Here is a 72,089-nt window from a genome sequence, read left to right as displayed (position 1 = left end):
CCTGCCTCACTCTTGTAGTTCCTCTACCAGGGCTACCTGCTTCACTCTTGTAGTTCCCCTTCCCGGGTCACCTGCCTCACTCTTGTAGTTCCTTACCAGGGTCACCTGTCTCACTCTTGTAGTTCCTCTACCAGGGTCATCTGCCTTACTCTTGTAGTTCCTCTACGAGAGTCATCTGCCTCACTCTTCTAGTTCCTCTACAAGGGTTACCTGCCTCACTCTTGTAGTTCCTCTATCTGGAGAGATAGCTGCTTCACTCTTGTAGTTCCCCTACCCGGGTCACCTGCCTCACTCTTGTAGTTCCTTACCAGGGTCACCTGTCTCACTCTTGTAGTTCCTCTACCAGGGTCATCTGCCTTACTCTTGTAGTTCCTCTACGAGAGTCATCTGCCTCACTCTTGTAGTTCCTCTACAAGGGTTACCTGTCTCACTCCTGTAGTTCCTCTACCCAGCTCACCCGCCTCACTCTTGTAGTTCCTCTACCAGGGTCACCTGCCTCACTCTTGTAGTTCCTCTACCAGGGTCATCTGCCTCACTCTTGTAGTTCCTCTACCAGGGTCATCTGCCTCACTCTTGTAGTTCCTCAACCACGGTCATCTGCCTCACTCTTGTAGTTCCTCTACCAGGGACACCTGCCTCACTCTTGCAGTTCATGTACCAGGGTCACCTGCCTCACTCTTGTAGTTCCTCTACCAGGCTTACCTTCCTCACTGTTGCAGTTTCTCTACCAGGGACACCTGCCTCACTCTTGTAGTTCCTCTACCCGGGTTACCTTCCTCACTCTTGCAGTTCCTCTACCTGGGACACCTGCCTCACTCTTGTAGTTCCTCTACCCGGGTTACCTGCCTCACTCTTTTAGTTCCTCTACCAGGGTTACCTGCCTCACTCTTGTAGTTCCTCTACCAGGGTTACCTGCCTCACTCTTGTAGTTCCTCTACCAGGGACACCTGCCTCACTCTTGTAGTTCCTCTACCAGGGTTACCAGCCTCACTCTTGTAGTTCCTCTTCCAGGGTCATCTGCCTAACTCTTGTAGTTCCTCTACCAGGGTCATCTGCCTAACTCTTGTAGTTCCTCTACCAGGGTCATCTGCCTCACTCTTGTAGTTCATCTACAAGGGTTACCTACCTCACTCTTGTAGTTCCTCTACCAGGGTTACCTGTCTCACTCTTGTAGGTCCTCTACCCAGGTCACCTGCCTCACTCTTGTAGTTCCTCTACCAGGGTCACCTGCCTCACTCTTGTAGTTCTTCTACCAGGGTCATCTGCCTCACTCTTGTAGTTCCTCTACCAGGGTCATCTGCCTCACTCTTGTAGTTCCTCTTCCAGGGCCACCTGCCACTCTCTTGTAGTTCCTCTACCAGGGTTACCTGCCTCACTCTTGTAGTTCCTCTACCAGGGTTACCTGCCTCACTCTTGTAGTTCCTCTACCATTGCAAGGTTACCTGCCTCACTCTTGTAGTTTCTCTACCAGGTTTACCTGCCTCACTCTTGTAGTTCCCCTACCATTGCAGGGTTACCTGCCTCACTCTTGTAGTTCCTCTACCAGGGTAACCTGCCTCACTCTTGTAGTTCCTCTATCAGGGACACCTGCCTCCCTCTTGTAGTTCCTCTACCAGGGTCACCTGCCTGACTCTTGTAGTTCCTCTACCAGGGTTACCTGTCTCACTCTTGTAGTTCCTCTTCCAGGGCCACCTGCCTCACTCTTGTAGTTCCTCTACCAGGGTTACCTGCCTCACTCTTGTAGTTCCTCTACCCAGGTTAATTGCCTCACTCTTGAAGTTCCTCTACCAGGGTCACCTGCCTCACTCTTGTAGTTCCTCTACCAGGGTCACCTGCCTCACTCTTGTAGTTCCTCTACCAGGGACACCTGCCTCACTCTTGTAGTTCCTCTACCAGGGTTACCTGCCTCACTCTTGTAGTTCCTCTACCAGGGTCACCTGCCTCACTCTTGTAGTTCCTCTACCAGGGTTACCTGCCTCACTCTTGTAGTTCCTCTACCATGGTCACCTGCCTCACTCTTGTAGTTCCTCTACCAGGGTTACCTGCGTCACTCTTGTAGTTCCTCTACCAGGGTTACCTGCCTCACTCTTGTAGTTCCTCTACCAGGGTTACCTGCCTCACTCTTGTAGTTCCTCTATCAGGTTCACCTGCCACACTGTTGTAGTTCCTCTACCAGGATTACCTGCCTCACTCTTGTAGTTCCTCTACCAGGGTCACCTGCCTCACTCTTGTAGTTCCTCTACCAGGATTACCTGCCTCACTCTTGTAGTTCCTCTACCAGGGTCATCTGCCTCACTCTTGTAGTTCCTCCACCAGGGACACCTGCCTCACTCTTGTAGTTCCTCTACTAGGGTCATCTGCCTCACTCTTGTAGTTCCTCTACCAGGGACACCTGCCTCACTCTTGTAGTTCCTCCGCCAGGGTTACCTGCCTCATTCTTGTAGTTCCTCTACCAGGGTCACCTGCCTCACTCTTGTAGTTCCTCTACCAGGGTCATCTGCCTCACTCTTGTAGTTCCTCCACCAGGGACACCTGCCTCACTCTTGTAGTTCCTCTACTAGGGTCATCTGCCTCACTCTTGTAGTTCCTCTACCAGGGACACCTGCCTCACTCTTGTAGTTCCTCTACCAGGGACACCTGCCTCACTCTTGTAGTTCCTCTACCAGGGTCACCTGCCTCACTCTTGTAGTTCCTTACCAGGGTCACCTGCCTCACTCTTGTAGTTCCTCTACCACGGTCATCTGCCTTACTCTTGTAGTTCCTCTACCAGGGTCATCTGCCTCACTCTTGTAGTTCCTCTACCAGGGACACCTGCCTCACTCTTGTAGTTCCTCTACCAGGGTCACCTGCCTCACTCTTGTAGTTCCTCTACCAGGGTTACCTGCTTCACTCCTGTAGTTCCCCTACCCGGGTCACCTGCCTCACTTTTGTAGTTCCTTACCAGGGTCACCTGCTTCACTCTTGTAGTTCCTCTACCACGGTCATCTGCCTTACTCTTGTAGTTCCTCTACCAGGGTCATCTGCCTCACTCTTGTAGTTCCTCTACCAGGGACACCTGCCTCACTCTTGTAGTTCCTCCACCAGGGTTACCTGCCTCACTCTTGTAGTTCCTCTACTAGGGTTCCCTGCCTCACTCTTGTAGTTCCTCTTCCAGGGTTACCTGTCTCACTCTTGTAGTTCCTCTACCCGGGTCACCTGCCTCACTCTTGTAGTTCCTCTTCCAGGGTCACCTGCCTCACTCTTGTGGTTCTTCTACCAGGGTCATCTGCCTCACTCTTGTAGTTCCTCTACCAGGGTCATCTGCCGTACTCTTGTAGTTCCTCTACCAGGGTCATGTGCCTCACTCTTGTAGTTCCTCTACCAGGGACACCTGCCTCACTCTTGTAGTTCCTCTACCAGGGTCACCTGCCTCACTCTTGTAGTTCCTCTACCAGGGTTACCTTCCTAACTCTTGCAGTTCCTATACCAGGGACACCTGCCTCACTCTTGTAGTTCCTCTACCCGGGTTACCTTCCTCACTCTTGCAGTTCCTCTACCTAGGACACCTGCCTCACTCTTGTAGTTCCTCTACCTGGGTTACCTGCCTCACTCTTTTAGTTCCTCTACCAGGGTTACATGCCTCACTCTTGTAGTTCCTCTACCAGGGTTACCTGCCTCACTCTTGTAGTTCCTCTACCAGGGACACCTGCCTCACTCTTGTAGTTCCTCTACCAGGGTTACCTGCCTCACTCTTGTAGTTCCTCTACCAGGGTCACCTGCCTGACTCTTGTAGTTCCTCTACCAGGGTTACCTGCCTCACTCTTGTAGTTCCTCTTCCAGGGCCACCTGCCTCACTCTTGTAGTTCCTCTACCAGGGTTACCTGCCTCACTCTTGTAGTTGATCTACCAGGGTCACCTGCCTCACTCTTGTAGTTCTCTGTTCCTCTTCCAGGGCCACCTGCCTCACTCTTGTAGTTCCTCTACCAGGGTTACCTGCCTCACTCTTGTAGTTGATCTACCAGGGTCACCTCTACCAGGGTTACCTGCCTCACTCTTGTAGTTCCTCTATCAGGGACACCTGCCTCACTCTTGTAGTTCCTCTACCAGGGTCACCTGCCTGACTCTTGTAGTTCCTCTACCAGGGTTACCTGCCTCACTCTTGTAGTTCCTCTTCCAGGGCCACCTGCCTCACTTTTGTAGTTCCTCTACCAGGGTTACCTACCTCACTCTTGTAGTTCCTCTACCCGGGTTACCTGCCTCAATCTTGTAGTTCCTCTACCAGGGTTACCTGCCTCACTCTTGTAGTTCTTCTACCAGGGTCACCTGCCTCACTCTTGTAGTTCCTCTACCAGGGTCACCTGCCTCACTCTTGTAGTTCCTCTACCAGGGTCACCTGCCTCACTCTTGTAGTTCCTCTACCAGGGACACCTGCCTCACTCTTGTAGTTCCTCTACCAGGGTTACCTGCCTCACTCTTGTAGTTCCTCTACCAGGGTCACCTGCCTCACTCTTGTAGTTCCTCTACCAGGGTTACCTGCCTCACTCTTGTAGTTCCTCTACCAGGGTCACCTGCCTCACTCTTGTAGTTCCTCTACCAGGGACACCTGCCTCACTCTTGTAGTTCCTCCACCAGGGTTACCTGCCTCACTCTTGTAGTTCCTCTACCAGTGTCACCTGCCTCACTCTTGTAGTTCCTCCACCAGGGTTACCTGCCTCACTCTTGTAGTTCCTCTACCAGGGTCACCTGCCTCACTCTTGTAGTTCCTCTACCAGGGTTACCTGCCTCACTCTTGTAGTTCCTCTACCAGGGTCACCTGCCTCACTCTTGTAGTTCCTCTACCAGGGACACCTGCCTCACTCTTGTAGTTCCTCCACCAGGGTTACCTGCCTCACTCTTGTAGTTCCTCTACCAGTGTCACCTGCCTCACTCTTGTAGTTCCTCCACCAGGGTTACCTGCCTCACTCTTGTAGTTCCTCTACCAGTGTCACCTGCCTCACTCTTGTAGTTCCCCTTCCCGGGTCACCTGCCTCACTCTTGTAGTTCCTTACCAGGGTCACCTGTCTCACTCTTGTAGTTCCTCTACCAGGGTCATCTGCCTTACTCTTGTAGTTCCTCTACGAGAGTCATCTGCCTCACTCTTCTAGTTCCTCTACAAGGGTTACCTGCCTCACTCTTGTAGTTCCTCTATCTGGAGAGATAGCTGCTTCACTCTTGTAGTTCCCCTACCCGGGTCACCTGCCTCACTCTTGTAGTTCCTTACCAGGGTCACCTGTCTCACTCTTGTAGTTCCTCTACCAGGGTCATCTGCCTTACTCTTGTAGTTCCTCTACGAGAGTCATCTGCCTCACTCTTCTAGTTCCTCTACAAGGGTTACCTGTCTCACTCCTGTAGTTCCTCTACCCAGCTCACCCGCCTCACTCTTGTAGTTCCTCTACCAGGGTCACCTGCCTCACTCTTGTAGTTCCTCTACCAGGGTCATCTGCCTCACTCTTGTAGTTCCTCTACCAGGGTCATCTGCCTCACTCTTGTAGTTCCTCAACCACGGTCATCTGCCTCACTCTTGTAGTTCCTCTACCAGGGACACCTGCCTCACTCTTGCAGTTCATGTACCAGGGTCACCTGCCTCACTCTTGTAGTTCCTCTACCAGGCTTACCTTCCTCACTGTTGCAGTTTCTCTACCAGGGACACCTGCCTCACTCTTGTAGTTCCTCTACCCGGGTTACCTTCCTCACTCTTGCAGTTCCTCTACCTGGGACACCTGCCTCACTCTTGTAGTTCCTCTACCCGGGTTACCTGCCTCACTCTTTTAGTTCCTCTACCAGGGTTACCTGCCTCACTCTTGTAGTTCCTCTACCAGGGTTACCTGCCTCACTCTTGTAGTTCCTCTACCAGGGACACCTGCCTCACTCTTGTAGTTCCTCTACCAGGGTTACCAGCCTCACTCTTGTAGTTCCTCTTCCAGGGTCATCTGCCTAACTCTTGTAGTTCCTCTACCAGGGTCATCTGCCTAACTCTTGTAGTTCCTCTACCAGGGTCATCTGCCTCACTCTTGTAGTTCATCTACAAGGGTTACCTACCTCACTCTTGTAGTTCCTCTACCAGGGTTACCTGTCTCACTCTTGTAGGTCCTCTACCCAGGTCACCTGCCTCACTCTTGTAGTTCCTCTACCAGGGTCACCTGCCTCACTCTTGTAGTTCCTCTACCAGGGTCATCTGCCTCACTCTTGTACTTCCTCTTCCAGGGCCACCTGCCACTCTCTTGTAGTTCCTCTACCAGGGTTACCTGCCTCACTCTTGTAGTTCCTCTACCAGGGTTACCTGCCTCACTCTTGTAGTTCCTCTACCATTGCAAGGTTACCTGCCTCACTCTTGTAGTTTCTCTACCAGGGTTACCTGCCTCACTCTTGTAGTTCCCCTACCATTGCAGGGTTACCTGCCTCACTCTTGTAGTTCCTCTACCAGGGTAACCTGCCTCACTCTTGTAGTTCCTCTATCAGGGACACCTGCCTCCCTCTTGTAGTTCCTCTACCAGGGTCACCTGCCTGACTCTTGTAGTTCCTCTACCAGGGTTACCTGTCTCACTCTTGTAGTTCCTCTTCCAGGGCCACCTGCCTCACTCTTGTAGTTCCTCTACCAGGGTTACCTGCCTCACTCTTGTAGTTCCTCTACCCAGGTTACCTGCCTCACTCTTGAAGTTCCTCTACAAGGGTCACCTGCCTCACTCTTGTAGTTCCTCTACCAGGGTCACCTGCCTCACTCTTGTAGTTCCTCTACCAGGGACACCTGCCTCACTCTTGTAGTTCCTCTACCAGGGTTACCTGCCTCACTCTTGTAGTTCCTCTACCAGGGTCACCTGCCTCACTCTTGTAGTTCCTCTACCAGGGTTACCTGCCTCACTCTTGTAGTTCCTCTACCATGGTCACCTGCCTCACTCTTGTAGTTCCTCTACCAGGGTTACCTGCGTCACTCTTGTACTTCCTCTACCAGGGTTACCTGCCTCACTCTTGTAGTTCCTCTACCAGGGTTACCTGCCTCACTCTTGTAGTTCCTCTATCAGGTTCACCTGCCACACTGTTGTAGTTCCTCTACCAGGATTACCTGCCTCACTCTTGTAGTTCCTCTACCAGGGTCACCTGCCTCACTCTTGTAGTTCCTCTACCAGGATTACCTGCCTCACTCTTGTAGTTCCTCTACCAGGGTTACCTGCTTCACTCCTGTAGTTCCCCTACCCGGGTCACCTGCCTCACTCTTGTAGTTCCTCCACCAGGGACACCTGCCTCACTCTTGTAGTTCCTCTACTAGGGTCATCTGCCTCACTCTTGTAGTTCCTCTACCAGGGACACCTGCCTCACTCTTGTAGTTCCTCCGCCAGGGTTACCTGCCTCATTCTTGTAGTTCCTCTACCAGGGTCACCTGCCTCACTCTTGTAGTTCCTCTACCAGGGTCATCTGCCTCACTCTTGTAGTTCCTCCACCAGGGACACCTGCCTCACTCTTGTAGTTCCTCTACTAGGGTCATCTGCCTCACTCTTGTAGTTCCTCTACCAGGGACACCTGCCTCACTCTTGTAGTTCCTCTACCAGGGACACCTGCCTCACTCTTGTAGTTCCTCTACCAGGGTCACCTGCCTCACTCTTGTAGTTCCTTACCAGGGTCACCTGCCTCACTCTTGTAGTTCCTCTACCACGGTCATCTGCCTTACTCTTGTAGTTCCTCTACCAGGGTCATCTGCCTCACTCTTGTAGTTCCTCTACCAGGGACACCTGCCTCACTCTTGTAGTTCCTCTACCAGGGTCACCTGCCTCACTCTTGTAGTTCCTCTACCAGGGTTACCTGCTTCACTCCTGTAGTTCCCCTACCCGGGTCACCTGCCTCACTTTTGTAGTTCCTTACCAGGGTCACCTGCTTCACTCTTGTAGTTCCTCTACCACGGTCATCTGCCTTACTCTTGTAGTTCCTCTACCAGGGTCATCTGCCTCACTCTTGTAGTTCCTCTACCAGGGACACCTGCCTCACTCTTGTAGTTCCTCCACCAGGGTTACCTGCCTCACTCTTGTAGTTCCTCTACTAGGGTTCCCTGCCTCACTCTTGTAGTTCCTCTTCCAGGGTTACCTGTCTCACTCTTGTAGTTCCTCTACCCGGGTCACCTGCCTCACTCTTGTAGTTCCTCTTCCAGGGTCACCTGCCTCACTCTTGTGGTTCTTCTACCAGGGTCATCTGCCTCACTCTTGTAGTTCCTCTACCAGGGTCATCTGCCGTACTCTTGTAGTTCCTCTACCAGGGTCATGTGCCTCACTCTTGTAGTTCCTCTACCAGGGACACCTGCCTCACTCTTGTAGTTCCTCTACCAGGGTCACCTGCCTCACTCTTGTAGTTCCTCTACCAGGGTTACCTTCCTAACTCTTGCAGTTCCTATACCAAGGACACCTGCCTCACTCTTGTAGTTCCTCTACCCGGGTTACCTTCCTCACTCTTGCAGTTCCTCTACCTAGGACACCTGCCTCACTCTTGTAGTTCCTCTACCTGGGTTACCTGCCTCACTCTTTTAGTTCCTCTACCAGGGTTACATGCCTCACTCTTGTAGTTCCTCTACCAGGGTTACCTGCCTCACTCTTGTAGTTCCTTTACCAGGGACACCTGCCTCACTCTTGTAGTTCCTCTACCAGGGTTACCTGCCTCACTCTTGTAGTTCCTCTACCAGGGTCACCTGCCTGACTCTTGTAGTTCCTCTACCAGGGTTACCTGCCTCACTCTTGTAGTTCCTCTTCCAGGGCCACCTGCCTCACTCTTGTAGTTCCTCTACCAGGGTTACCTGCCTCACTCTTGTAGTTGATCTACCAGGGTCACCTGCCTCACTCTTGTAGTTCCTCTACCAGGGTTACCTGCCTCACTCTTGTAGTTCCTCTATCAGGGACACCTGCCTCACTCTTGTAGTTCCTCTACCAGGGTTACCTGCCTGACTCTTGTAGTTCCTCTACCAGGGTTACCTGCCTCACTCTTGTAGTTCCTCTTCCAGGGCCACCTGCCTCACTTTTGTAGTTCCTCTACCAGGGTTACCTACCTCACTCTTGTAGTTCCTCTACCCGGGTTACCTGCCTCAATCTTGTAGTTCCTCTACCAGGGTTACCTGCCTCACTCTTGTAGTTCTTCTACCAGGGTCACCTGCCTCACTCTTGTAGTTCCTCTACCAGGGTCACCTGCCTCACTCTTGTAGTTCCTCTACCAGGGTCACCTGCCTCACTCTTGTAGTTCGTCTACCAGGGACACCTGCCTCACTCTTGTAGTTCCTCTACCAGGGTTACCTGCCTCACTCTTGTAGTTCCTCTACCAGGGTCACCTGCCTCACTCTTGTAGTTCCTCTACCAGGGTTACCTGCCTCACTCTTGTAGTTCCTCTACCAGGGTCACCTGCCTCACTCTTGTAGTTCCTCTACCAGGGTTACCTTCCTAACTCTTGCAGTTCCTATACCAGGGACACCTGCCTCACTCTTGTAGTTCCTCTACCCGGGTTACCTTCCTCACTCTTGCAGTTCCTCTACCTAGGACACCTGCCTCACTCTTGTAGTTCCTCTACCCGGGTTACCTGCCTCAATCTTGTAGTTCCTCTACCAGGGTTACCTGCCTCACTCTTGTAGTTCTTCTACCAGGGTCACCTGCCTCACTCTTGAAGTTCCTCTACCAGGGTCACCTGCCTCACTCTTGTAGTTCCTCTACCAGGGTCACCTGCCTCACTCTTGTAGTTCCTCTACCAGGGACACCTGTCTCACTCTTGTAGTTCCTCTACCAGGGTTACCTGCCTCACTCTTGTAGTTCCTCTACCAGGGTCACCTGCCTCACTCTTGTAGTTCCTCTACCAGGGTTACCTGCCTCACTCTTGTAGTTCCTCTACCATGGTCACCTGCCTCACTCTTGTAGTTCCTCTACCAGGGTTACCTGCGTCACTCTTGTAGTTCCTCTACCAGGGTTACCTGCCTCACTCTTGTAGTTCCTCTACCAGGGTTACCTGCCTCACTCTTGTAGTTCCTCTATCAGGTTCACCTGCCACACTGTTGTAGTTCCTCTACCAGGATTACCTGCCTCACTCTTGTAGTTCCTCTACCAGGGTCACCTGCCTCACTCTTGTAGTTCCTCTACCAGGATTACCTGCCTCACTCTTGTAGTTCCTCTACCAGGGTCATCTGCCTCACTCTTGTAGTTCCTCCACCAGGGACACCTGCCTCACTCTTGTAGTTCCTCTACTAGGGTCATCTGCCTCACTCTTGTAGTTCCTCTACCAGGGACACCTGCCTCACTCTTGTAGTTCCTCCGCCAGGGTTACCTGCCTCATTCTTGTAGTTCCTCTACCAGGGTCACCTGCCTCACTCTTGTAGTTCCTCTACCAGGGTCATCTGCCTCACTCTTGTAGTTCCTCCACCAGGGACACCTGCCTCACTCTTGTAGTTCCTCTACTAGGGTCATCTGCCTCACTCTTGTAGTTCCTCTACCAGGGACACCAGCCTCACTCTTGTAGTTCCTCTACCAGGGACACCTGCCTCACTCTTGTAGTTCCTCTACCAGGGTCACCTGCCTCACTCTTGTAGTTCCTTACCAGGGTCACCTGCCTCACTCTTGTAGTTCCTCTACCACGGTCATCTGCCTTACTCTTGTAGTTCCTCTACCAGGGTCATCTGCCTCACTCTTGTAGTTCCTCTACCAGGGACACCTGCCTCACTCTTGTAGTTCCTCTACCAGGGTCACCTGCCTCACTCTTGTAGTTCCTCTACCAGGGTTACCTGCTTCACTCCTGTAGTTCCCCTACCCGGGTCACCTGCCTCACTTTTGTAGTTCCTTACCAGGGTCACCTGCTTCACTCTTGTAGTTCCTCTACCACGGTCATCTGCCTTACTCTTGTAGTTCCTCTACCAGGGTCATCTGCCTCACTCTTGTAGTTCCTCTACCAGGGACACCTGCCTCACTCTTGTAGTTCCTCCACCAGGGTTACCTGCCTCACTCTTGTAGTTCCTCTACTAGGGTTCCCTGCCTCACTCTTGTAGTTCCTCTTCCAGGGTTACCTGTCTCACTCTTGTAGTTCCTCTACCCGGGTCACCTGCCTCACTCTTTTAGTTCCTCTTCCAGGGTCACCTGCCTCACTCTTGTGGTTCTTCTACCAGGGTCATCTGCCTCACTCTTGTAGTTCCTCTACCAGGGTCATCTGCCGTACTCTTGTAGTTCCTCTACCAGGGTCATGTGCCTCACTCTTGTAGTTCCTCTACCAGGGACACCTGCCTCACTCTTGTAGTTCCTCTACCAGGGTCACCTGCCTCACTCTTGTAGTTCCTCTACCAGGGTTACCTTCCTAACTCTTGCAGTTCCTATACCAGGGACACCTGCCTCACTCTTGTAGTTCCTCTACCCGGGTTACCTTCCTCACTCTTGCAGTTCCTCTACCTAGGACACCTGCCTCACTCTTGTAGTTCCTCTACCTGGGTTACCTGCCTCACTCTTTTAGTTCCTCTACCAGGGTTACCTGCCTCACTCTTGTAGTTCCTCTACCAGGGTTACCTGCCTCACTCTTGTAGTTCCTCTACCAGGGACACCTGCCTCACTCTTGTAGTTCTTCTACCAGGGTTACCTGCCTCACTCTTGTAGTTCCTCTACCAGGGTCACCTGCCTGACTCTTGTAGTTCCTCTACCAGGGTTACCTGCCTCACTCTTGTAGTTCCTCTTCCAGGGCCACCTGCCTCACTCTTGTAGTTCCTCTACCAGGGTTACCTGCCTCACTCTTGTAGTTGATCTACCAGGGTCACCTGCCTCACTCTTGTAGTTCCTCTACCAGGGTTACCTGCCTCACTCTTGTAGTTCCTCTATCAGGGACACCTGCCTCACTCTTGTAGTTCCTCTACCAGGGTCACCTGCCTGACTCTTGTAGTTCCTCTACCAGGGTTACCTGCCTCACTCTTGTAGTTCCTCTTCCAGGGCCACCTGCCTCACTTTTGTAGTTCCTCTACCAGGGTTACCTACCTCACTCTTGTAGTTCCTCTACCCGGGTTACCTGCCTCAATCTTGTAGTTCCTCTACCAGGGTTACCTGCCTCACTCTTGTAGTTCTTCTACCAGGGTCACCTGCCTCACTCTTGTAGTTCCTCTACCAGGGTCACCTGCCTCACTCTTGTAGTTCCTCTACCAGGGACACCTGCCTCACTCTTGTAGTTCCTCTACAAGGGTAACCTGCCTCACTCTTGTAGTTCCTCTACCAGGGCCATCTGCCTCACTCTTGTAGTTCCTCTCCCCGGGTTACCTGCCTCACTTTTGTAGTTCCTCTACCACGGTTACCTGCCTCACTCTTTTAGTTCCTCTTCCAGGGTCACTTGCCTCACTCTTGTTGTTCCTCTACCAGGGACACCTGCCTCACTCTGGTAGTTCCTCTTTCCGGGTTACCTGCCTCACTCTTGTAGTTCCTCTACCAGGGTCACCTGCCTGGCTCTTGTAGTTCCACTACCAGGGTCACCTGCCACACTCTTGTAGTTCCTCTTCCAGGGTTACCTGCCTCACTCTTGTAGTTCCTCTACCAGGGTTACCTGCCTCACTTTTGTAGTTCCTCTACCAGGGTTACCTGCCTCACTTTTGTAGTTAGTCTACCAGGGTCACCTGCCTCACTCTTGTAGTTCCTCTACCAGGGTTAGATGCCTCACTCTTTTAGTTCCTCTACCAGGGTCACCTGCCTCACTCTTTTAGTTCCTCTACCAGGGTCACCTGCCTCACTCTTGTAGTTCCTCTACCAGGGTCACCTGCCTCACTCTTGTAGCTCCTCTACCAGGGTTACCTGCCTCACTCTTGTAGTTCCTCTACCAGGGTCACCTGCCTCACTCTTGTAGTTCCTCTACCAGGGTTATCAGCCTCACTCTTGTAGTTCCTCTACCAGGGTCACCTGCCTTACTCTTGTAGTTCCTCTACCAGGGTTACCTGCCTCACTCTTGTAGTTTCTCTATCCGGGTCACCTGCCTCACTCTTGTAGTCCCTCTACCCGGGTTACCTGCCTCACTCTTGTAGCTCCTCTACCAGGGACACCTGCCTCACTCTTGTAGTTCCTCTACCAGGGTTACCTGCCTCACTCTTGTAGTTCCCCTACCAGGGTTACCTGCCTCTCTCTTGTAGTTCCTCTACCAGGGTTACCTGCCTCACTCTTGTAGTTCCTTTATCAGGGTTACCTGCCTCACTCTTGTAGTTCCTCTACCAGGGTCACCTGCCTCACTTTTGTAGTTCCTCTACCAGGGACACCTGCCTCACTCTTGTAGTTCCTCTACCAGGGTTACCTGCCTCACTTTTGTAGTTCCTCTACCAGGGTTACCTGCCTCTTTTGTAGTTCCTCTACCAGGGTCACCTGCCTCACTCTTGTAGTTCCTCTACCAGGGTTACCTGCCTCACTCTTGTAGTTCCTCTACCAGGGTCACCTGCCGCACTCTTGTAGATCCTCTACCAGGGTTACCTGCCTCACTCTTGTAGTTCCTCTACCCGGGTCACCTGCCTCACTCTTGTAGTTCCTCTACCAGGGTCACCTGCCTCACTCTTGTAGTTCCTCTACCAGGGTCACCTGCCTCACTCTTGTAGTTCCTCCGCCAGGGTTACCTGCCTCACTCTTGTAGTTTCTCTACCCGGGTCACCTGCCTCACTCTTGTAGTTCCTCTACCAGGGTTACCTGCTTCACTCCTGTAGTTCCCCTTCCCGGGTCACCTGCGTCACTCTTGTAGTTCCTTACCAGGGTCACCTGCCTCACTCTTGTAGTTCCTCTACCACGGTCATCTGCCTTACTCTTGTAGTTCCTCTACCAGGGTCATCTGCCTCACTCTTGTAGTTCCTCTACCAGGGTTACCTGCTTCACTCCTGTAGTTCCCCTTCCCGGGTCACCTGCGTCACTCTTGTAGTTCCTCTACCAGGGTTACCTGCCTCACTCTTGTAGTTCCTCTACCAGGGTTACCTGCCTTACTCTTGTAGTTCCTCTACTAGGGTCATCTGCCTCACTCTTGTAGTTCCTCTACCAGGGACACCTGCCTCACTCTTGTAGTTCCTCCGCCAGGGTTACCTGCCTCACTCTTGTAGTTCCTCTACCAGGTTCACCTGCCTCACTCTTGTAGTTCCTCTACCAGGGTTACCTGCTTCACTCCTGTAGTTCCCCTACCCGGGTCACCTGCCTCACTTTTGTAGTTCCTTACCAGGGTCACCTGCCTCACTCTTGTAGTTCCTCTACCACGGTCATCTGCCTTACTCTTGTAGTTCCTCTACCAGGGTCATGTGCCTCACTCTTGTAGTTCCTCTACCAGGGACACCTGCCTCACTCTTGTAGTTCCTCTACCAGGGTTCCCTGCCTCACTCTTATAGTTCCTCTACCAGGGTTACCTGTCTCACTCTTGTAGTTCCTCTACCCGGGTCACCTGCCTCACTCTTGTAGTTCCTCTTCCAGGGTCACCTGCCTCACTCTTGTAGTTCTTCTACCAGGGTCATCTGCCTCACTCTTGTAGTTCCTCTACCAGGGTCATCTGCCCTACTCTTGTAGTTCCTCTACCAGGGTCATGTGCCTCACTCTTGTAGTTCCTCTACCAGGGACACCTGCCTCACTCTTGTAGTTCCTCTACCAGGGTCACCTGCCTCACTCTTGTAGTTCCTCTACCAGGGTTACCTTCCTTACTCTTGCAGTTCCTATACCAGGGACACCTGCCTCACTCTTGTAGTTCCTCTACCCGGGTTACCTTCCTCACTCTTGCAGTTCCTCTACCTAGGACACCTGCCTCACTCTTGTAGTTCCTCTACCTGGGTTACCTGCCTCACTCTTTTAGTTCCTCTACCAGGGTTACCTGCCTCACTCTTGTAGTTCCTCTACCAGGGTTACCTGCCTCACTCTTGTAGTTCCTCTACCAGGGACACCTGCCTCACTCTTGTAGTTCCTCTACCAGGGTTACCTGCCTCACTCTTGTAGTTCCTCTACCAGGGTCACCTGCCTGACTCTTGTAGTTCCTCTACCAGGGTTACCTGCCTCACTCTTGTAGTTCCTCTTCCAGGGCCACCTGCCTCACTCTTGTAGTTCCTCTACCAAGGTTACCTGCCTCACTCTTGTAGTTGATCTACCAGGGTCACCTGCCTCACTCTTGTAGTTCCTCTACCAGGGTTACCTGCCTCACTCTTGTAGTTCCTCTATCAGGGACACCTGCCTCACTCTTGTAGTTAATCTACCAGGGTCACCTGCCTGACTCTTGTAGTTCCTCTACCAGGGTTACCTGCCTCACTCTTGTAGTTCCTCTTCCAGGGCCACCTGCCTCACTTTTGTAGTTCCTCTACCAGGGTTACCTACCTCACTCTTGTAGTTCCTCTACCCGGGTTACCTGCCTCAATCTTGTAGTTCCTCTACCAGGGTTACCTGCCTCACTCTTGTAGTTCTTCTACCAGGGTCACCTGCCTCACTCTTGTATTTCCTCTACCAGGGTCACCTGCCTCACTCTTGTAGTTCCTCTACCAGGGACACCTGCCTCACTCTTGTAGTTCCTCTACCAGGGTTACCTGCCTCTTTTGTAGTTCCTCTACCAGGGTCACCTGCCTCACTCTTGTAGTTCCTCTACCAGGGTTACCTGCCTCACTCTTGTAGTTCCTCTACCAGGGTCACCTGCCGCACTCTTGTAGATCCTCTACCAGGGTTACCTGCCTCACTCTTGTAGTTCCTCTACCCGGGTCACCTGCCTCACTCTTGTAGTTCCTCTACCAGGGTCACCTGCCTCACTCTTGTAGTTCCTCTACCAGGGTCACCTGCCTCACTCTTGTAGTTCCTCCGCCAGGGTTACCTGCCTCACTCTTGTAGTTTCTCTACCCGGGTCACCTGCCTCACTCTTGTAGTTCCTCTACCAGGGTTACCTGCTTCACTCCTGTAGTTCCCCTTCCCGGGTCACCTGCGTCACTCTTGTAGTTCCTTACCAGGGTCACCTGCCTCACTCTTGTAGTTCCTCTACCACGGTCATCTGCCTTACTCTTGTAGTTCCTCTACCAGGGTCATCTGCCTCACTCTTGTAGTTCCTCTACCAGGGTTACCTGCTTCACTCCTGTAGTTCCCCTTCCCGGGTCACCTGCGTCACTCTTGTAGTTCCTCTACCAGGGTTACCTGCCTCACTCTTGTAGTTCCTCTACCAGGGTTACCTGCCTTACTCTTGTAGTTCCTCTACTAGGGTCATCTGCCTCACTCTTGTAGTTCCTCTACCAGGGACACCTGCCTCACTCTTGTAGTTCCTCCGCCAGGGTTACCTGCCTCACTCTTGTAGTTCCTCTACCAGGTTCACCTGCCTCACTCTTGTAGTTCCTCTACCAGGGTTACCTGCTTCACTCCTGTAGTTCCCCTACCCGGGTCACCTGCCTCACTTTTGTAGTTCCTTACCAGGGTCACCTGCCTCACTCTTGTAGTTCCTCTACCACGGTCATCTGCCTTACTCTTGTAGTTCCTCTACCAGGGTCATGTGCCTCACTCTTGTAGTTCCTCTACCAGGGACACCTGCCTCACTCTTGTAGTTCCTCTACCAGGGTTCCCTGCCTCACTCTTATAGTTCCTCTACCAGGGTTACCTGTCTCACTCTTGTAGTTCCTCTACCCGGGTCACCTGCCTCACTCTTGTAGTTCCTCTTCCAGGGTCACCTGCCTCACTCTTGTAGTTCTTCTACCAGGGTCATCTGCCTCACTCTTGTAGTTCCTCTACCAGGGTCATCTGCCCTACTCTTGTAGTTCCTCTACCAGGGTCATGTGCCTCACTCTTGTAGTTCCTCTACCAGGGACACCTGCCTCACTCTTGTAGTTCCTCTACCAGGGTCACCTGCCTCACTCTTGTAGTTCCTCTACCAGGGTTACCTTCCTTACTCTTGCAGTTCCTATACCAGGGACACCTGCCTCACTCTTGTAGTTCCTCTACCCGGGTTACCTTCCTCACTCTTGCAGTTCCTCTACCTAGGACACCTGCCTCACTCTTGTAGTTCCTCTACCTGGGTTACCTGCCTCACTCTTTTAGTTCCTCTACCAGGGTTACCTGCCTCACTCTTGTAGTTCCTCTACCAGGGTTACCTGCCTCACTCTTGTAGTTCCTCTACCAGGGACACCTGCCTCACTCTTGTAGTTCCTCTACCAGGGTTACCTGCCTCACTCTTGTAGTTCCTCTACCAGGGTCACCTGCCTGACTCTTGTAGTTCCTCTACCAGGGTTACCTGCCTCACTCTTGTAGTTCCTCTTCCAGGGCCACCTGCCTCACTCTTGTAGTTCCTCTACCAAGGTTACCTGCCTCACTCTTGTAGTTGATCTACCAGGGTCACCTGCCTCACTCTTGTAGTTCCTCTACCAGGGTTACCTGCCTCACTCTTGTAGTTCCTCTATCAGGGACACCTGCCTCACTCTTGTAGTTAATCTACCAGGGTCACCTGCCTGACTCTTGTAGTTCCTCTACCAGGGTTACCTGCCTCACTCTTGTAGTTCCTCTTCCAGGGCCACCTGCCTCACTTTTGTAGTTCCTCTACCAGGGTTACCTACCTCACTCTTGTAGTTCCTCTACCCGGGTTACCTGCCTCAATCTTGTAGTTCCTCTACCAGGGTTACCTGCCTCACTCTTGTAGTTCTTCTACCAGGGTCACCTGCCTCACTCTTGTATTTCCTCTACCAGGGTCACCTGCCTCACTCTTGTAGTTCCTCTACCAGGGACACCTGCCTCACTCTTGTAGTTCCTCTACCAGGGTAACCTGCCTCACTCTTGTAGTTCCTCTACCAGGTCCATCTGCCTCACTCTTGTAGTTCCTTTCCCCGGGTTACCTGCCTCACTTTTGTAGTTCCTCTACCACGGTTACCTGCCTCACTCTTTTAGTTCCTCTTCCAGGGTCACTTGCCTCACTCTTGTTGTTCCTCTACCAGGGACACCTGCCTCACTCTTGTAGTTCCTCTTTCCGGGTTACCTGCCTCACTCTTGTAGTTCCTCTACCAGGGTCACCTGCCTGATTCTTGTAGTTCCTCTACCAGGGTCACCTGCCACACTCTTGTAGTTCCTCTTCCAGGGTTACCTGCCTCACTTTTGTAGTTCCTCTACCAGGGTTACATGCCTCACTTTTGTAGTTAGTCTACCAGGGTCACCTGCCTCACTCTTGTAGTTCCTCTACCAGGGTTAGATGCCTCACTCTTTTAGTTCCTCTACCAGGGTCACCTGCCTCACTCTTTTAGTTCCTCTACCAGGGTCACCTGCCTCACTCTTGTAGTTCCTCTACCAGGGTCACCTGCCTCACTCTTGTAGCTCCTCTACCAGGGTTACCTGCCTCACTCTTGTAGTTCCTCTACCAGGGTCACCTGCCTCACTCTTGTAGTTCCTCTACCAGGGTTATCAGCCTCACTCTTGTAGTTCCTCTACCAGGGTCACCTGCCTTACTCTTGTAGTTCCTCTACCAGGGTTACCTGCCTCACTCTTGTAGTTTCTCTATCCGGGTCACCTGCCTCACTCTTGTAGTCCCTCTACCCGGGTTACCTGCCTCACTCTTGTAGCTCCTCTACCAGGGACACCTGCCTCACTCTTGTAGTTCCTCTACCAGGGTTTCCTGCCTCACTCTTGTAGTTCCCCTACCAGGGTTACCTGCCTCTCTCTTGTAGTTCCTCTACCAGGGTTACCTGCCTCACTCTTGTAGTTCCTCTATCAGGGTTACCTGCCTCACTCTTGTAGTTCCTCTACCAGGGTCACCTGCCTCACTTTTGTAGTTCCTCTACCAGGGACACCTGCCTCACTCTTGTAGTTCGTCTACCAGGGTTACCTGCCTCACTTTTGTAGTTCCTCTACCAGGGTTACCTGCCTCTTTTGTAGTTCCTCTACAAGGGTCACCTGCCTCACTCTTGTAGTTCCTCTACCAGGGTTACCTGCCTCACTCTTGTAGTTCCTCTACCAGGGTCACCTGCCGCACTCTTGTAGTTCCTCTACCAGGGTTACCTGCCTCACTCTTGTAGTTCCTCTACCCGGGTCACCTGCCTCACTCTTGTAGTTCCCCTACCCGGGTCACCTGCCTCACTCTTGTAGTTCCTTACCAAGGTCACCTGCCTCACTCTTGTAGTTCCTCTACCACGGTCATCTGCCTTACTCTTGTAGTTCCTCTACCAGGGTCATCTGCCTCACTCTTGTAGTTCCTCTACCAGGGACACCTGCCTCACTCTTGTAGTTCCTCTACTAGGGTTGCCTGCCTCACTCTTGTAGTTCCTCTACCAGGGTTACCTGCGTCACTCTTGTAGTTCCTCTACCAGGGTTACCTGCCTTACTCTTGTAGTTCCTCTACTAGGGTCATCTGCCTCACTCTTGTAGTTCCTCTACCAGGGACACCTGCCTCACTCTTGTAGTTCCTCCGCCAGGGTTACCTGCCTCACTCTTGTAGTTCCTCTACCAGGGTCACCTGCCTCACTCTTGTAGTTCCTCTACCAGGGTAACCTGCTTCACTCCTGTAGTTCCCCTACCCGGGTCACCTGCCTCACTTTTGTAGTTCCTTACCAGGGTCACCTGCCTCACTCTTGTAGTTCCTCTACCAGGGTCATGTGCCTCACTCTTGTAGTTCCTCTACCAGGGTCATGTGCCTCACTCTTGTAGTTCCTCTACCAGGGACACCTGCCTCACTCTTGTAGTTCCTCTACCAGGGTTCCCTGCCTCACTCTTGTAGTTCCTCTACCAGGGTTACCTGTCTCACTCTTGTAGTTCCTCTACCCGGGTCACCTGCCTCACTCTAGTAGTTCCTCTTCCAGGGTCACCTGCCTCACTCTTGTAGTTCTTCTACCAGGGTCATCTGCCTCACTCTTGTAGTTCCTCTACCAGGGTCATCTGCCCTACTCTTGTAGTTCCTCTACCAGGGTCATGTGCCTCACTTTTGTAGTTCCTCTACCAGGGACACCTGCCTCACTCTTGTAGTTCCTCTACCAGGGTCACCTGCCTCACTCTTGTAGTTCCTCTACCAGGGTTAACTTCCTTACTCTTGCAGTTCCTATACCAGGGACACCTGCCTCACTCTTGTAGTTCCTCTACCCGGGTTACCTTCCTCACTCTTGCAGTTCCTCTACCTAGGACACCTGCCTCACTCTTGTAGTTCCTGTACCTGGGTTACCTGCCTCACTCTTTTAGTTCCTCTACCAGGGTTACCTGCCTCACTCTTGTAGTTCCTCTACCAGGGTTACCTGCCTCACTCTTGTAGTTCCTCTACCAGGGACACCTGCCTCACTCTTGTAGTTCCTCTACCAGGGTTACCTGCCTCACTCTTGTAGTTCCTCTACCAGGGTCACCTGCCTGACTCTTGTAGTTCCTCTACCAGGGTTACCTGCCTCACTCTTGTAGTTCCTCTTCCAGGGCCACCTGCCTCACTCTTGTAGTTCCTCTACCAGGGTTACCTGCCTCACTCTTGTAGTTCCTCTACCAGGGTCACCTGCCTGACTCTTGTAGTTCCTCTATCAGGGACACCTGCCTCACTCTTGTAGTTCCTCTACCAGGGTCACCTGCCTGACTCTTGTAGTTCCTCTACCAGGGTTACCTGCCTCACTCTTGTAGTTCCTCTTCCAGGGCCACCTGCCTCACTTTTGTAGTTCCTCTACCAGGGTTACATACCTCACTCTTGTAGTTCCTCTACCCGGGTTACCTGCCTCAATCTTGTAGTTCCTCTACCAGGGTTACCTGCCTCACTCTTGTAGTTCTTCTACCAGGGTCACCTGCCTCACTCTTGTAGTTCCTCTACCAGGGTCACCTGCCTCACTCTTGTAGTTCCTCTACCAGGGACACCTGCCTCACTCTTGTAGTTCCTCTACCAGGGTAACCTGCCTCACTCTTGTAGTTCCTCTACCAGGGCCATCTGCCTCACTCTTGTAGTTCCTCTCCCCGGGTTACCTGCCTCACTTTTGTAGTTCCTCTACCACGGTTACCTGCCTCACTCTTTTAGTTCCTCTTCCAGGATCACTTGCCTCACTCTTGTTGTTCCTCTACCAGGGACACCTGCCTCACTCTTGTAGTTCCTCTTTCCGGGTTACCTGCCTCACTCTTGTAGTTCCTCTACCAGGGTCACCTGCCTGACTCTTGTAGTTCCTCTACCAGGGTCACCTGCCACACTCTTGTAGTTCCTCTTCCAGGGTTACCTGCCTCACTCTTGTAGTTCCTCTACCAGGGTTACCTGCCTCACTTTTGTAGTTCCTCTACCAGGGTTACCTGCCTCACTTTTGTAGTTAGTCTTCCAGGGTCACCTGCCTCACTCTTGTAGTTCCTCTACCAGGGTTAGATGCCTCACTCTTTTAGTTCCTCTACCAATGTCACCTGCCTCAATCTTTTAGTTCCTCTACCAGGGTCACCTGCCTCACTCTTGTAGTTCCTCTACCAGGGTCACCTGCCTCACTCTTGTAGCTCCTCTACCAGGGTTACCTGCCTCACTCTTGTAGTTCCTCTACCAGGGTCACCTGCCTCACTCTTGTAGTTCCTCTACCCGGGTTATCAGCCTCACTCTTGTAGTTCCTCTACCAGGGTCACCTGCCTTACTCTTGTCTTTCCTCTACCAGGGTTACCTGCCTCACTCTTGTAGTTTCTCTATCCGGGTCACCTGCCTCACTCTTGTAGTCCCTCTACCCGGGTTACCTGCCTCACTCTTGTAGCTCCTCTACCAGGGACACCTGCCTCACTCTTGTAGTTCCTCTACCAGGGTTACCTGCCTCACTCTTGTAGTTCCCCTACCAGGGTTACCTGCCTCTCTCTTGTAGTTCCTCTACCAGGGTTACCTGCCTCACTCTTGTAGTTCCTCTATCAGGGTTACCTGCCTCACTCTTGTAGTTCCTCTACCAGGGTCACCTGCCTCACTTTTGTAGTTCCTCTACCAGGGACACCTGACTCACTCTTGTAGTTCCTCTACCAGGGTTACCTGCCTCACTTTTGTAGTTCCTCTACCAGGGTTACCTGCCTCTTTTGTAGTTCCTCTATCAGGGTTACCTGCCTCACTCTTGTAGTTCCTCTACCAGGGTTACCTGCCTCACTCTTGTATTTCCTCTACCAGGGTCACCTGCCGCACTCTTGTAGTTCCTCTACCAGGGTTACCTGCCTCACTCTTGTAGTTCCTCTACCCGGCTCACCTGCCTCACTCTTGTAGTTCCTCTACCAGGGTCACCTGCCTCACTCTTGTAGTTCCTCTACCAGGGTCACCTGCCTCACTCTTGTAGTTCCTCCGCCAGGGTTACCTGCCTCACTCTTGTAGTTCCTCTACCCGGGTCACCTGCCTCACTCTTGTAGTTCCTCTACAAGGGTTACATGCTTCACTCCTGTAGTTCCCCTACCCGGGTCACCTGCCTCACTCTTGTAGTTCCTTACCAGGGTCACCTGCCTCACTCTTGTAGTTCCTCTACCACGGTCATCTGCCTTACTCTTGTAGTTCCTCTACCAGGGTCATCTGCCTCACTCTTGTAGTTCCTCTACCAGGGACACCTGCCTCACTCTTGTAGTTCCTCCACCAGGGTTACCTGCCTCACTCTTGTAGTTCCTCTACTAGGGTTGCCTGCCTCACTCTTGTAGTTCCTCTACCAGGGTTACCTGCCTCACTCTTGTAGTTCCTCTACCAGGGTTACCTGCCTTACTCTTGTAGTTCCTCTACTAGGGTCATCTGCCTCACTCTTGTAGTTCCTCTACCAGGGACACCTGCCTCACTCTTGTAGTTCTTCCGCCAGGGTTACCTGCCTCACTCTTGTAGTTCCTCTACCAGGGTCACCTGCCTCACTCTTGTAGTTCCTCTACCAGGGTTACCTGCCTCACTCTTGTAGTTCCTCTACTAATGTTGCCTGCCTCACTCTTGTAGTTCCTCTACCCGGGTCACCTGCCTCACTCTTGTAGTTCCTCTACCAGGGTCACCTGCCTCACTCTTGTAGTTCTTCTACCAGGGTCATCTGCCTCAGTCTTGTAGCTCCTCTACCAGGGTCATTTGCCCTACTCTTGTAGTTCCTCTACCAGGGTCATGTGCCTCACTCTTGTAGTTCCTCTACCAGGGACATCTGCCTCACTCTTGTAGTTCCTCTACCAGGGTCACCTGCCTCACTCTTGTAGTTCCTCTACCAGGGTTACCTTCCTTACTCTTGCAGTTCCTATACCAGGGACACCTGCCTCACTCTTGTAGTTCCTCTACCCGGGTTACCTTCCTCACTCTTGCAGTTCCTGTACCTAGGACACCTGCCTCACTCTTGTAGTTCCTCTACCTGGGTTACCTGCCTCACTCTTTTAGTTCCTCTACCAGGGTTACCTGCCTCACTCTTGTAGTTCCTCTACCAGGGTTACCTGCCTCACTGTTGTAGTTCCTCTACCAGGGACACCTGCCTCACTCTTGTAGTTCCTCTACCAGGGTTACCTGCCTCACTCTTGTAGTTCCTCTACCAGGGTCACCTGCCTGACTCTTGTAGTTCCTCTACCAGGGTTACCTGCCTCACTCTTGTAGTTCCTCTTCCAATGCCACCTGCCTCATTCTTGTAGTTCCTCTACCAGGGTTACCTGCCTCACTCTTGTAGTTCCTCTACCAGGGTCACCTGCCTCACTCTTGTAGTTCCTCTACCAGGGTTACCTGCCTCACTCTTGTAGTTCCTCTATCAGGGACACCTGCCTCACTCTTGTAGTTCCTCTACCAGGGTCACCTGCCTGACTCTTGTAGTTCCTCTACCAGGGTTACCTGCCTCACTCTTGTAGTTCCTCTTCCAGGGCCACCTGCCTCACTCTTGTAGTTCCTCTACCAGGGTTACCTACCTCACTCTTGTAGTTCCTCTACCCGGGTTACCTGCCTCAATCTTGTAGTTCCTCTACAAGGGTTACCTGCCTCACTCTTGTAATTCTTCTACCAGGGTCACCTGCCTCACTCTTGTACTTCCTCTACCAGGGTCACCTGCCTCACTCTTGTAGTTCCTCTACCAGGGACACCTGCCTCACTCTTGTAGTTCCTCTACCAGGGTAACCTGCCTCACTCTTGTAGTTCCTCTACCAGGGCCATCTGCCTCACTCTTGTAGTTCCTCTCCCCGGGTTACCTGCCTCACTCTTGTAGTTCCTCTACCAGGGTTACCTGCCTCACTCTTTTAGTTCCTCTTCCAGGGTCACTTGCCTCACTCTTGTAGTTCCTCTACCAGGGACACCTGCCTCACTCTTGTAGTTCCTCTTTCCGGGTTACCTGCCTCACTCTTGTAGTTCCTCTTTCCGGGTTACCTGCCTCACTCTTGTAGTTCCTCTACCAGGGTCACCTGCCTGACTCTTGTAGTTCCTCTTCCAGGGTTACCTGCCTCACTCTTGTAGTTCCTCTACCAGGGTTACCTGCCTCACTTTTGTAGTTCCTCTACCAGGGTTACCTGCCTCACTTTTGTAGTTAGTCTACCAGGGTCACCTGCCTCACTCTTGTAGTTCCTCTACCAGGGTTAGATGCCTCACTCTTTTAGTTCCTCTACCAGGGTCACCTGCCTCACTCTTTTAGTTCCTCTACCAGGGTCACCTGCCTCACTCTTGTAGTTCCTCTACCAGGGTCACCTGCCTCACTCTTGTAGCTCCTCTACCAGGGTTACCTGCCTCACTCTTGTAGTTCCTCTACCAGGGTCACCTGCCTCACTCTTGTAGTTCCTCTACCAAGGTTATCAGCCTCACTCTTGTAGTTCCTCTACCAGGGTCACCTGCCTTACTCTTGTAGTTCCTCTACCAGGGTTACCTGCCTCACTCTTGTAGTTTCTCCATCCGGGTCACCTGCCTCCCTCTTGTAGTCCCTCTACCCGGGTTACCTGCCTCACTCTTGTAGCTCCTCTACCAGGGACACCTGCCTCACTGTTGTAGTTCCTCTACCAGGGTTACCTGCCTCACTCTTGTAGTTCCCCTACCAGGGTTACCTGCCTCTCTCTTGTAGTTCCTCTACCAGGGTTACCTGCCTCACTCTTGTAGTTCCTCTACCAGGGTTACCTGCCTCACTCTTGTAGTTCCTCTACCAGGGTCACCTGCCTCACTTTTGTAGTTCCTCTACCAGGGACACCTGCCTCACTCTTGTAGTTCCTCTACCAGGGTTACCTGCCTCACTTTTGTAGTTCCTCTACCAGGGTTACCTGCCTCTTTTGTAGTTCCTCTACCAGGGTCACCTGCCTCACTCTTGTAGTTCCTCTACCAGGGTTACCTGCCTCACTCTTGTAGTTCCTCTACCAGGTTCACCTGCCCCACTCTTGTAGTTCCTCTACCAGGGTTACCTGCCTCACTCTTGTAGTTCCTCTACCCGGGTCACCTGCCTCACTCTTGTAGTTCCTCTACCAGGGTCACCTGCCTCACTCTTGTAGTTCCTCTACCAGGGTTACCTGCCTCACTCTTGTAGTTCCTCTATCAGGGACACCTGCCTCACTCTTGTAGTTCCTCTACCAGGGTCACCTGCCTGACTCTTGTAGTTCCTCTACCAGGGTTACCTGCCTCACTCTTGTAGTTCCTCTTCCAGGGCCACCTGCCTCACTCTTGTAGTTCCTCTACCAGGGTTACCTACCTCACTCTTGTAGTTCCTCTACCCGGGTTACCTGCCTCAATCTTGTAGTTCCTCTACAAGGGTTACCTGCCTCACTCTTGTAATTCTTCTACCAGGGTCACCTGCCTCACTCTTGTAGTTCCTCTACCAGGGTCACCTGCCTCACTCTTGTAGTTCCTCTACAAGGGACACCTGCCTCACTCTTGTAGTTCCTCTACCAGGGTAACCTGCCTCACTCTTGTAGTTCCTCTACCAGGGCCATCTGCCTCACTCTTGTAGTTCCTCTCCCCGGGTTACCTGCCTCACTCTTGTAGTTCCTCTACCAGGGTTACCTGCCTCACTCTTTTAGTTCCTCTTCCAGGGTCACTTGCCTCACTCTTGTAGTTCCTCTACCAGGGACACCTGCCTCACTCTTGTAGTTCCTCTTTCCGGGTTACCTGCCTCACTCTTGTAGTTCCTCTTTCCGGGTTACCTGCCTCACTCTTGTAGTTCCTCTACCAGGGTCACCTGCCTGACTCTTGTAGTTCCTCTTCCAGGGTTACCTGCCTCACTCTTGTAGTTCCTCTACCAGGGTTACCTGCCTCACTTTTGTAGTTCCTCTACCAGGGTTACCTGCCTCACTTTTGTAGTTAGTCTACCAGGGTCACCTGCCTCACTCTTGTAGTTCCTCTACCAGGGTTAGATGCCTCACTCTTTTAGTTCCTCTACCAGGGTCACCTGCCTCACTCTTTTAGTTCCTCTACCAGGGTCACCTGCCTCACTCTTGTAGTTCCTCTACCAGGGTCACCTGCCTCACTCTTGTAGCTCCTCTACCAGGGTTACCTGCCTCACTCTTGTAGTTCCTCTACCAGGGTCACCTGCCTCACTCTTGTAGTTCCTCTGCCAGGGTTATCAGCCTCACTCTTGTAGTTCCTCTACCAGGGTCACCTGCCTTACTCTTGTAGTTCCTCTACCAGGGTTACCTGCCTCACTCTTGTAGTTTCTCTATCCGGGTCACCTGCCTCCCTCTTGTAGTCCCTCTACCCGGGTTACCTGCCTCACTCTTGTAGTTCCTCTACCAGGGACACCTGCCTCACTGTTGTAGTTCCTCTACCAGGGTTACCTGCCTCACTCTTGTAGTTCCCCTACCAGGGTTACCTGCCTCTCTCTTGCAGTTCCTCTACCAGGGTTACCTGCCTCACTCTTGTAGTTCCTCTACCAGGGTTACCTGCCTCACTCTTGTAGTTCCTCTACCAGGGTCACATGCCTCACTTTTGTAGTTCCTCTACCAGGGACACCTGCCTCACTCTTGTAGTTCCTCTACCAGGGTTACCTGCCTCACTTTTGTAGTTCCTCTACCAGGGTTACCTGCCTCTTTTGTAGTTCCTCTACCAGGGTCACCTGCCTCACTCTTGTAGTTCCTCTACCAGGGTTACCTGCCTCACTCTTGTAGTTCCTCTACCAGGGTCACCTGCCCCACTCTTGTAGTTCCTCTACCAGGGTTACCTGCCTCACTCTTGTAGTTCCTCTACCCGGGTCACCTGCCTCACTCTTGTAGTTCCTCTACCAGGGTCACCTGCCTCACTCTTGTAGTTCCTCTACCAGGGTCACCTGCCTCACTCTTGTAGTTCCTCTACCCGGGTTACCTGCCTCACTCTTGTAGTTCCTCTATTAGGGTTACCTGCCTCACTCATGTAGTTCCTCTACCAGGGTCACCTCTCTCACTCTTGTAGTTCCTCTACCAGGGTTACCTGCCTCACTCTTGTAGTTCCTCTACCAGGGTTACCTGCATCACTCTTGTAGTTCTTCTACCAGGGTTACCTGCCTCTCTTGTAGTTCCTCTACCAGGGTCACCTGCCTCACTCTTGTAGTTCCTCTACCAGGGTCACCTGCCTCACTCTTGTAGTTCCTCTACCAGGGTCACGTGCCTCAGTCTTGTCGTTCCTCTACATGGGCCATCTGCCTCACTCTTGTAGTTCCTCTACCCGGGTTACCTGCCTCATTCTTGTTCCTCTACCAGGGTTAGCTGCCTCACTCTTGTAGTTCCTCTACCAGGGTCACCTGCCTCACTCTTGTAGTTCCTCTACCATGGTTACCTGCCTCACTCTTGTAGTTCCTCTACCCGGGTCACCTGCCTCACTCTTGTATGTAGCGACAGAAAAGGAGAATGATTTTTTATTTAATTTTTTAGCTAACACACATGTAAATATAAAAAACTCATATTACTAGGAGTTGACCTGGAGAGAGTTCCGGGGCATAACGCCCCCGTGGCCCGGTCTGTTACCAGGTCTCCTGGTGGATCAGAGCCTGATCAACCAGGCTGTTACTGCTGGCTGCACGCAATCCAATGTACGAGCCACAGCCCGGCTGGTCAGGTACCGACTTTAGGTGCCAGCTTGAAGACAGCCAGGGGTCTATTGGTAATCCCCCTTATGTATGCTGGGAGGCAGTTGAACAGTCTTTTGCTTTCGTTGTGAGTGATTTTTGTGTGCAAGTTCAGTACTAGTCCCTCTAGGATTTTCCAGGTGTATATAATCATCTATATCTCCCGCCTGTATTCCAGGGAGTACAGATTCAGGAACTTCAAGTGCTCCCAGTAATTAAGATGTTTTATCTCTGTTATGCGCGCCGTGAATGTTCTCTGTACATTTTCTAGGTCGGCAATTTCACCTGCCTTGAAAGATGCTGTTAGTGTGCAGCAATATTCCAGCCTAGATAGAACAAGCGACCTGAAGAGTGTCAACATGGGCTTGGCATCCCTAGTTTTGAAGGTTCTCATTATCCATCCTGTCATTTTTCTGGCAGATGCAATTGATACAATGTTATGGTCCTTGAAGGTGAGATCCTCTGACATGATCACTCCCAGGTCTTTGACGTAGGTTTTTCGCTCTATTTTGTGGCCGGAATTTGTTTTGTACTCTGATGAAGTTTTAATTTCCTCATGTTTACCATATCGGAGTAATTGAAATTTCTCATCATTGAACTTCATATTGTTTTCTGCAGCCCACTGAAAGATTTGGTTGATGTCCACCTGGAGCCTTGCAGTGTCTGCAATGGAAGACACTGTCATGCAGATTCAGGTGTCATCCGCAAAGGAAGAGACGGTGCTGTTGCTGACATCCTTGTCTATGTCAGATATGAGGATGAGAAACAAGATGGGAGCGAGTACTGTGCCTTGTGGAACAGAGCTTTAAGATAAGATAAGATAAGATTTCGTTCGGATTTTTAACCCCGGAGGGTTAGCCACCCAGGATAACCCAAGAAAGTCAGTGCGTCATCGAGGACTGTCTAACTTATTTCCATTGGGGTCCTTAATCTTGTCCCCCAGGATGCGACCCACACCAGTTCACTAACACCCAGGTACCTATTTGCTGCTAGGTGAACAGGACAACAGGTGTAAGGAAACGTGTCGAATGTTTCCACTCGCCGGGAATCGAACCCGGGCCCTCCGTGTGTGAAGCGGGAGCTTTAGGCACCAGGCCACCGGGCCACACCGTAGCCACCTCAGACTTTACTCTGTTGATTACTACTGTTTGTGTTCTGTTCGTGAGGAAATTATAGATCCATCTACCAACTTTTCCTGTTATTCCTTTTGCACACATTTTGTGTGCTATTACGCCATGGTCACACTTCTCGAAGGTTTTTGCAAAGTCTGTGTATATTACATCTGCATTCTTTTTGTCTTCTAGTGCATCTAGGACCTTGTCGTAGTGATCCAGTAGCTGAGATGGACAGGAGCGACTTGCTCTAAACCCATGTTGCCCTGGGTTGTGCAATTGATGGGTATACAGAAATACAGTTACATAGGTTATCATACATAGCAGTATATGTGTAGAGAACCTAGGATAACCCGAAAAAGTCAGACAAACTGACTTATTATCATTGGGGTCCTTTTAATACATTGTTATGATACTACAAAAGACCCCAATCGAAATAAGTCACTCTGTCTGACTTTTTTGGGTTATTCTATTACAGACCATTCTGGAGAAATACCCTGACTTTGCTAGCTGTAAATAAAGCATTACCACATATGTGCATGTGTGTGTGTGTGTGTGTGTGTGTGTGTGTGTGTGTGTGTTTGTGTGTATGTGTGTGAGTGTGTGAGTGTGTGTGTGTGTACTCACCTATTTGTACTCACCTATTTGTGGTTGCAGGGGTCGAGTCCTAGCTCCTGGCCCCGCCTCTTCACCGGTTGCTACTAGGCCCTCTCTCTCCCCGCTCCATGAGCTTTATCAAACCTCGTCTTAAAACTGTGTATGGTTCCTGCCTCCACTACGTCATTTTCTAGGCTATTCCACTGCCTTACAACTCTATGACTGAAGAAATACTTCCTACTATCTCTCTGACTCATTTGTGTCTTCAACTTCCAATTGTGGCCTCTTGTTTCTGTGTCCCCTCCCTGGAACATCCTGTCCTTGTCCACCTTGTCTATTCCACGCAGTATTTTATATGTCGTTATCATGTCTCCCCTGACCCTCCTGTCCTCCAGTGTCGTCAGGCCGATTTCCCTTAATCTTTCTTCATAGGACATTCCCCTTAGCTCTGGAACTAACCTTGTTGCAAACCTTTGTACTTTCTCTAGTTTCTTGACGTGCTTTATCAAGTGCGGGTTCCAAACAGGTGCTGCATACTCCAGTATGGGCCTAACATACACGGTGTACAGTGTCTTGAATGATTCCTTACTAAGGTGTCGGAATGCTGTTCTCAGGTTTGCCAGTCGCCCATATGCTGCAGCAGTTATCTGATTGATGTGTGCTTCCGGAGACATGCTCGGTGTTATACTCACCCCAAGATCTTTCTCCTTGAATGAGGTTTGCAGTCTTTGGCCACCTAGCCTATACTCTGTCTGTGGTCTGCCCTTCTGTGTGTGTGTGTGTGTGTGTGTGTGTGTGTGTGTGTGTGTGTGTGTGAGTATGAGTGTGTGTGTGTGTATGAGTGTGTGTGTGTGTATGAGTGTGTGTGTGTGTGTGTATGAGTGTGTGTGCGTGTGTGTGTATGAGTTTGTGTGTGTGTGTGTGTGTGTGTGTGTGTGTGTGTGTGTGTGTGTGTGTGTGTGTGTGTTTATGTGTGTGTGTGTATGAATTTGTATGTGTGTGTGTGTGTGTGTGTGTGTGTGTGTGAGAGAGACTCAGCAATCAACATTTGCACCAATAACTCACTACAGTTGTGACCGGGTGTGGAAGTGTGAATTGCTCATTACTCTAAAATTTGTTCATGATTGCAGCCATGTATAAACGTAAGTAACCATTCTTACAGTATTCATTACCTTTGTAACTTGTGAGTTCATTACCTTTGTAACTTGTGAGTTCATTACCTTGTACCTAGTTCAGCCATCAAAACTTTGGAGCCCGGTCCCTGGACCCATTGTGTACCTCTGTAATCTGTAAATACCTTTGTAACTTGTCATGATTGTGACTAGACCTACCTGGAGTTCATTACCTTTGTAAATTGTGAGTTCATTACCTTTGTAAATTGTGAATTCATTACCTCTGTAACTTGCTCAGCTATCAAAACTTTGAGGCCCAGTCCCTGGACCAATTATGTACCTCTGTAATCTTTTGACTACCGCCCACAGGATGGGTATGGGGTGCATAATAAACATATTAAACTAACTAACTTCTAGGTCCTCTACAGATATGCTGCTGTGTATGATAATCTATATAACTGTATTTGTGTATGCCTGATTAAATTTACATACTAACTAACCTTTTCCTTCATGGTCCAGCTTTGGGAAACAAATCTTGCTGGTGCCATCCACAGGTCGGGTTCGATACGGCTTATGCTGTCAGTGACCCTTATAAACACAACACAGAAATAACAGCCCAACCTGTCAGTGGCCCTATAAACCCAAACAACAACAACAAAAAGAACAGCCCAGTACTGGTGTTGTTTCTACTCTTTTACACTAGTGAGTTACAATTACCTTTATTACAATACAACAATCATGTGATACATGATATGTACAGAGAGTTTGAGCCATGAAATATTGTGTATTAATGAAATATAGTATTTCATAACAGTGTAACTTATGACCCTATCAATCTGTTTTTTTAATTACATTACCTAATAGAATAATCCATTCTCTTGAATGTACAGTAACTCATCTAATGACCATATGACCTGTTTCCGCACTACAAATAGTATATTGATATAGTATATTATCATTTTGTTATACATTGTCATGCTACAAATTTGTACAGTTATAATGTCTCGTAATTGAAATGTTCAAATTTCATTGTTTAAAATACTCAGTTGTACTTCATGTTGTATTTTGTTTACTGTAATTTTTACCACTGAATATATCATTGCTTAGTTAATTTTAAGTTAATTTTAAGCTGCCCGTAATGCTCTGCATACAAGGGCTTTTGGCCATGTATTATGTCCAAATAAAGTATTATATTGTATTGTATTGTATTAAGGCAGTGAAGAGCAAAACATGGTCATGCCTCCGTATCTATGTGTCAGGTGTTAGGTACTCAGGTGTTGAGTGTGTGAGATGTTAGGTACTCAGGTGTTGAGTGTGTGAGATGTTAGGTACTCAGGTGTTGAGTGTGTGAGATGTTAGGTACTCAGGTGTTGAGTGTGTGAGATGTTAGGTACTCAGGTGTTGAGTGTGTGAGATGTTAGGTGCTCAGGTATTGAGTGTGTGATGTGCTAGGTGCTCAGGTGTTGAGTGTGTTAGGTGCTCAGGTGTTGAGTGTGTGAGATGTTAGGTGCTCAGGTATTGAGTGTGTGATGTGCTAGGTGCTCAGGTGTTGAGTGTGTTAGGTGCTCAGGTGTTGAGTGTGTGAGATGTTAGGTGCTCAGGTATTGAGTGTGTGAGGTGTTGAGTGTGTGAGGTCTTGAGTGTGTAGGTGTTAGGTGCTCAGTATGCCAGGTGTTAGGTGCTTAGGTGTTGAGTGTGTGAGGTGTTAGGTTCTGAGGCAGCAGCAGTTAGTTTTCATATTCTTGGTACATAATAAACAAGACTGGTGTTGGCAGCACTTTTCTGGTCATATACAAGGTTCATTATATAGACTTAACTAAGGAGAACCCAATAAGTTAGTAAGTTGATTTACCAATAGCTACATATAAATACACTTAAACAAATTATCACATATAGTAACATATGAACATTACTTAGATAACAAAAGAGTCAGTGACTTACAGTGGCCCGTGGCCGAGTGGCTAAAGCCCTCACTTCACACGGTGAGGGTAGAAACATTGGACGTGTTTCCTTACACTAGTTGTCTGTGTTCATCCTTCAGTAAAATGGGTACCTGGGTGTTAGTGGACTGGTGTGGGTCGCATCCTGGGACAAAACTCCCCTTATTTGGCCAAAATGCTCTGCATAACAAACAGCTTTCTGTATAGTAGTATGTCATTGATGTCAGCTAGACCTGTATACCTTGTACATGTACTGTAGAAATAAAAATATTATATTATAATTATTATCATTATTGTTCTTGAGGACCTTGTAAAATCTTATTACAGTGGAACCTCAGCTCACGAGTTTAATCCGTTCTGTGACTAGCTCGTAACTCAATTTGATTGTATTTCAAATCAGTTTTCCTCATTTAAATTAACCCTTTGAGGGACGTTGCCATAGATCTACGGCTTTATGTTGAGGGTCCAAACCGTAGATCTACGTCATGAGCTCAGCTCACTCTGATAAGCTGTGAACGGTAAATTTTGGCCTACATATGAGAGAATACATCTATGTGGTATGTGTGCACCACATAAAACAAATCCTGCAGCACATAGTGCATAATGAGAGAAAAATAACTGAGACTGTAATTTTCGATTAAAACAGCAACTTTGCATTGTTTTTTTATATGTTTTTTATAGTTGTATTTGCAATTTCTTGGTCTCATTTGATAGACTGGAAATGGCTTGAAACTGACCTCAAAGTAGCGGAAATGTTAAATTTTTGCTGATGTTCGAGAGTAAACAAACGACCTCACACGTCTAATACACACCAGCTGGTGGGTCTGATATACGTTCACAAATGTGGTGATATTATATATACAATTATTACAATATTGCATAACAGTAAATCTTCTATTTTTTGGTTTGAATAAAAATTCATTATGTGAATAAAAAATCAAAATGAAATTCATTAGTAAAGCCTGAAAACGTAACTAATGAACAGAGGAAATGTTAGTTTAGTGCCAGGAATGTCTGCATTGTTTATTCTGGACCCTATTTTGAAATTGGAGCATTTTGAACTTTGCATTAAATTGGCCAAATTACCAATTTCCGATCACTTTATTGTGTAGTTGAAATAGTTGACTTGGTGAATTCTTGTGCTCAATCAATAGAATAGAAGTAATACTAGTGAAATAGCTAAGAATTTGGTCGACTGGAATAATGTAATTGGCCTAAAATGGGAGTCAAAGTCAGCGAAATCGCCGATGCGTAAATATCGCTGACACATCAAAATTCGCGAGAACATAATTTCGTCAATTTTCCATCAAATTTCGTACTTTTTGTTTTATTACCTTCAGAAAAAGATTCTCTACCATTTCATAAAAAAAAATAACAAAATTATTTTTTTTAAATTTTTGGACACTGATGCACACTTTGAAATTTGGCCTTGGACCCTGAAAAGGTTAACTGAAATACCATTAATCCGTTCCAATGGAATTCCTGCTCTCAGAAGGCAGGACAAAATACTTCAATATAACAATAATATCAACTCTACAGCTTATTTATCTATCACAATTGATCTTATATGACATAATAAACAATATAAATAATGTAAGAACTTGATATATACTCTAGAATGAATAAAATAGGCCATAATATGGCAAGTGGTGGCAGCCCACCACTCCCGCTCCCGCACTCGCACTGACCATATCTTCCCATTCTTCCCCTTCTGAAAATGGAGTGTTTGTGAGGCTCTCTCCACCACATCACTAGTTTCATAAGGAAAATGCTGAAACAGTGTATTTATAAATAAGAAATATTGTATAAAAACTTAACTGCTACAATTTGTTTTATTTTTTTTTTCACTTCACTCTTCACTGATTTACTTGTTATTCTCTTAAACCCTTCAGGGTCCAAGGCCAAAATCTGAAGTGGTGCTGCAGTGTCCAAGAAATTTTGAAAAAAAAAAAAAAAATTATTTTTTCTTACAAAATTAAAGAGCATATTTTTGTGAAGGTAATAAGACAAAAAAAAAATTATGATCAGTACTTACTGAGATACAGTGACAAGAAGTTTGTCAAAAATGATGTGGTGGCGGCAACATCAACGAATTCCACATACCACATTACATTATTTAGCGGTTTTTAAAGTTTTTTCTTTTCTTTTCAAATTTTTTTCTATTCCTACTAACATTTGGGGCCTGAGAGACCAATACTGTATATAATGTATATATATAAACTCACTCTATTGAACACAATAACCGCACTAAAGTTATCATAATATTATTGTTTACCACTGTTGGTTATTACAATAAACATGCACAAATCTTGTATAATACTAATGTTCTATCATATATTTACATATTTTACAATCACTGGACATGGTTTTAGAACTGCTGGAGCTTGTGGAACTCCTTGAAACAAGGCACCATGCACAGAGGCACCTTACATTCCTCACACATAAACCGAGTGTCTTTGCGTCTTTGTTGCCATCGTTTTGTTTGTGCGCAGACGATGCATCTCTTCTGAGCAAATTTCTTCTGAGTTGAAGGAAGCTGTATTATGAAATAATCACCTTCCCTCCTCAAACGCTTGGGTATATCCTGAGTAATTCGAGGACCTTGTTGTATAGCAGGTGTTCTTACCTGGTACTTTATTATGAGTTGTCTGACAACAGACAAACAAAATTCGCCATACAGTGGTCTGTTGCCAGTCTTTATTTGGTACATATTATATGCATTGAGCATAGAAATGTCCATGAGATGGAAGAAAAGTTTCATGTACCACTTGTAACTCTTACGAACACAGTCAACAAAACCAATCTGCATGTCACATTTGTCAACCAAGTGCATGTTTTGTGTATAATCAATCACTGTCACTGGTTTTCGAATACGTTCATTAGTCACTCGATCAACTTTGCCACTGTCTTGCATTTCATTACGGTGAATGGTTGTCAACAATGTGACATCTCGTTTGTCATGCCACCGTAATGCCATGATGTCATTGGCAGTAAACACCTGCACGTCATCACCACGAGCACCTGCGTTGAGCCTGGGCATATGTTTACGATTAGAACGCACTGTGCCACACACATCTGTCTTGTTCACTCGCATGAAATCACTGAGTAATGGGCTTGTGTACCAGTTATCGGTATATAATGTATGCCCCTTACCAAGATAAGGTGCCATCATGTTTCTCACTACGTCACCTGAGATACCCAATAACATCTTGGTATCTTTCAATGTTTTACTTCCCGTGTATACAACAATATCCAACACCAGGCCACTGTCACAGTCACAGAGTACAAACAGTTTTATACCAAAGCGTTTCCTCTTGCTCGGTATATACTGCTTGAATGACAGTCTACCTTTGAACAAAATCGAAGACTCGTCAATTACAAGATTCTTGAATGGATAAAAGTATATGCTGAACTTTTGTTTGAGATACATGAAAACATTTCTAATCTTGTATAACCTGTCACTTCTGTCAGGCCTGGTTTTGTCAGAGAAGTGCAACATACATAAGAGTAAGATAAACCTGTTCACTGGTATGATTTCACTGAAGACCGGGGTAGAAATTAGCCAATCTGTGGACCAGTATGCTTTTATATTATGCTTATAGACATGAGGCATAAGCATTATTGTTGCAAAAAGCAAATACATTTCTGCAACAGTCGTCTCTTTCCACCTGTGTAGTCTTGACTGTGGTGATATGATCGTATTTGCCATGGTGTACTCAAAATACTTATTACTTTCCCTGACAATAGTTTCCATCAATGGCTGGTCAAAGAATAATTCAAAGAATTCCAGTTCATTGGCCGTGGTTCCAAGGGGACAAGTAGGTAGAATTCCACTTTGAGAGTCATCAAAGTGGTGAGGCTTGGGAACAAAATTGGGATTTTGCTGCCAATCCCACATACAGTTTGCTGGTGGATACTGGACATCATAGGCTGGTTGTGCGGGTGGTTGTGGTTGTGGTGGGCTGGTGGCTGACGCTCCGCTTTGTCCTTGAACTGACGAGTCAGCAGCGTGGGTCCCACCCTGGGCTGGTGAGTCACGCATGGCGGTGCCACTACCATCACCACTAACACCATCCACTGATGCCTGTGGTCTATCCATGCCAAGTGTAGCCACATCATCCTCACTATCACTACCTAAAACTGGTGTAGGGCCACGGGATGTACTCCGGGATGTACGCCGGGATGTACTCCGGGATGTACTCCGTCCCCTGGGCACAGCATAGGGTACACTACCCGAGCGCATGCGGCGGCGAACATACCGACGCTTCACTGGTGAATATGATTCCTCACTATCACTACTCGAATGATCGTCGAGCGCAATAAAATCACAATCCACGTCACTATCATCATCATTACTGAAGTCAGAGGCCTGGCCACGCGAAAATATTAGTTTTCTCTTGCGTTGAGGAACAACCGACCGTGAGTCACGAGTGCCCACACCAGAGGTAGAAGGTTGAGGATCGTCAGGGTTTTCTGCACTATTATCGATATCCTGGTCATTCTTTTCGGTCACTAACTGATCAAAGCCGTAGAATTCGTCTTCATTTCCACTTCCATCAGTGTCAGAACTATCAGATAGGAAGAGGAGAGTCCCAATTTTCCGGGGAGTGAGAGCTGACTTGCGACGAGGCATGGTGAACAAGGGTAACTGAGCCGGCGTTCCCACAATGCTATGCGGGCGCCTAGACTTTTTGTTTATGGCGCACACCCACCACGCAGACCCGTTCTCTCACATGTAGGCCTATGAGCGCTTTCGCGCTAAATTTGATGGTGCTAGAATTTTGGCGTAGATCTACGGTTTGGACACTCAATGTGAAGCCGTAGATCTATGGGACGGACCCTGAAAGGGTTAATATGAGACACACTTAGTGATTTTAATGGGTACCTGCATGCCAGCACAGTGTGTGAGTTTACTTAGGTACAGGTACACAAGTACAGTGGACCCCCGGTTAACGATATTTTTTCACTCCAGAAGTATGTTCAGGTGCCAGTACTGACCGAATTTGTTCCCATAAGGAATATTGTGAAGTAGATTAGTCCATTTCAGACCCCCAAACATACACGTACAAACGCACTTACATAAATACACTTACATAATTGGTCGCATTCGGAGGTGATCGTTATGCGGGGGTCCACTGTATAATTATCAGAGTACGTATAAAATAAGAAATAACCTTAAAAACACTTGATAGTTTGGAAAGTTTAAAAACATGGTGGAGAGATGCAGTGCTCAGGGAGAATGTAAACAAACCGGGTGGCATGCAACATATCTACGAATCTACTCCTACCTAATCTCCCAAAACATACTCAACCCCTGCCAATTTGGATTCAGGCCTAATAAGAATACTAATGATGCTATTATACACATGCTAGAATATATATACACTGCAATAGAGAAAAAAGAAGTCCCACTGGGGATCTTCATTGACTTATGTAAAGCTTTTGATACAGTTGACCATGACTTGCTCCACGTAAAATTGTCACACTATGGTATAAGAGGGCACTCCCTCAACTACCTCAAGTCATACCTCAGCAACAGAAGCCAATATGTGTACGCAAATGGGGCAAACTCTTCTGCGCAACCAATTACAGTTGGTGTCCCACAGGGAAGTGTCCTTGGCCCTCTTCTCTTTCTCCTATACATAAATGACCTTCCAAATGCTTCGCAATTACTCAAACCCACACTATTTGCAGATGACACTACATACGTCTTCTCTCACCCGAGCCCAGTCACGCTAGCCAATACTGTAAATACCGAATTACAGAAAATATCTACCTGGATGAGGACTAACAAACTTACACTAAACATTGACAAAACCTACTTCATTCAGTTTGGTAACAGAGCTACAGATGTCCCTCTTAACATAATGATAAACGGATCACCTATCACAAAACTAACAGAGGGAAAATTCTTAGGAATCCACCTTGATAATAGACTCAAATTTCATACACATATACAACAAATTTCTAAGAAAATTTCCAAGACTGTAGGCATACTATCGAAGATACGGTACTATGTTCCACAGTCAGCCCTCCTGGCCCTATATCACTCTCTTATTTACCCCTATCTCACCTATGGAATTTGTGCATGGGGCTCAACAACAATTAACCATCTCAGACCACTAATTACTCAACAAAAGGCTGCAGTTAGAATGATAACAAATTCTCACTACAGGCAGCACAGTCCACCATTATTCAATACACTAAACCTACTCACCATACAAAACATCCATACTTATTACTGCACCTATTACATACATAGAACACTTAACTCTGATATTAACCCTCCCCTCAAACGTCTCCTTGCCAACCTCAACAGAACACATGACCATAACACAAGGCACAGATCACTCTTTGATGTTCCTCGTGTCCATCTCACACTATGCAAAAACTCAATGCACATAAAAGGCCCTAAAATCTGGAATTCATTACCTGTAAATATAAAAGAAACACAACCTGTTTATAAATTCAAGTCTCTTCTCAAAGATCACTTACTCACCCAAAACCAAATAAATACTGAATAACTGAACCTTATAAATTGTATATCTTAAATGTTTCTCACAATTATATCACATAAATGTTAAACCTAAAACCGAATCTAACTTTATTATTTTTTTAAATACACTACCTAACAGAATCACTACCTAACTGAATGCAACCATATGACCTGTCTTTGTAATACTCACTTGTGCTTTATAGTAATCTGTTTACATTAATGTTTTATCACTGATTTCATCATTGCTTAGTTAATCTTAAGTTAATTTTAAGCCAGCCCGTAATGCTATGCATAGTATAAGTGGCTTTGGCATACTGCTCTTATCTGTATTTTTTTGTACCTCTGTATGTGTGCTCAAATTGGAAATAAATAAATAAATAAATAAATAAATAAATAAATATTAGAAAGACAGGGAGCCATATATAGAGTTTTGGTCATAATTTGAAATGTCTGTATTAGCGAAATGCCATAAGGTGAAATACTGTAAAGCGGGGCCCTACTGTATATAAGTTGTCTTTCATTCACATGTATTGATGTGCTTGTATATACAGGTCCGCCATCACAAATCCGGCATCTTTGGACCTGTAGTGTGTCAGATTACTGAGTTTGCCAGATTACAGAGTGGTTAGGTTAGAATACACTTTATAAAGTTAACCAACTTGACTTACACAAGAAAGTTCATTGAACATCGGCAAAAATTTAATATTTCCGCTACTTTGAGCTCAGTTTCAAGGTACTTTTCATCATGAAACCAATCAAACTCATATCTATTTCTGTAACATAACTTCCATTCTATCAAACGAGACCAAAAAAACGAGAATACAACCATAAAATTCATATGAAAATATACTGCAAAGAGGTGGCTAATGGCTGAAAAGTGAAGTCCCTTATTTATCGTCCGTTTTTTTTTCATTTTTGGTGTATATTAAAAAGTATCTTTCCATCATACATTGCTCAGGTTTCAGTAAGATAGCCCAACAAACAGCTGGGAAAAAAAATATTTACCAAAAATCATAAGTCACTTTGTCTGACTTTTTGGGTTATCTTAGGTTCTCTGTACATACGCTGCTATGTAACTATGTAACTGTATTCTATGTAACTGTATTTGTGTATACCTGAATAAACTTATTTACTTACTTCTATTCTGTCGACTGAGTACAAGAAACCGCCCATTCACCTATTTCATCTACCCAATAAAGTGGTCAGAAATTGGCAATTTGGCCAATTTCACACAAATTTCAACAGATGCCAATTTCAAAATAGGTCCAGAATAAACAATGCAGACATTCCGGGCACTAAAATAGCATTTTTCTCTGTTCATTAGTCATGGCTCCAGGCCCCACTTACATTACCCTTGCTTACCATTTGGAATTTTCATTCACACACAAAAAAATAGAAGATTTACTATTACACAGACTACTGCATTATTGTATAAATAATGCCAATCCATTCATGACTGCTTATTGGAATTTGGACTGGCAGGTGCACACGTATTAGACAGCGACTTCATTTGTTTACTCTTGAACATCGCTAAAGAACCGAACATCTCCACTACTTTGAGCTTAATTTCAAGGTAATTTTCATCATGAAAGCAATCAAAATCATCTATTTCTGTAATATATCTTCCATTCTATCAAATGAGACCAAGAAAACGAGAATACAGCCATAAAAATCATACGAAAATATACCGCTGTGGGGCAACTAATGGCTGAGAAGTGAACTCCATCATTATGGTCTGATTTCATTCTTTTTTGGTGTACATTAAGGAGCATCTTTCCATCATACATTGCCCAAGTTTCAATAAGATAGCCCAACAAACAACTGAGAGAGAAAAATATTATAATAATAATAATAATAATAATAATAATAATAATAATAATATCTTTGTTTACTACAAGTACATGTACATGGTGTACAGGCCTAGCTGAGGTCTGTTACATACTACTATATAGAAAGCACCTTGTTATGTTAAGCATTTCAGGCAAATTAGGTCAGTGTCCCAGGATAAGACCCACACCAGTCCACTAACACCCAGGTACTCATTTACTGATAGGTAAGCATAGACAGTAGGTGTCTATGTTTACCAATATTTCTACCCTGGCTGGGAATTGAATATTTACCAAAAATCATATATAGCTAGCCTAAGCCAGGTACTAGAAATAAGCCACTTTGCTTTTTTGGGTTATCCTAGGTTCTATACACATATGCTGCTATGTTTGATAATCTGTGTAGAGAAAATAGCTTTTTTTTCAGTTTTATGATGCAGAACGAGTGTATATGACAGTTATCCATGTGCTGTACTCTATTTTCTCTAATATTAGCCCCCAAGACAGGGATAGGAGAATGGTACTTGCATCCCATAACCTCTTCATACCTCCGTTGAGCTGCTCGGTATTATGCCAAATATTATTCATTCTGGAGTATTTAAGATGTTTTTATGTTATTTATATTGTTTATTATGTCATATTAGATCAATTGTGATAGGCAAATAAGCCAAAGTGTTGATATTAGCATAATAATAAAGCATATTTCCCTGCATCATGAAACTGAGCCCATGGCAACCGACAGTGGCTTCAAAGCCCATAAATAGTCCAAATATATATATACGTTTTTACCGCTACTGCCCCAAACGTATATTTACGTTTTATTTTTCATTCCTTCAAAATTGGCGCGATAGGCCTGAGTCGCGTAGACATGAGAGAATGGATGTGCACACTCAGTGTGTGCAGTATCAAAAAAAATCTGGGACGCCTGGGTACCGCATGGTAGGACCAGTTACATTCAGCTCCATCTTGGGTCAACATCATGGCACATCCTCGTGATTCACTCACCCCTCATCGTATTAGCACTCTATTATTCGAGGAAAGTGATATGGAAGGTCAGTTTAGTGGATTTGATGCAGATGTGGCTACTAATAATCAAGAAAATAGTGAAAATATAGACGATAACCAAGATGACCCTCAGCCCGTCACCTCTGGGGTGGCCAGTGTGGCCACACCAGACCCTATGCCAAGCACTTCTGGAGTGGCCAGTGTGGCCACACCAGACCCTAGGCCAAGCACTTCTGGGGTGGCCAGTGTGGCCACACCAGACCCTAGGCCAAGCACTTCTGGGGTGGCCAGTGTGGCCACACAAGACCCTGGGCCAAGCACCTCTAGAGTGGCAAGTGTTACACATAGGCAACTACGCAAGAGGAAACTATCATTTTCCCAGTGTTTTAGTGATAGTGAAAGTGATATAAGTGATGATGAGATTGATTTTATGCCATTAGAGGATTCGTCTAGTGACAGTGATCATTATTCACCAGTGAAGCGTACTTTTAGGTTCAGGCAGTGTGCCATTTGCAGTCGGCGGCAAGGGTCGTGGCAGGTCATGATCCAAAACCCCTGCCACTGATAGTGAAAGTGACCATGAAGGTGAATATGTAGGGATGGAGGAAATAGTGGTGGGTGGCACGGTGCCTGGACCACATGATGCAGTGGGTGGACAGACAAAGGACCACCTAGCATCCCCTCAACCATGTGCTGCCTCCACTCCTGTCCCCCCTCCTGCTCCCCCACGCCCCATGCCACAGGTCCACCCTGCACCATGTGACCGAGAGTGGAACTGGACACAAAGTATATTCGTGCCAGAGCCTTTTGATTTTGATGCAAGTGGAAGTGGCATCCTGCCAGAATGTCCATAACAAATGAGTCTACAGAGTTAGATTTTTTCCAGTTATACTTTGACGGGCCTATAATGAACTTGATAGTGACCTAGACGAACAATTATTACTGCTATATCATGGACAATACACCAGAGGTTGGGGAATTGTCACGGCTGCGCAGATGGAAAGATACAATAGCAGATGAAATGTATTTATTCCTTGCCACTGTCATGCTTATGCCACATACCTATAAGAACAATATACGTAACTACTGGGCCACTGACTACTTTATCAGTACTCCTGTCTTCCGTGACCTCCTTCCCTGCAACAGATTTATTCTGTTGCTACAAATGTTGCATTTCTCAGACAGGAATAGGCCCAACAGAAATGACTTTCTATACAAAATTCAGGAAGTGTTTATCTATATGAAGCAGAAATTCAGTGCCTACTTTTATCCCTTCAAGAATATTGTTGTTGACGAGTCCTTGATTCTGTTCAAGGGACGCTTGTCATTCAAACAATGTATACCAAGCAAACGTCATCGCTTTGATATAAAACTTTTTGTTATGTGTGACTGTGAGAGTGGTCTTGTGTTGGATGTGATTGTATATACAGGAAAAACACACTCGACGATACCAGGTGCATGTTGGGCATTTCTGGTGATGTTTGAAAAATGATGGAACCATACCTTGGCAAGGGCCATACATTGTACACAGACAACAGGTATACCAGCCCTATGCTCGCTGATTTCCTATGTGTGAACAATACTGATATATGTGGAACAGTGAGAAGGAATAGAAAACATATGCCAAGGTTCAGTGGAGGCAGTATTGAAGGTGCAGTGCAAGCATTTCATGCCAATGACATCATGGCACTGACGTGGCATGACAAACGGGATGTGACATTGCTGTCAACCATCCACAGAAACAAGATGGTACAAACAGACAAAGTGAACAGGGAGACCAATGAACGTATTGTCAAGCCAGCTGCTGTTGTCGACTATACAAACAACATGCGACTCGTTGACAAGTGTGACATGATGATAGGGTTCGTTGACTGTGTGCGTAGGAGTCGCAAGTGGTATATAGAACTGTCTTTTCACCTTGTAGACATTACAGTGCTCAATGCATTCAATATGTACGAAATAAAGACTGGAAAATGACAATGTTTTGCAGAATTCTCCCTGAATGTCATAAAACAGATAGCAAAAAAAGTATGGTACCACACCTGTACCTGCCCTTCAACAGCAACCTGTCACACCACAACCTGTCCCCTAACCCCAACCACAGCCAGTCGGGGAAGTGCCAGACCGAATCATCCCTAACTGTCACTACTTGGTACCAATACCACCTACCCCAAAGAAGAAGCATTCCCAGAAAAAGTGTGTTGTGTGTGCTACCACCACAAAACGACCCCAACAGCGGAAGGACACACGATACATTTGTAACCAGTGTGGGGTGGCACTCTGTATGAATCCATGCTTCATGGAGTATCATACAATCGTGGAGTTGTAGAAACATAAGTGGGACATGTAAATACTTGTATATAGTTGTAGATGATAATGTATGATTCAGCCAGGTGTGCAAAATCACCTGTCAGTGTGTACATGTGTGTCTGTGACAATATGATAATAATTTTGTATATATTTTTGGTGTATAAGCAACAATTAACATTGAAATCAAAAGAATTACTGTAAAACATAAGAATCTTATCATGAAGACCAAGAAAAGTAAAAAAAAAAAATGGAAAAAACGGTAAATATGCAGAGTTTCTGCAAGCGGCAGCGCTCCATGTTGCCGTCAGGTGATCGCCAAGTGCCAACTTCGCGGCCTCATATCTCGGTAAGTACTGACCCTAAAAATTGTTTTTAACTTATAACACTTACAAAAATGTGCTCTTTTTTTTTCTATAAAAAAACAATTTTTTTATTTTTCAAAATATTCGGGGCACTGGGGTAGTGAACGTATATATACGTTTGGACCGTTCACGGGTTAATGGACAATGTACAGTACTTTGTAGGTGCTTTACACAATGAGAAGCATTTCTTTTATTCATTAGAACTATGACTAGGGCTAAAAGTAAGCAGGTTATAACAATAAATGAAGAAAAAGAAATTGGAATGACTTATGCAGCAAACAGTACCAGCTGGTTGGTGTGGCGACCCTGGAAATTTGAAATTATGCTAGCCGAAATTAGTGTCGAATAACTGATTGAACCGGATGTCTGATTCCGGGATTTGTGTTGGTGGACCTGTATTATAATATTGCCTTGTATATCTCCCTTGATGTACGTACTTAGATTATAATATTGCCTCGTGTATCTGCATTGATATATTTTTTTCTTTTGCAGATCTTTTGTGATGCAAGTTCAGTATCACACACTGCTGACAGTGTTATCAACAGGAAGCTCCAAAAAAGTTCACCACACTGTCAGAAATATTAAACATATGGTATTATAAAGGTCATCCTAAGTTCCTGATTACTCTTAAGTTCAGCCTTGTTCAGTGAGTAAGTTCACTGATCATAATTGTTCACATTCAGCAAAACCACCGTATTGTTCAAGTGTTCTTGTTCACGAGGAACACTGAAAAGGCAGCAACAAAGTTCAAGCTTTACTTATAAATGGAACTTTATATTATTATCTGAACCAGTAATGTATTTAAAACTTGACAGATGGTAGTATTACTCTGTTAAACTTTTCTACTGACTGAAAATGTAATAAAGTTCAGCTATTTTATGGCATTAATATTGAATTTTATTTTGTGTTAGTTGTGCATGTGTAATATAGTTGTCAGTCATGGAAGAATAATATTATTTGTTGTGAGAACATTGTATATCAAGGAATTATTTCCTCGTTCCTTTATTATCCCTGTTTAGTGCATTCATATGTACATCTGAGCTAATATATGTCTGAGCTAATTTATGTCTAAGCTAATATATGTCTAAGCTAATGTCTTTTCCTTGAAGTCTACCTCATGTATGCCATGCATAATCTACCATGCTATATACATAAGTACATAAGAAGTTGTATTTAATGATTGACTTATTTATCATATTCTTTATTATTATTAATAATGATAAGTTGATTTGAACTTAAAGTTTGTCCAGTGTCCAGCAAAGTTGAAAATAATGTTATTGCTAAAATTCATGCAGTGGAAAACATGCTTTTGACAATGGATAAAAAATTATTCCAATTTTGCATATTATGAAGATTTTGATATTGTGAACGTTCGTAAAGAACATTATTACTTAGTAACTAAGTTCTTTTTTTTTTTGGGGGGGGGGGATGCTCTAATATGGAGTTATGTAAGTGATAAACCATACACTGGTTTAGGGTGCTGTGTTTGTGAGCTTACATGCAGGGCCAGGAGCCGTGACTTAACCCCTGCAACCATATATAGGTGAGTACACAACTCATGTATAAAGTTACAGTCATGAACAAAAGTGTACCGTACTAACGTAGATTGTATTTCATGTATGAGGGCTGTACATGGTCTTAGTGTTCACAATTGTTCAATAATGTCTAATGTAGAAGTGAACATGAACAAAGATAAGGAAGAGAAGCCTTTTCCTTGTTCACTATGTTCAAAATCGTTCTCCTCCAACTCTGACCTCCTGAGGCATCAGAGTGTTCATTCAGATGACAAACCATACCAGTGTTCGCTGTGTCCAAAATCTTTTGCGAAAAGCTGCGACTTGGCCAGACATCAGATCATTCACACGGAGGAGAGACCTTACCAGTGTTCTGAGTGTCTGAAGTTCTTTAAAGCAAAGTTTAAACTGAGAGAACATCAAATGTGTCATTTGAAAGTCAAACCTTTTCAGTGTCATGTGTGTCTAAAATTATTTTCACGAAAGATTGGCTTGAAAAGGCACCTCATAGTTCATACAGAAGAGAAGCCATTTGAGTGTTCAGTGTGTCTAAAGAACTTCAGAGATAAAAGATCTCTCAGTCAACATACAATCGTACATACCGGGGAGACCTCATACCGCTGTCACATATGTCTAAAAGGCTTCACACACAGTACTTCTCTAAGCAAGCATATGAGGATTCATACAGGAGAAAAGCCATACCAGTGCTCAATATGTGAAAAAAGCTTCAAACAACAGGGTCAGCTGGCAATACACAGGAAAGTTCACACTGGGGAGAAACCATACCAGTGTTCCCTGTGTTCAAAACAGTTTGCCATAAAATCCAACCTGGTTAGACACGAGAAACTCCACACGGGAATTAAACCATACAGGTGTTCTGAGTGCCTTAAAGACTTTGTTATAAAGTCAAGACTAACAGAACACATGGTATCACACACCCAAGAAAAACACCATACTTGCCCAGTGTGTTCAAAAAGTTTTAAAATAAAAAACTCCTTAAAAACACATATGAAAATTCATAGCAAAAAAGTCCTTAGTAAAAAAAAAGTGACTGAAAAGCCATTTAAATGTTATAAATGTCTTAAAGGCTTTGTGTACAAGACTAATTTACTGAACCACATGAGCATTCACTCACAAGAATCAAAATATAATAATATTCAGAATCTGAAAGATTTTAGGAAAGAATCACTTTGTGAAACTGCTGACAACAACAGTCTGTAAGACCTGACAACAGTAGTGTGTAAGACCTGGCAACAACAGTGTGTAAAACCTGACAACAGCAGTGTGTAAGACCTGACAACAACAGTGTGTAAAACCTGACAAAAGCAGTGTGTAAAGTCTGACAACAACAGTTTGTAAAATCTGACAACAACAACTATGTAAAACCTGGCAACAACAGCTGGGATAAATGAGTTTCCTTGGAGACATATTATATACTTCTTCTTTCTTTCAACACACCGGCCATATCCCACCAAGGCAGGGTGGCCCAAAAGGAAAAACGAAAGCTTCTCCTTTTACATTTAGTAATATATACAGGAGAAGGGGTTACTAGCCCCTTGCTCCCGGCATTTTAGTCGCCTCGTACAACATGCATGGCTTACGGGGGAAGAATTCTGTTCCACTTCCCCATGGAGAGAACAGGAAATAAACAAGAACAAGAACTAGTAAGAAAATAGAAGAAAACGCAGAGGGGTGTGTACATATATATATATGCTTGTACATGTATGTGTAGTGTGACCTAAGTGTAAGAAGATGTAGCAAGACGTACCTCAAATCTTGCATGTTTACGAGACAGAAAAATGGACACCAGCAATCCTACCATCATGTAAAACAATTACAGGCTTTCGTTTTACACTCACTTGGCAGGATGGTAGTACCTCCCTGGGCGGTTGCTGTCTACCAACCTACTACCTATAACATATTATATACATTAACATAAAAAACAGCACAGTAGTAGGGAACAGTCAAGGTTTGAACCCATTGCCATAGGTTCGAGTCCTATCTGTTCCCTGGTTTGTTTGTAATCATCTTATTACTATTTTGTGAGTTGTCAGTTGAAGATTAATGTGTTGTGAACTCATACATAAAATGAATAAAGAGGAAGGTGGATGGAGGCTTAAACTGTGGTCTCCAGATTAACAGTTCCGCTGCTTTCTCTTCATTCATTGACAGTCATTTATTATGACTTAAATTAAATTTATACATAAAATGTTCATGTACAGTGGTACCTCAGGATACGAACTTAATTCGTTCCAGAAGTCTGTTCGAGTGCTAATACTGAATGAATTTGTTCCCATAAGGAATAATGTAAATTAGATTAATCCATTTCAGACCCCCAAAAATACACTTACAAAAGCACTTGCATAAATACACTTAGGTAATTATTCGAGTTTTGAGCTGTTCGTATCCCGAGGTACCACTGTATTATGTTCAGTAAATCACAGTCACAAATAATCAGTTACTTACCTGTATTAAAATATTAGTTAAGTCAAACAATGACAGCAACTGGAATGGGAGTATTATTGTCCTGTGATGATAGGTTAGTAGACAGCAACCACCCAGGGACATGATACCATCCTGTGGTAGTAGGGTGGTAGACAGCAACCACCCAGGGAGATACTACCATCCTGTGGTAGTAGGTTGGTAGACAGCAACCACCCACTGAGGTACACCTACCATCCGACTTACGACCGAGTTCGGTTCCGAGAAACCGGTCGTAAGTCGAAATGGACGTAAGTCGAACTTTACTACTGAATATCAACATCACATTTTTGTAATGACTTTATTTTATTGTTTTATTTTGGTATTTCATGTTTTACTTTACTTTTTATGTTGTTATTACTGTATTTTATACTGTAAGGTTTAGGATAAACACTGTGTACAACACAAATAGTTGTTTATTTCCCAGAAATTTGGCAAAAAAAACACGGTCGTAAGTCGAGTGGTCGTAAGTCGAGCAGGTCGTAAGTCGGATGGTAGGTGTACTACCATTCTTTGATAGTAGGTTGGTCGACAGCAACCGCCCTGAGAGGTACTACCATCCTGCCAAGTGAGTGTAAAATGGAAACCTGTAATTGTTTTACATGATGGTAGGATTGCTGGTGTGTGTTTTTCTGTCTCATAAACATGCAAGGTTTCAGGTACATCTTGCTACTTCTACTTACACTTAGGTCACACTACACATGCATGTATAAATATATATATATATATATATATATATATATATATACACACCCCTCTGGGTTTTCTTCTGTTTTCTTACTAGTTCTTGTTTATTTCCTCTTATCTCCATGGGAAAAATGCCGGGAGCAAGGGGCTAGCAACCCCATCTCCTGTATACATTACTAAAGTTAAAAAGAGAAACTTTCATTTTTCTTTTTGGGCCACCCTGCCTTGGCAGCCACCCTGCCTGGGCGGCCACCCTGCCTGGGCGGCCACCCTGCCTGGGCGGCCACCCTGCCTGGGCGGCCACCCTGCCTCGGCGGCCACCCTGCCTCGGTGGCCACCCTGCCTCCGTAGCAACTCTGCTTCAGTGGGATACGGCTGGTTTGTTGACAAGTTTGAAAAGTTTGTTAATATGCATAACATAAATAAGTTCTTGGATGATTCATAATCTATTTTCTCTTCATAACACTACAACATCAGTACCAAGTGAACTTGATGAGAAGTATTGTATAGGCAAGGATTGTAGCTAGTTTTGTTATTTTGTGAGATACAGGTGCTCCTTGACTTACCATGGTTCCTCTTACCATGGTTCCTCTTACCATGGTTTCTCTTACCATGGTTCCTCTTACCATGGTTCCTCTTACCATGGTTCCTCTTACCATGGTTCCTCTTACCATGGTTCCTCTTACCATGGTTCCTCTTACCATGGTTTCTCTTACCATGGTTCCTCTTACCATGGTTCCTCTTACCATGGTTCCTCTTACCATGGTTCCTCTTACCATGGTTCCTCTTACCATGGTTCCTCTTACCATGGTTCCTCTTACCATGGTTCCTCTTACCATGGTTTCTCTTACCATGGTTCCTCTTACCATGGTTCCACTTACCATGGTTCCTCTTACCATGGTTCCACTTACCATGGTTCCTCTTACCATGGTTTCTCTTACCATGGTTCCTCTTACCATGGTTCCTCTTACCATGGTACCTCTTACCATGGTTCCACTTACCATGGTTCCTCTTACCATGGTTCCTCTTACCATGGTTCCTCTTACCATGGTACCTCTTACCATGGTTCCACTTCCCATTATTCTTACCATGGGTCCTTTTACCATGGTTCCTCTTACCATGGTACCTTTTACCATGGTTCCACTTATTATGGTTCCACTTACCATGGTTCCACTTGCCATAGCTACTCATACCATGGTTTCACTTACCATGGTTCCTCTTACCATGGTTCCACTTACCATGGTTACACTTAATACAGTTCCTCTTATCATGGTTCCTCTTACTGTGGTACCTCTTACCATGGTTCCAGGTTCCACTTACCATGGTTCCTCTTACCATGGTTCTTCTTACCATGGAACCTCTTACCATGGTACCACTTACCATGGTTCCTCTTACTATGGTTCCACTTACCATGGTTCCACATACCATGGTTCCACTTACCATGGTTCTACTTCCCATGGTTCCACTTACTATGATTCCACTTACCATGATTCCACTTACCATGGTTCTACTTGCCATGGTTCCATTTACCATGGTTCCACATAGAATGGTTTCACTTACCATGGTTCCACTTACCATGGTCCCACTTACTATGGTTTCACTTACCATGGTTCCATTTACCATGGTATCACTTACTATGGTTCCACTTACAATGGTTCCAGTTACCATGGTTCCACTTACCATGGTTTCACTTACCATGGCTCCACTTGCCATGGTTCCACTTACCATGGTTCCACTTACCATGGCTCCACTTCTGTGCCAGTGAGCGCCAGTGAGTTGTGCCAGGCTGCTCCCAGCGCCACCTTCACCACCCAATCTACGTTACCGAACCCAATGGGACAAATTGGTGGCATCGTTGTGGGCGTGGATTTATGGGTATTTTCGCAGATATCAGAAGTTTAAGCTGCATGTGAGTGGTGCCGGTGTACCCCAGGATACCTGTCACCTCCAGCTAGCCACTTCTACCCTCACCCACCTCCACCCTGTGTCACTCCAGCCTGCAAGCCAGTTGCAGCCGCCTCTCAAGCTTCCTGGCTTAGTTCGTGTGCTGATTGCTTCAATCTCCGAGGGGTTGACCCGGATTTTGCAATTAAGTCAGCCAGTAAGCCAGTCTGTGGGAAAGAGTGCCAGTCAGCCTGCCTCAGTCTGTCATCCAGCCTTTCTCCTGTCATCCACCTGCTCCTTCATGCTGTGTGCATCGTTACACGTCTTCCAGTCCACCATTCTCGAAGGTTAAGCTAGTAAGCCAACCCAGCTGAGAGAGAGAAGTAAGCCACGCAAATTCCTCTTCAACTATTGTCTCCAATATCGCTTTGTGCTACCAGTTGGATGCTGGTAAGAGTGGTCTTCACCATCCCTGTGGCATATTGTGGCTTAGTTTAAGCCGCCTGGGTTTTCTAGTGAGTGGTGAGTGTGTGTGCCAGTGAGCACCAGCGAGTTGTACCAGGCTGCTCCCACCGCCACCTCCACCACCCGTCACCTTCACCACCCAATCCACATTACTGAACCCAACGGGACACACTATGGTTCCACTTTCCATGGTTCCACTTACCATGGTTCCACTTACCATGGTTCCACTTACCATTCTTAAACTTATGAAGGTTTGACTTAGGATATTTCCACTATGTTGTTGGAAAAGCAGTTACTCTGAAGATAAAACTTAAGATAATTAGCCAGCATTTATTGATGTTTCAATACTGGTGTTTACTTTTTTGGCATTTAGTTAGTTGTTTATTTACTTATACAGTGACAGTAGTTATTTATTTAACATGTCATATTCATATTTGACTTGTGATAGATTTATCAAGATTTTACTCCATGGTAAGGCACGGAGCACCTGTTGTTGTTTTCGGTGTTTTATTGTCATGGGTTATTGGTTAAGAAGTCCATGTATCAAGACATTATGTATACTTCATGTTTTTCAGAGTGTTGTATATATAAACAAACTTTATTTCTATAAAGTGGAGTACATTATATGCAATTAAGGTGATCGGCATATATTATTTCTTTATAGGAAAACCCTTATTATGCAAGGTATATCTGGCAGCCTTAACCATTTCAGGGTCCAGACCCCAATCTGAAACATGTCCACAAGGTCCAAGAATTTAAAAAAAAAATATTGTTATTGTTTCTCATGAAATGGTAGAGAATCTTTTTCTAAAGGTAATAAAACAAAAAATACGAAATTTGATGGAAAATTGACAAAATTACGCGCGCACATTTTGCTGAATCAGCGATATTTAAACATCGGCGATTTTTTCCACTTTGACTCCCATTTTAGGCCAATTATATTATTCCAGTTGACCAAATTCTTAGCTATATCGCCAGTACTACTTCTATTTTATCGATTGAGCACAAGAAATTGCCCAGTCAACTATTTCAATTATCCAATAAAGTGATCGGAAATTGGTAATTTGACCAATTTCACACAAAGTTCAAAATATTTCAATTTCAAAATAGGGTCCAGAATAAACAAAGCAGACATTCCTGGCACTAAAACAACATTACCTCTGTTTATTAGTTACAGTTTTAGGCTTTACACATGAATTCCATTTTGCTTTTTTCACATTATGAATTTTTATTCACTCCAAAAAATACAAGATATACTGTTATGCAGTATTGTAATTATTGTATAAATAATATCAGCACATTCATGAACACACATTAGTGTGTATTGGACGCATGATATCACTTGTTTACTCTTGAATATCGGCAAAAAACAAACATTTCCGCTATTTTGAGCTCAGTTTCAAGCCATTTTCTGTACTAAAACCAATCAAAATCATCTCTATTTTTGTTATATATCTTCCTTTCTATCAAGTGAGACCAAGAAACAGCAAATAAAACTGTAAAAAACATATGATTATACATCGCAAAGTTGCTGTTGTAATTCAGAAACATGGTCGCAGTTTTTTTTCTCATGCACTGTGCTGCACGATTTGCTTTATATGGTGCACATTTACCACATAGATGCATTCTCTCGTATCTTGGCCCAAATTTACCACTCACAGCTTATCTGAGTGAGCTGAGCTCATGATGTTGAACTAAGGCTTGGACCCTGGCTTCATAGCCGTAGAACTACAGGACAGACCCTCAAAGGGTTAACCCTATATTATGATTACTAGTACAGCCTCTCCTCACTTAACGACGGAGTTCTGTTCCTAAGACCATGTCGGTAAATGAAATCGTCGCTAAGTGAGGAGCATGCTATAATGGTAGTCCGTTTGTGTCAGCTATCTTTGATATTGTTTTAATGTTGCATTTGCACCATTTATAACATTTCTGGTATATTTTTAAAGGTTTATACAGTAGTGTAATATATATTGTAATAAACAGAATATAGGAAATCAGTTCTAATATACAGTGGTACCTCGAGTTTCGGCCATAATTCGTTCCAGAAGGCTGTTCGAGTGCCGTTACCGAACAAATTTGTTCCCATAAGGAATAATGTAAATTAGACTAGTCCGTTTCAGACCCCCAAAAATACACTTACAAAAGCACTTACAAAAATACATTTATGAAATTGTTCGAGTTGGGAGCTGTTTGAAACTCGAGGTACCACTGTACATTATTTAAGTATGCATACTGGTCAGAGAGCCCGTCATATGTCCGAGTTGTCGGTAAGCAAGTACGTTGTTAAGTAAGCAGAGGCTGTATATGAGAAGAGGTTACTAGCCCCTTGCTGCCAGCATTTAGTAATTTATTCAGAAGGGGGTTACTATTTCCTTGCTGTCAGCATTTACTAATTTATACAGGAGTTACTAACCCCTTGCTCCTGGTATTTAGTAATTTATACAGAAGGGTTACTAGCTCCTTGCTGCCAGCATTTTAGTTGTATCTTACAACACACATGGCTTATGGAGGAAGGATTCTAACTCACTTCCTCATTGAGAATTATTCATATTCTTACTCTGTCTGTATTGACTTTTTTTAGTGTCTTATTTTTTAAGTTATTTATGTTTTTTCCTCTGTCATTTTCATTCTCTCAATTATATTTACTTGCCTGCTTTTCTGTGTTAATTATGCATTTATATGTCACTTTTATTTCCTTTAGGCTCTCTTCTATTTTTCTGATCTCTTCTTTAGTCAATATTTCTGCTAATTTATTGTTTCTAACACTTCTCTGGTCTGTATTTCCACTAATTTACTTACTTTTGTCCATGGTTGTATGTTGCGTCATGTAGTGTATGACAGGTCAGTCCACTCGTCTCTTAGTCTTCCCTCAACTTGTCAGTTTTCATACTTGTTTTTACATTTTCTTATAATTGTAGTATTTCCCCACTTTCCATACACTTGTGTAGTATTGTATATATCATTAAATTAACTGTGTTCATGTATTTTTTTTTTTTTTGTATTTTTATGTAAACTTTACCAGAGGAGCTGTAGGTGATCTCAGTATCATTATGAAACAAACTATTGTTATGAAGTGTGGAGCAGTTTACTATGCAATTATTATAATTAATATATGTAAACTACTTTATAGAAAGCCCTCCTTTATTATGCAAGGTACTTCTGGCAACCCTGAAACTGTATTATGATTGCTAGTGTAGGTACTTCTTGACTTACCATAGTTCAGCTTAGCATATTTCAACTTTACGATAGTTCAACTTAAAATATTTCATATTTATTCACGAACAACCCGCACATTGGAAAGGGGAGCTTACAACGATGTTTCAGCCTCTCTTGGACCATTTACACTAACAGAAAGGAGTGAAGGAAGCAGTATATATAGGCCAGCAGACAGGGATGGGGCAAGAGGGGTAGTAGGAAAGGATGAGAGAAGTAGTGGTAGTAGTAGTAATAGTGGAGTCAAAGACCAAGAAAGAGGAGCACTGCAGGAGAGCTAGGGGGTCCACTAAGGGTAGGAACAAAAACATGAGGGGTGGGGGGGGGGGAATAACAAACCAGACACCCAAGGCAGAAGAAAGAAAACACAAAGAAGAAAGTGATCCTCAGTTCCTTGAAATTTCCACTCTTGGTAATTCATTTTCTCGTCTTGGCCGCCCTTCCTATCTCATAAACTTTGCCTCCTCACGTGCTAAATGGACTTTCTTCTCTCCCAAATTCTCTACTTCTGCAACCCTCCTGTTCTCTGCCTTCCCTATATTTCAGGTCTTTCTTATCTCAACAACTCTCTCTGTTCCTTAGACATCAAAATTACTTTTCGCCAGACTAACACTCTTCGCACCAATCTAGTTCATACCTCTCCTCCCTCTATAGATTCTCCTGGTGTCTACTTCCTGCTCCTCTTGTCCTCTTCAGTACTTTAGAGAAACTGGCTGTTCTCTTTCTGACAGACTCAGGGAGCACAAAAGTAGTGTTAGACTTTCTGACACCAACAATGCTCTTTTCTGTCATGTGAGAGATCACAGCCATCCTATTGACTGGGCTTCTGCTAAAACTGTCTACTCTACTTCTAACTTTCACAGTTGCTGTCTGGTCAAATCCTCCCGTATACACAACTTTCCTTGTATGAATCTTAGTCCTGGCTTTGTCTCTGTAGATGCCTTCCTTTCCCATTACATTGTAAAATGTTCCAAACTTCAGAACACACATGACTTAACCTAATTCTTTTTTCTCCTTCTCCCTCTTCCCCTTTCCTTTTTTCTCTTTATTCTTTGGGTTTTCTTGCTTCTGCCTTCAGTGTTTTTTTTTTATCCCCCCTCCCACTGTGTTTTTGTTTCCACCTTTAGTGGGCTCCTAGCTCTCCTGCACTGCACCTCTTTCTTGGTCTTTTACTGACTCAATTACCACTACCTCTCTCTCCCTTTCCTACTACCTCTCTTGGCCCATCCCTGTCTGCTGGCCTATGTATACTGCCCTCCTTCTGTTAGTGTGACTATGTAAATGGTTCAAATCAGACTGAAACGTTGTTGTAAGCTCCTCTGTCTTATGTGCAGGTTATTTGTGTATTGTTCCAGTAATAGTATTGTGCCTTTTTGTTATTCAGTTTTATTATGGTGTGGCAGCAATTAGTTTGGAGATAAAACTTAAGATAATTACACAGCATGAAGGCAGCAAGTCCCTAACTTGTATTCATTTATTGACTTTTCAATTCTGGTATTTATGGTAATTATTTGTTTATTTAATTATTCAGTGACAGTAGTTATTTATTAGTTATTTATTTAGCATATCATATTCATATTCGACATGTTATTTTCGATTAAAAATATTTTCGGCTTATGATATTTTCAACTTACGATATTTTTGACTTATGATGAGATTATCGGGACATAACCTCATTGTAAGTCAGGACCTCCTACGTAATAAAATTGGACGACTTAAATTTCTCAGAATTCAATCATACCTTGTCAAATCTTTTGTATTATAAATAATTCAACTTCATATAAGCATGATAAGTAAGATATATTGGCCTAGGTTAGGTATCATTATTATAGGTATAAAGATACATAACTATTGCCCATGTGTCTTATCAACTTACTGGTATAGTATATCTGGAGGGTATACCTGGAGTATATCTAGAGGGTGTTTCAGGACACAAGGCCCCCTCGGTCTGGTCCAGGTATATTACTATATTCATATAACCTTCATTGTAATATTTTTGTAACTGAATTCTTGTTTGTCTCTTAAAACATCTCTTTTCAATTTAACCAGATTATTGTTTTGTAAATAGTTCTTTACAACTGTAACTTGTTGAGGTATAGTCCCTGGACCCATTATGTGGTTCTGTAATGTTGAGGTACAGTCCCTGGACCCATTATGTGGTTCTGTAATGTTAAGGTACAGTCCCTGGACCCATTATGTGGCTCTGTATTCATCTGACTACTGCCCACAGGATGTGTATGGGGTGCATAATAAAGATGTTAACCTTACTTCTCATTATCTGAGTTTACCTGTATGTATGTATTGATGTCTCTTATCTAACCTAAGCTAACCTTACCTAACTTAACCTAACCAAAGCTTACCTAACCTAACCTAACCTAATATTGTTTTCTTTGTCCTGTGCAACTAATGTGATATTTTACTGTAGCAATGTTTCACTCTCCAGGAACTTGACAAAGATCCTGGAGAGTGAAATGTTACCACAATAAAATGTCACATTAATTGCACCTGTATCCTTTTACCTACCATATTGTTGGTAATTCTCCCAATATTATTGCAATTATGAATTGTTGCTTTCTGACCCCCTATATTATTATTTAATATTTTGATGTTTTAGAGTAGCTGGAGGCATTTTCTGACTCTTAAATTTTTAACTAAAATATGTAGATTTTTCTCCATGGTGAAGTGGAACAGAATTCTTCCTCCGTAAGCCATGCGCGTTGTAAGAGGCGACTAAAATGCCGGGAGCAAGGGGCTAGTAACCCCTTCTCCTGTATATATTACTAAAGTTAAAAAGAGAAACTTATGTTTTTGTTTTTGGATCACCCTGCCTCGGTGGGATGCGGCCGGTGCATTGAAAGAGAATGCAGATTTTTACAGTTAAAACAATGAATAATTAAAATTCAACACTCCATAAGCTGTCTAGTTTTAAGTAGTGTGTCAGTATTAGTTGTCGTTTGGCCAAAATGGTCAGGCATGTTAGTGGCTTTCTTTGTTTATACATAACTATATTTTATTACATGTAAATAACACATTGTACACTATGCAGAGAAATAAAAATTTGAATCTGAATCAAAAATGATAATTTATGATCTTTCGTGCTATTTCCTGCCTGCCATTAAAATTAAAATTATGACAATTTTCATTTTTTATGAAAAGTTATTAAATTTTTGTTGAGGTTGACCAGGTCAAGTGTGGACCAGACCAGGATCATCAGATATTTCCAGGTCAAGTGTGGACCAGAGGAGAATCATCAGACATTTCCAGGTCAAGTGTGGGCCAGACCAGGATCATCAGACATTTCCAGGTCAAGTGTGGACCAGACCAGGATCATCAGACTTTTCCAGGTCAAGTGTGGACCAGACCAGAATCATCAGACATTTCCAGGTCAAGTGTGGACCAGACCAGGATCATCAGACATTTCCAGGTCAAGTGTGGACCAGACCAGGATCATCAGACATTTCCAGGTCAAGTGTGGACCAGACCAGGATCATCAGACATTTCCAGGGAAACCGGCAGGCCGGACTTGAGTCCTGGAGATGAGAAGTACAGTGTCTGCACTCTGAAGGAGGGGTGTTAATGTTACAGTTTTATAAACTGTAGTGTAAAGCACCCCTCTGGCAAGACAGTGATGGAGTGAATGATGATGAAAGTTTTTCTTTTTCGGGCCACCCTGCCTTGGTGAGAGACAGCCGATGTGTTAATAAATAAATAATATATATATAGACCACGTGTTTACAGTGAAACATACAGGTGAACAGTATTTAGATATGGCTAAAGAGGTTTTTGTGGCATTTATGGATTTGGAAAAGGCATATGACAGGGTGGATAGGGGGGCAATGTGCCAGATGTTGCAGGTGTATGGTGTAGGAGGTAGGTTACTGAAAGCAATGAAGAGTTTTTACGAGGATAGTGAGGCTCAGGTTAGAGTATGTAGGAGACGGGGAGATTATTTCCCAGTAAAAGTAGGCCTTAGACAAGGATGTGTGATGTCACCGTGGTTGTTCAATATATTTATAGATGGGGTTGTAAGAGAAGTAAATGCCAGGGGCTTGGCAAGAGGTGTGGAGTTAAAAGATAGAGAATCACACATAAAGTGGGAATTGTCACAGTTGCTCTTTGCTAATGACACTGTGGTGTCAGAGAAAGTTCTAGGCTGGTAGTGACCTGGTGTCAGAGAAAGTTGTAGGCAGGTAGTGACCCCCCAAAATGCTGATGGATGTGTCTATAAGATTCCTTGTAAAATTTGTGACTAAGTTTATTACGGTCAAACTGGTAAAAATCTCGAACTAAGATTCAAACAACATAAATATAGCATTAGAACTGGACAAGATTCCAATGCTCTATTTATTCATGTAAGAGATTTTAACCATCCAATTGATTTTCAAAAAGTTGAGAAAGTAGTATCAAGCAAGTCCATGGTCGACAGGAATATAATTGAATCTTGTTTCATAAAAAGCAGTTTTGACAATAATATGAATATTTCCTTTGGTTTATATAAATTAGATCCATTTATAATTAATTTAGAATTTGGGAAGAATTTAATAATACATTGGACAAATGTATATAGGTAGTAGGTTGGTAGACAGCAACCACCCAGGGAAGTACTACCGTCCTGCCAGATGACTGTGAAACAAAAACCTGTAACTGTTTTGCATGATGGTAGGATTGCTGGTTTCTTTTTCTGTCTCATAAACACGCTAGATAACAGGGATATCTTGCTACTCCTACTTACACTTTGGTCACACTTCACAGACACGCACATGCATATATATATATACATACATCTAGGTTTTTCTCCTTTTTCTAAATAGCTCTTGTTCTTTTTTATTTCTTCTATTGTCCATGGGGAAGTGGAAAAGAATCTTTCCTCCGTAAGCCATGCGTGTCGTATGAGGCGACTAAAATGCCGGGAGCAATGGGCTAGTAACCCCTTCTCCTGTATACATTTACTAAAAAAGAGAAGAAGAAAAACTTTATAAAACTGGGATGCTTAAATGTGTGTGGATGTAGTGCGGATGACAAGAAACAGATGATTGCTGATGTTATGAATGGAAAGAAGTTGGATGTCCTGGCTCTAAGCGAAACAAAGCTGAAGGGGGTAGGAGAGTTTCAGTGGGGGGAAATAAATGGGATTAAATCTGGAGTATCTGAGAGAGTTAGAGCAAAGGAAGGGGTAGCAGTAATGTTAAATGATCAGTTATGGAAGGAGAAAAGAGAATATGAATGTGTAAATTCAAGAATTATGTGGATTAAAGTAAAGGTTGGATGCGAGAAGTGGGTCATAATAAGCGTGTATGCACCTGGAGAAGAGAGGAATGCAGAGGAGAGAGAGAGATTTTGGGAGATGTTAAGTGAATGTATAGGAGCCTTTGAACCAAGTGAGAGAGTAATTGTGGTAGGGGACCTGAATGCTAAAGTAGGAGAAACTTTTAGAGAGGGTGTGGTAGGTAAGTTTGGGGTGCCAGGTGTAAATGATAATGGGAGCCCTTTGATTAAACTTTGTATAGAAAGGGGTTTAGTTATAGGTAATACATATTTTAAGAAAAAGAGGATAAATAAGTATACATGATATGATGTAGGGCGAAATGACAGTAGTTTGTTGGATTATGTATTGGTAGATAAAAGACTGTTGAGTAGACTTCAGGATGTACATGTTTATAGAGGGGCCACAGATATATCAGATCACTTTCTAGTTGTAGCTACACTGAGAGTAAAAGGTAGATGGGATACAAGGAGAATAGAAGCATCAGGGAAGAGAGAGGTGAAGGTTTATAAACTAAAAGAGGAGGCAGTTAGGGAAAGATATAAACAGCTATTGGAGGATAGATGGGCTAATGAGAGCATAGGCAATGGGGTCGAAGAGGTATGGGGTAGGTTTAAAAATGTAGTGTTAGAGTGTTCAGCAGAAGTTTGTGGTTACAGGAAAGTGGGTGCAGGAGGGAAGAGGAGCGATTGGTGGAATGATGATGTAAAGAGAGTAGTAAGGGAGAAAAAGTTAGCATATGAGAAGTTTTTACAAAGTAGAAGTGATGCAAGGAGGGAAGAGTATATGGAGAAAAAGAGAGAGGTTAAGAGAGTGGTGAAGCAATGTAAAAAGAGAGCAAATGAGAGAGTGGGTGAGATGTTATCAACAAATTTTGTTGAAAATAAGAAAAAGTTTTGGAGTGAGATTAACAAGTTAAGAAAGCCTAGAGAACAAATGGATTTGTCAGTTAAAAATAGGAGAGGAGAGTTATTAAATGGAGAGTTAGAGGTATTGGGAAGATGGAGGGAATATTTTGAGGAATTGTTAAATGTTGATGAAGATAGGGAAGCTGTGATTTCGTGTATAGGGCAAGGAGGAATAACATCTTGTAGGAGTGAGGAAGAGCCAGTTGTGAGTGTGGGGGAAGTTCGTGAGGCAGTAGGTAAAATGAAAGGGGGTAAGGCAGCCGGGATTGATGGGATAAAGATAGAAATGTTAAAAGCAGGTGGGGATATAGTTTTGGAGTGGTTGGTGCAATTATTTAATAAATGTATGGAAGAGGGTAAGGTACCTAGGGATTGGCAGAGAGCATGCATAGTTCCTTTGTATAAAGGCAAAGGGGATAAAAGAGAGTGCAAAAATTATAGGGGGATAAGTCTGTTGAGTGTACCTGGTAAAGTGTATGGTAGAGTTATAATTGAAAGAATTAAGAGTAAGACGGAGAATAGGATAGCAGATGAACAAGGAGGCTTTAGGAAAGGTAGGGGGTGTGTGGACCAGGTGTTTACAGTGAAACATATAAGTGAACAGTATTTAGATAAGGCTAAAGAGGTCTTTGTGGCATTTATGGATTTGGAAAAGGCGTATGACAGGGTGGATAGGGGGGCAATGTGGCAGATGTTGCAAGTGTATGGTGTAGGAGGTAGGTTACTGAAAGCAGTGAAGAGTTTTTACGAGGATAGTGAGGCTCAAGTTAGAGTATGTAGGAAAGAGGGAAATTTTTTCCCAGTAAAAGTAGGCCTTAGACAAGGATGTGTGATGTCACCGTGGTTGTTTAATATATTTATAGATGGGGTTGTAAGAGAAGTAAATGCGAGGGTCTTGGCAAGAGGCGTGGAGTTAAAAGATAAAGAATCACACACAAAGTGGGAGTTGTCACAGCTGCTCTTTGCTGATGACACTGTGCTCTTGGGAGATTCTGAAGAGAAGCTGCAGAGATTGGTGGATGAATTTGGTAGGGTGTGCAAAAGAAGAAAATTAAAGGTGAATACAGGAAAGAGTAAGGTTATGAGGATAACAAAAAGATTAGGTGATGAAAGATTGAATATCAGATTGGAGGGAGAGAGTATGGAGGAGGTGAATGTATTCAGATATTTGGGAGTGGACGTGTCAGTGGATGGGTCTATGAAAGATGAGGTGAATCATAGAATTGATGAGGGAAAAAGAGTGAGTGGTGCACTTAGGAGTCTGTGGAGACAAAGAACTTTGTCCTTGGAGGCAAAGAGGGGAATGTATGAGAGTATAGTTTTACCAACGCTCTTATATGGGTGTGAAGCGTGGGTGATGAATGTTGCAGCGAGGAGAAGGCTGGAGGCAGTGGAGATGTCATGTCTGAGGGCAATGTGTGGTGTGAATATAATGCAGAGAATTCGTAGTTTGGAAGTTAGGAGGAGGTGCGGGATTACCAAAACTGTTGTCCAGAGGGCTGAGGAAGGGTTGTTGAGGTGGTTCGGACATGTAGAGAGAATGGAGCGAAACAGAATGACTTCAAGAGTGTATCAGTCTGTAGTGGAAGGAAGGCGGGGTAGGGGTCGGCCTAGGAAGGGTTGGAGGGAAGGGGTAAAGGAGGTTTTGTGTGCGAGGGGCTTGGACTTCCAGCAGGCATGCGTGAGCGTGTTTGATAGGAGTGAATGGAGACAAATGGTTTTTAATACTTGACGTGCTGTTGGAGTGTGAGCAAAGTAACATTTATGAAGGGATTCAGGGAAACCGGCAGGCCGGACTTGAGTCCTGGAGATGGGAAGTACAGTGCCTGCACTCTGAAGGAGGGGTGTTAATGTTGCAGTTTAAAAACTGTAGTGTAAAGCACCCTTCTGGCAAGACAGTGATGGAGTGAATGATGGTGAAAGTTTTTCTTTTTCGGGCCACCCTGCCTTGGTGGGAATCGGCCAGTGTGATAATAAAAAAATAATATTGCACAAATAATAATTTTTTAAAATTCTTATTTCTTGGGTAGAATAGTTTGTTGGTGGGTTGCCTGGAGTTTACCTGGAGAGAGTTCTGGGGGTCAACGTCCCCACGGCCCGGTCTGTGACCAGGCCTCCTGGTGGATCAGAGCCTGATCAACCAGGCTGTTGCTGCTGGCTGCACGCAAACCAACGTACGAGCCACAGCCCGGCTGGTCAGGAACCGACTTTAGGTGCTTGTCCAGTGCCAGCTTGAAGACTGCCAGGGGTCTGTTGGTAATCCCCCTTATGTATGCTGGGAGGCAGTTGAACAGTCTCGGGCCCCTGACACTTATTGTATGGTCTCTTAACGTGCTAGTGACACCCCTGCTTTTCACTGGGGGGATGTTGCATCGTCTGCCAAGTCTTTTGCTTTCGTAGTGAGTGATTTTCGTGTGCAAGTTCGGTACTAGTCCCTCTAGGATTTTCCAGGTGTATATAATCATGTATCTCTCCCGCCTACGTTCCAGGGAATACAGGTTCAGGAACCTCAAGTGCTCCCAATAATTGAGGTGTTTTATCTCCGTTATGCATGCCGTGAAGGTTCTCTGTACATTTTCTAGGTCAGCAGTTTCACCTGCCTTGAAAGGTGCTGTTAGTGTGCAGCAATATTCCAGCCTAGATAGAACAAGTGACCTGAAGAGTGTCATCATGGGCTTGGCCTCCCTAGTTTTGAAGGTTCTCATTATCCATCCTGTCATTTTTCTAGCAGATGCGATTGATACAATGTTATGGTCCTTGAAGGTGAGATCCTCCGACATGATCACTCCCAGGTCTTTGACATTGGTGTTTCACTCTATTTTGTGGCCAGAATTTGTTTTGTACTCTGATGAAGATTTAATTTCCTCGTGTTTACCATATCTGAGTAATTGAAATTTCTCATCATTGAACTTCATATTCTTTTCTGCAGACTGAAAGATTCGGTTGATGTCTGCCTGGAGCCTTGCAGTGTCTGCAATGGAAGACACTGTCATGCAGATTCGGGTGTCATCTGCAAAGGAAGACACGTTGCTGTGGCTGACATCCTTGTCTATGTCGGATATGAGGATGAGAAACAAGATGGGAGCGAGTACTGTGCCTTGTGGAACAGAGCTTTTCACCGTAGCTGCCTCGGACTTTACTCTGTTGACGACTACTCTCTGTGTTCTGTTAGTGAGGAAATTATAGATCCATCGACCGACTTTTCCTGTTATTCCTTTAGCACGCATTTTGTGCGCTATTACACCATGGTCACACTTGTCGAAGGCTTTTGCAAAGTCTGTATATATTACATCTGCATTCTTTTTATCTTCTAGTGCATTTAGGACCTTGTTGTAGTGATCCAATAGTTGAGACAGACAGGAGAGACCTGTTCTAAACCCATGTTGCCCTGGGTTGTGTAACTGGTGGGTTTCTAGATGGGTGGTGATCTTGCTTCTTAGGACCCTTTCAAAGATTTTTATGATATGGGATGTTAGTGCTATCGGTCTGTAGTTCTTTGCTGTTGCTTTACTGCCCCCTTTGTGGAGTGGGGCTATGTCTGTTGTTTTTAGTAACTGTGGGACGACCCCCATGTCCATGCTCCCTCTCCATAGGATGGAAAAGGCTCGTGATAGGGGCTTCTTGCAGTTCTTGATGAACACGGAGTTCCATGAGTCTGGCCCTGGGGCAGAGTGCATGGGCATGTCATTTATCGCCTGTTCGAAGTCATTTGGAGTCAAGATAACATTGGATAGGCTTGTGTTAACCAAATTTTGTGGCTCTCTCATAAAAAATTCATTTTGATCTTCGACTCTCAGTCTGGTTAGCGGCTTGCTAAAAACTGAGTCATATTGGGACTTGAGTAGCTCACTCATTTCCTTGCTGTCATCTGTGTAGGACCCATCTTGTTTAAGTAGGGGCCCAATACTGGATGTTGTTCTCGACTTTGATTTGGCATAGGAGAAGAAATACTTGGTTGTGTGAAGGACCTGTCTAGTTGGGCCAGCAGGCCTGCTGCTGTGTTCCCTTTCTTATGAGTCGCACGTCAGGTGTTTTCTTTGTTGTGGGATCTGATAGTGAGGTGTTGGCTAGACCCTTTACATATCTTCCTTTGATGCTTTACTTTCATTGTTCCTTGATAATGTGAGTAGTCACAAAAGTGCTTGGAATTTCTCTGTTCTTTCACAGTGGCTGTTTTGCATGCATATACAGTGGACCCCCGGTTAACGATATTTTTTCAATCCAGAAGTATGTTCAGGTGCCAGTACTGACCGAATTTGTTCCCATAAGGAATATTGTGAAGTAGATTAGTCCATTTCAGACCCCCAAACATACACGTACAAACGCACTTACATAAATACACTTACATAATTGGTCGCATTCGGAGGTGATCGTTATGCGGGGGTCCACTGTATGTACATATATATATATATATATATATATATATATATATATGTATATATATATATATATATATATATATATATATATATATATATATATAATATATATATATCCAATAAGATCACAGTAAACAGGTGATTTTAAAATATGCAAAACAACCACTGTGAAAGAGTAGTGAAATTCCAAGCGCTTTCATTACTACTCACATTGTCAAGGAACTATGAAAGTAATACATCAAAGGAAGGCAATTAAAGGGCTTAGACTACACCTCACAGTCAACTCCCACAACAAAGAAACACCTGATGCGCGACAATACCGGACTCGATGCTCTATTTATTCATGTGAGAGATTTTAACCATCCAATTGATTTTCAAAAAGTTGAGAAAGTTGTATTAAGCAAGTCCATGGTCGACAGGAATATAATTGAATCTAGTTTCATAAAAAGCAGTTTTGACAATAATACGAATACAGTGGACCCCCGCATAGCGACCTTAATCCGTGCAAGAGGGCTGGCTGTTATGCGAAATGTTCGTTATGTGAATGAATTTTCCCCATAAGAAATAATGGAAATAAAATTAATCCGTGCAAGACACCCAAAAGTATGAAAAAAAATTTTTTTTACCACAAAAAAATGTTAATTTTAGTACACACAAACTGAAAAAGGCATGCACAATTACATGACACTTACTTTTATTGAAGATCTGGTGATGATTGATGGGATGGGAGGAGGGGAGAGAGAGTGTTAGTGTTTAGAAGGGGAATCCCCTTCCATTAAGACTTGAGGAGGCAAGTCCTTTTCTGGGGTTACTTCCCTTCTTCTTTTAATGCCACTAGGACCAGCTTCAGAGTCACTGGACTTCTTTCGCACAACATATCTGTCCATAGTGGCCTGTACCTCTCGTTCCTTTATGATTTGTCTAAAGTGGTTCACAACACTGTCATTGTAACAGTCACCAGCACGGCTTGCAATAGCTGTGTGAGGGTGATTTTCATCAAAAAAGGTTTGCACTTCAAGCCATTTTGCACACATTTCCTTAATCTTTGAAGTAGGCAATTCCTTCAATTTCTCTCTCCCCTCCTTTGAACCAGTTTCCCCAGGTCTGGCCTCTTGCTCTTGAAGTTGATCTATCAGCTCATCAGTGGTTAGTTCTTCATTGTCCTCCTCCACCAACTCTTCCACATCCTCCCCACTAACCTCCAACCCCAAGGACTTCCCCAATGCCACAATTGATTCCTCAACTGGTATACTCCTCTCAGGGTTAGCCTCAAACCCTTCAAAATCCCTTTTGTCTACACATTCTGGCCACAGTTTCTTCCAAGCAGAGTTCAAGGTTCTCTTAGTCACTCCCTCCCAAGCCTTACCTATAAGGTTTACACAATTGAGGATATTAAAGTGATCCTTCCAAAACTCTTTTAGAGTCAATCGAGTGTCTGTGGTCACTTCAAAGCACTTTTGAAACATAGCTTTTGTGTACAGTTTCTTGAAGTTGGAAATGACCTGCTGGTCCATGGGCTGCAGGAGAGGAGTGGTATTAGGAGGCAAAAACTTCACCTTAATGAAGCTCATGTCCCCATAAAGTCGCTCTGCCACGTCTGTAGGATGACCAGGGGCATTGTCTAACACCAGGAGGCACTTAAGGTCTAATTTCTTTTCAGTTAGGTAATCTTTCACATTGGGGGCAAATGCATGGTGTAACCAGTTATAGAAAAATTCCCTAGTGACCCATGCCTTACTGTTTGCCCTCCACAGCACACACAAATTATCCTTGAGGACATTCTTTTCCCTGAACGCTCTGGAAGTTTCAGAGTGATACACTAATAAAGGCTTAACTTTGCAATCACCACTAGCATTGGCACACATCAACAAAGTAAGCCTGTCTGGGAGTGCCTTTTCCTCCTGAGTAATGTAGGTCCTGCTTGGCATTTTCTTCCAGAACAGGCCTGTTTCATCACAATTAAACACTTGTTCAGGTTTCAGTCCTTCAGTTTCTATGTACTCCTTGAATTCATGCACATATTTTTCAGCCTCTTTGTGGTCCGAACTGGCAGCCTCACCATGCCGTATCACACTATGTATGCCACTACGCTTCTTAAATCTCTCAAACCAACCTTTGCTGGCCTTAAATTCACTCACATCATCACTAGTTGCAGGCCTTTTTTTAATTAAATCCTCATGCAACTTCCTAGCCTTTTCACATATGATCGCTTGAGAGACGCTATCTCCTGCTAGCTGTTTTTCATTTATCCACACCAATAAGAGTCTCTCAACATCTTCCATCACTTGCGATCTTTGTTTCGAAAACACAGTTAAACCTTTGGCAAGAACAGCTTCCTTGATTGCCGTTTTCTTGCCCACAATAGAAGAGATGGTTGATTTGGGTTTCTTGTACAACCTGACCAGGTCGGTGATACGCACTCCACTTTCATACTTATCAATGATCTCTTTCTTCATTTCTATAGGAATTCTAACCCTTATTGCTGTAGGGTTGGAACTAGAAGCTTTCTTGGGGCCCATGGTCACTTATTTTCCAGAAACAGCACCGAAAACACTGTAATAATACAAAATATTCCGATTGTATGCTTGAATGTTACCGCGGAGGCTGGCTGGTAAACAATGGCACAGGCGGCACATGTGAGGCTGGCTGAGGGCGCACATTGGACGCGTCTCGGATGAAGGCCGCTGAGCGGGTTTTTGTCCGCTATGCGGGGCAAAATTTTAGCGATCAAAGCGTCCGCTATGCGGATTGTCCGTTATGCAAGGCGTCCGTTATGCGGGGGTCCACTGTATTTCCTTTGGTTTATATAAATAAGATTCATTCATAATTAATAAAATTTAGGAAGAGTTTAATAATACATTGGACAAATAATAAACCTTATTTCTTGGGTAGAATATTTTGTTAGTGGGATGTCGTGAGGACCTGTCTAGTTGGACCAGCGGACCTACTGCAGTGTTCCTCTTTTCTTATGAGTCCGGTATTTTTGCGTGTCAGGTTAGGTTAGGTAGTGACCTGGTGTCAGAAGATTCTAGGCAGGTAGTGACCTGGTATCAGAGAAAGTTCTAGGCAGGTAGTTACCTGGTGCCAGAGAAAGTTCTAGGCAGGTAGTGACCTGGTGTCAGAGAAAGTTCTAGGCAGGTAGTGACCTGGTGTCAGAGAAAGTTGTAGGCAGGTAGTGACCTGGTGTCAGAAAGTTGTAGGCAGGTAGTCACCTGGTGTCAGAACGTTCTAGGCAGGTAGTGACCTGGTGTCAGAGAAGGTTCTAGGCAGGTAGTGACCTGGTGTCAGAGAAAGTTCTAGGCAGGTAGTGACCTGGTGTCAGAGAAAGTTCTAGGCAGGTAGTGACCTGGTGTCAGAGAAAGTTCTAGGCAGGTAGTGACCTGGTGTCAGAGAAAGTTCTAGGCAGGTAGTGACCTGGTGTCAGAAAGTTCTAGGCAGGTAGTGACCTGGTGTCAGAGAAAGTTCTAGGCAGGTAGTGACCTGGTGTCAGAGAAAGTTGTAGGCAGGTATTGACCTGGTGTCAGAAGCTTCTAGGCAGGTAGTGACCTGGTGTCAGAAAGTTCTAGGCAGGTAGTGACCTGGTGTCAAAGTTCTAGGCAGGTAGTGACCTGGTGTCAGAGAAAGTTGTAGGCAGGTAGTCACCTGGTGTCAGAAAGTTCTAGGCAGGTAGTCACCTTGTGTCAGAGAAGGTTCTAGGCAGGTAGTGACCTGGTGTCAGAGAAGGTTCTAGGCAGGTAGTGATCTGGTGCCAGAGAAGGTTCTAGGCAGGTAGTGACCTGGTGCCAGAGAAAGTTCTAGGCAGGTAGTGACCTGGTGTCAGAAAGTTCTAAGCAGGTAGCGACCTGGTGTCAGAAGGTTCTAGGCAGGTAGTGACCTGGTGTCAGAGAAGGTTCTAGGCAATTAGTGACCTGGTGTCAGAGAAAGTTCTAGGCAGGTAGTGACCTGGTGTCAGAAAGTTCTAGGCAGGTAGTGACCTGGTGTCAGAGAAAGTTCTAGGCAGGTAGTGACCTGGTGTCAGAGAAAGTTCTAGGCAGGTAGTGACCTGGTGTCAAAGTTCTAGGCAGGTAGTGACCTGGTGTCAGAGAAAGTTATAAGGCAGGTAGTCACCTGGTGTCAGAAAGTTCTAGGCAGGTAGTGACCTTGTGTCAGAGAAGGTTCTAGGCAGGTAGTGACCTGGTGTCAGAGAAGGTTCTAGGCAGGTAGTGATCTGGTGCCAGAGAAGGTTCTAGGCAGGTAGTGACCTGGTGTCAGAGAAAGTTCTAGGCAGGTAGTGACCTGGTGTCAGAGAAGGTTCTAGGCAGGTAGAGACCTGGTGTCAGAAAGTTCTAGGCAGGTAGTGACCTGGTGTCAGAGAAAGTTGTAGGCAGGTATTGACCTGGTGTCAGAAGGTTCTAGGCAGGTAGTGACCTGGTGTCAGAAAGTTCTAGGGAGGTAGTGACCTGGTGTCAAAGTTCTAGGCAGGTAGTGACCTGGTGTCAGAGAAAGTTCTAGGCAGGTAGTCACCTGGTGTCAGAAAGTTCTAGGCAGGTAGTGACCTTGTGTCAGAGAAAGTTCTAGGCAGGTAGTGACCTGGTGTCAGAGAAGGTTCTAGGCAGGTAGTGATCTGGTGCCAGAGAAGGTTCTAGGCAGGTAGTGACCTGGTGTCAGAGAAAGTTCTAGGCAGGTAGTGACCTGGTGTCAGAGAAGGTTCTAGGCAGGTAGTGACCTGGTGTCTGAGAAAGTTCTAGGCAGGTAGTGACCTGGTGTCAGAAAGTTCTAGGCAGGTAGTGACCCTTTGTCAGAGAAAGTTCTGGGCAGGTAGTGACCTGGTGTCAGAGAAGGCTCTTGGCAGGTAGTGACCTGGTGTCAGAGAAAGTTCTAGGCAGGTAGTGACCTGGTGTCAGAGAAAGTTCTAGGCAGGTAGTGACCTGGTGTCAGAAAGTTCTAGACAGGTAGTGACCTGGTGTCAGAGAAAGTTCTAGGCAGGTAGAGAAATGGTGTCAGAGAAGGTTCTAGGCAGGTAGTGACCTGGTGTCAGAGAAAGTTCTAGGCAGGTAGTGATCTGGTGTCAGAGAAGGTTCTAGGGAGGTAGTGACCTGGTGTCAGAAAGTTCTAGGCAGGTAGTGACCTGGTGTCAGAAAGTTCTAGGCAGGTAGTGACCTGGTGTCAGAAAGTTCTAGGCAGGTAGTTTCTTGGTGTCAGAGAAAGTTCTAGGCAGGTAGTGGCCTGGTGTCAGAAAGTTCTAGGCAGGCAGTTACCTGGTGTCAGAGAATGTTCTAGGCAGGTATTGACCTGGCATCAGAGAAAGTTCTAGGCAGGTAGTGACCTGGTGTCAGAGAAAGTTCTAGGCAGGTAGTGACCTGGTGTCAGAGTAGGTTCTAGGCAGGTAGTGACCTGGTGTCAGAGAAAGTTCTAGGCAGGTAGTGACCTGGTGTCAGAAAGTTCTAAGCAGGTAGTGACCTGGTGTCAGAGAAAGTTCTGGGCAGGTAGTGACCTGGTGTCAGAGAAGGCTCTAGGCAGGTAGTGACCTGGTGTCAGAGAAAGTTCTAGGCAGGTAGTGACCTGGTGTCAGAGAAAGTTCTAGGCAGGTAGTGACCTGGTGTCAGAAAGTTCTAGACAGGTAGTGACCTGGTGTCAGAGAAAGTTCTAGGCAGGTAGTGGCCTGGTGTCAGAAAGTTCTAGGCAGGTAGTTATCTGGTGTCAGAGAAAGTTCTAGGCAGGTAGTGGCCTGGTGTCAGAAAGTTCTAGGCAGGTAGTTATCTGGTGTCAGAGAAAGTTCTAGGCAGGTATTGACCTGGCATCAGAGAAAGTTCTAGGCAGGTAGTGACCTGGTGTCAGAAAGTTCTAGGCAGGTAGTTTCTTGGTGTCAGGAAGTTCTAGGCAGGTAGTGACCTGATGTCAGAGAAAGTTCTAGGCAGGTAGTGACCTGGTGTCAAAAAGTTCTAGGCAGGTAGTGACCTGGTGTCAGAGAAAGTTCTAGGCAGTTAGTGACCTGGTGTCAGAGAAAGTTGTAGGCAGGTATTGACCTGGTGTCAGAAGGTTCTAGGCAGGTAGTGACCTGGTCTCAGAAAGTTCTAGGCAGGTAATGACCTGATGTCAAAGTTCTAGGCAGGTAGTGACCTGGTGTCAGAGAAAGTTGTAGGCAGGTAGTCACCTGGTGTCAGAAAGTTCTAGGCAGGTAGTGACCTTGTGTCAGAGAAGGTTCTAGGCAGGTAGTGACCTGGTGTCAGAGAAGGTTCTAGGCAGGTAGTGATCTGTTGCCAGAGAAGGTTCTAGGCAGGTAGTGACCTGGTGTCAGAGAAAGTTCTAGGCAGGTAGTGACCTGGTGTCACAGAAGGTTCTAGGCAGGTAGTGACCTGGTGTCAGAGAAAGTTCTAGGCAGGTAGTGACCTGGTGTCAGAAAGTTCTAGGCAGGTAGTGACCTGGTGTCAGAAAGTTCTGGGCAGGTAGTGACCTGGTGTCAGAGAAGGCTCTAGGCAGGTAGTGACCTGGTGTCAGAGAAAGTTCTAGGCAGGTAGTGACCTGGTGTCAGAGAAAGTTCTAGGCAGGTAGTGACCTGGTGTCAGAAAGTTCTAGGCAGGTAGTGATCTGCTGTCAGAAAGTTCTAGACAGGTAGTGACCTGGTGTCAGAGAAAGTTCTAGGCAGTTAGTGACCTGATGTCAGAGAAGGTTCTAGGCAGGTATCGACCTGGTGTCAGAGAAAGTTCTAGGCAGGTAGTGACCTGGTGTCAGAGAAGGT

The 72,089-nt window shown here is 45.2% G+C and overlaps 1 protein-coding gene across 1 annotated transcript; it reads left to right on the top strand.

The window, feature by feature from the left end:
• Window positions 1-31,168: 31,168 nt before the first annotated feature.
• Window positions 31,169-49,945, top strand: LOC128693194 (zinc finger protein 271). Its single transcript, XM_053782674.2, has 2 exons — window positions 31,169-31,337; window positions 45,067-49,945. Exon 2 carries the CDS (start codon window positions 46,194-46,196, stop codon window positions 47,307-47,309), a length of 1,116 nt encoding a protein of 371 aa, XP_053638649.1. The 5' UTR covers window positions 31,169-31,337; window positions 45,067-46,193; the 3' UTR covers window positions 47,310-49,945.
• Window positions 49,946-72,089: the final 22,144 nt, after the last annotated feature.

This window comes from Cherax quadricarinatus, chromosome 28 (assembly GCF_038502225.1).
Source record: "Cherax quadricarinatus isolate ZL_2023a chromosome 28, ASM3850222v1, whole genome shotgun sequence".
Classification (NCBI taxonomy): domain Eukaryota; kingdom Metazoa; phylum Arthropoda; class Malacostraca; order Decapoda; family Parastacidae; genus Cherax; species Cherax quadricarinatus.
Note: the sequence above shows the minus strand (reverse complement) of the source record. Positions and strands in the feature narration are given on the sequence as shown.

Excerpts from the sequence above, each read along its gene's own strand:
- LOC128693194 (XM_053782674.2), top strand. The coding sequence starts at position 46,194 with ATGAGGGCTGTACATGGTCTTAGTGTTCACAATTGTTCAATAATGTCT.